Below are 72,089 nucleotides of genomic sequence, written 5' to 3'. Positions count from 1 at the left end.
CACTTTGCAAGAGGAACCAGCTGCCATCCTAACCCACTTAGGGAAAACCTGACTGATGTTATTTTTCCAGGAAAAAATCATCAGTTTTGCCTATCCATTCACTGCAACCTCCTCTCTACCTCGTCCCCAGACAGAGACAGAATATATCTCTGCAAGCATCCTGTGGGGTTGGCATCAGTGGGTATGGCGTGCTGCCCTCAATGGAATTCAAGAAATGGTTCCCCTATGCAGGAGTGGATTCTCCACAAATGCTTCCACCAAGTTCAATTCATGTTTCTCGGTGTGAGTCACCTGAGATAGGAGGCTACTGCCCAAACCACTCTTTCTTCACTGAAAGATGTCTACCCAGAGATCAACTCTAGGGGATCAGATCACCAGTGACTATGACTCTGGGATACTCCCTGAATCTGATTTATATACTACCAGCCCTATCCTCTTGTGAGCAGAGCAGGAGGAGAGTAAATTGCACAGAACCCTCTACCTCAGCTATGTCCCACCATAGCAAGCCAGAATACTTTAATTTCTATACACAGACATGCTCATGCACTCTCCCACATACACACTATGCACAGAAACTTACAGGCTCAGATACATAAATACAACCAGACACATACAAACATGGACACACACATACACAAATACCCAATCATAAAAACAAACACACATACCAGTGTTGTATATTTTCCCTAAAAGTTAAAAATAGTACATGCTTGTTACATATAAAATAACAAATGAAAATACACAATTTGAACATTTTGTTAAGTCAAAGACTATTATGTTACTTTGTTCACACCAACTACATTTTGTTTCCCTATTGTTTTGTACACTGGCCTCTTCAGTTTATAAGACAGGATAAGGAATTAGGGTGCAAGACACTGGTGAGGCAGCCATCTGTTAGACAGAGGAAGGCTATCTCATGTGTGGGAAAGCCCTCACTTGAGACACTGGACAAAGCAGCAGTGCCCATCAGCTTGCCCTGCAGAAGACCAGGAAGGAGGGGGCTGAGATCATGTCCTCACCTCACTGTGTTTGGCTTCCACAGTCTCTGTCACTCCAAGTCCCTGAAGTTGCACCATCACAGAGATCCAGGTAGAGATGGTTTGGGTCTACCAGAAATAACTACACAGCTCACAATGTGAATGGAAAAACCATAACTTTCCCATTTACCTCAAATGGGATATTAGAGAATTAACCCCCCCCACACACACACACAGAATTTGAATCCAGCCTGTGGAAAGGTGTAAAAAATTTGGATCATTATATGTTGAGTTAATATATGCAGGGACTCTTGTTTCTCTGGGCCTAGATGTGGGGGTCTGTGTCTCACAGGTGAACCTGACAGTCTGATGTGGAGAAAGTTCTGTGGAGAAAGTTCTTTCCTTCCCCTTTCATTCTAGCTGACTGGAAGAAGGCAGGTTCACACACTCTTCTGGCCTGGCTGCACAGACCAAAGCTGTGTTGTTTCTCAGGGACCCAGACCCATTCACTCCTAACTGAAATTTACATGTTCCGCTAATTGCCAGCCCCATAGGAAAGGCAAGCATGCAATTTCCTTTTGCTGTTATTTGAAAGCCCACAATTACAGCCTCTCCTCATGATGGGGAAGGAGGCCTTGGCAAGCTCCCTGCATGCGACACGGGTGCAATACTCTGCACTCCTAACAGTTTTCACTGGCTTTGGCTTTGTGATTTAATGAAAGACTAATAATCCCAGAAATTCAAATTTTAGCACACTTTAAAAACTGTTTTAAACAACCATGAGTACCAATAACCACCCATTCCACTTTGAAAATGTAGAATTCAACTAAATTAAATCCACAGACTTTTTCTTGGACTTATTTTAATTTGGCTTTCATCTTATATGTCTAAATTCTAAAAGAGTTCTATCTCTGGTTTCATTTAAACCAATAAAGAATTACTATATTAACAATTACCACCCACTTTATGGAGTACCTCAGACATCACATCCTTTATTCTCCTGAAGAGAAAGGTCCCCAGCTTAAGACACTCTTGGCAACCGTATCCTTAGGATATAATTGAGTGTAACAGAGGGTCTACTTTAAAAACATGAATTGAAATGAAGGCCACTACTACTCTTTGCCAATCATTAAAGGATTGACTTAGAAGATAATTCTTGTGATGAAATTTAAATAAGACTCAGAGGAATTCCAGGCTTCACTTTTGAGGTGGGCTCCAAAATTCTTCCTGCAGATGGCAAGAACTTCAATACCCCGAGCTAGTTAATATAAGCCTGAAATATCCAAGACAACAAACACAGACGTGTAAAGGAAATGGAACACTCAATTAAACAACTCCCACTTTGCCCCAAGAGAAAGGATCATTCCAGGAAAGGAGACAGTATGGTGGTAGATGGACCTGGAGCTGAGTGTGAACACTTCCTTCTTATTCAGAGCTGTCCACTGAGATCGATTCTGAAATTTAAATGCATGAAGGGCTACTAGGAACTCTGCTGTCCCTGGATCCATAGTACCTTCTGGCCTGAGTCAGGATGGCATCCTGAAGTGAATTGCCCCAGGCTAAGGGCTGAGGGACACCTGGGTGATTAAGTCATGGTACTTGGTTCTGGAAGAAATTACTGAATTACCAAGAGTGAAAGGCTCAAGCACAAGTGTATATGTGCAAACAGTGTTGCAGGCAAGGGTGATTTGCTCAGAAAGAGACACTTGGTAAATGCAAGGAGACGCTTTGTATGGGGTTCCTGAAGGTGAAAAGGTGGCATCGCTTCCTTAGGCAAACTTCCTCGCATTTGGATTAGTGACTTAAAATATTCATTTATATTTCAAGTCTCTTATTTTTCTCATTGCCCTGATAGTAGGTTACATTTCATCAAATTATAAGGATAGAAATTTTAGTCCATTCACTGAACACTTTAAGGAGAGAATAGCTCATACTTACAGAGAGGAGGGGGTGGCAGTGTTCTGACTGGACTGCCCCCACTTCTAAGTTTTCCTCATTTTTTCCCACCTGCCCATTGCTGTCCCACTAGCTCATATCTTAAATTGGCTTTCTCAGTGCTGCCACACAGTCATGTGTTCCCTGGGCTGGAAGGAAGATCTTTCCTGAGTCTCTTCCAACAGTCTGGGGAATGATTACAGATGGGGAACCAGGTCACCTGCAACATATTCCACTCAGTTACTGTACCACATTGGTGAGGTGTGATGAGGGCCTGAGACACACCAGTCCCTCCTTTTACTAAAGGGCAGGGGAAGAGAGGGTGACGGCTCCTACATGTAGAGAACTGGTTCTCTGAGAGTGACATGGGGTGTAGAGGAAGTCTCTCCTCTACTAGTGAGAAACAAATGCTGGGACTTTTTGTCTTTCCGCTATGACCCTACCCTCATCTGCTAGACACCATCGCCTAATGGTATCCATGGAGGAAGTGTTTGGTGAAAAATAGTGTAAAGAATCCAAACAGGGAAGGGAGAGGAAGTCAAGGCAGCCCTCTGGGGAACCATTGGTTGCTGTATTCTAAGCTGTCAATTCATGTCACAGGTTGAACTGCAAAGAGCATGGCATCTTATCAGGACTCAATGAAGATAGGGCCCTTCCTGGGGATGTTGGATTTTACTCCAGCCTTTGCTCTCCATTGTCTGATCTTCCCCAGGCATAGAGCAGAGGAACCTCTTTCTTGCTAGTTAGAGGGTTAGGGATATGGACACTTTGAAATGATATACATCATCTTTCTTGGCACAATGAGGGTCAGTTGGCTCCAGGATACAGGCTGACTTTCAGCAGTGGCTCTCCAAGTTCAGGTGAAGTCTAGCAGAATACATCATCATTTTGAGAATGTGTGGGAAGAATCTCTGCCCAGTGACTGAATCTGGTTATTGTCTGTGTTCCTCATTCATGTATCCAGAGTCAGTATTTAATTCTACAAATATGGAATTCTTAGGAGAGCAGGGGGTCTCAGAAACATATGAATCATATACTCTCCTGGCATCCAAACAGATCCCCCCACCATCCACACACATGCTTGGCATCAAAAAATTCCTAAGATACACTGCCTCTGAACAGGGCATTCCATACCAGTGTCTGGATAGTTCACTCTGCTGAATGAATACAACCACAGACTCAAGCAACTAATGTGCTAAGTGATAATATGTTTTTTTTTGATTTGGAGGAACAGTGTGCTGGAGGCTGGGGTGATGGTTCAATTGGTAGCCTGAAGTTAACATATAGATGACTGTATAGTGTCTTCTTAAGACACCCAGATGTGATGGTACTCTCTTATGGTCTCTTTCTTGGAAAGACAAAATCAGATAGTTACCTGGAGCTCAATGGCCAGCTAGTCCAACATAATTACTGAGCCCCAGATCCTAATGAAAGACAAATTACAATTAATACGTTGAACAGTGTGTAACATGAACTTTCTGGCCTGGCCAGTCCCGTTGCCTGTTCAGCCCCAAATGAACACATGGACACTATATTAGTTATAAAACTGTTGGACAGTGACTAGTGTTTCTTATTGGCTAGCTCTGTCTTAATTATTAACCCACTTTTATAAATCTAAGTATTTCCATGTGGTCTTATGGGGGGAATGCCAGACCTGCAATTCCTTTGCCTGCCTCATGATGACTGCTCAGCATCTCCACAGAGAAGAGAGGGGTTCCTGTTTGTCCCTGCTTATGTTCTGATTCTGCCCAGCTACATCACTTTCTGACCTCCCCTGGAGGTCTGTACAGACTAACTGTTAGCTAGTGGCAGTTTCTGCCCAGCTATGTCACTTCCTGGGATCACTCCTTTCTGCCTACACTTCCCAGAATCCTCCTTGTCTCCTAGTCCTCCCTGTCATCCTGCCTGGTTAATCAGTGGTTTATTCATCACCCAATAAGATGAACAAATACACAGAAGAACATTCCCTATCAATGGTGCCTGAGGAAAAAGGATGCCTAAGGTTATTCACTGGCTTCTACATGCATGCTCCCAAAATGCACCTACAAACATGTACAAACATATACCTATATTCACTACCCACATACAAAGAGTATATTCTTCTATGTCTAGGTATTATAAGGCCAACTGAAATGCCAGTCAAAACTTTTAGGAAACATCATCTAATTTTCCTCTAAGTGTGTTGTGATTGGGAAGGGGAAGGGATGCTCTGTTGGGAGCATGAGGTACAAGTTGCTGAGAGGGAGGGGAGGAGAGTGGGAAGAACTAAGAGCTAGCTGCGCATGGAATTTAGATAAAAAAAAAAAAACACATACACCTGGGTGAGAGAGTAGTCTAATTACAGGTCTGTCGCTATAATAAAATAACCTAGCAAAAAACAAGGACTTAGTTACAATTCCAGTTAATATTCCATCACCTGGGGGGAAGTCCCATTGGCAGAAGCTAGAAGCAACTGGTCACATGACACCCAAAGTATCGAGCAGAGAAACAAATGTGTACATGCTTCTTTGCTCATTTGCTCCTGCTAGGTTCTATTTATTTATTTTTATATGAGTCAAGATCCCCTCTCCAGGAAGTGGTGCCATTCTCAGTGGGCTGGATCTTCCTACATTGGTTAACTTAATTATGGCAATCCCCACAGATACACTCACAGGTCAACCTGAGGTAGACGATCCTTCAATGAGATGGCTTTCCCAGGTGATCCTAGGCAGCCATTGCAGTAGGGGAAGAAATACAGGGACCACAGAAAAGGCACCGCTCAACACCCACATCTCCTGGTGTACTAACTATTCAGGTGCAAGGTAGGGCCTTGCTTAAAAATTCCCTCAGCCATTCTGGGAGATGCTCCAGTATTAGAGCTGGTGACCAACCAACACCTAAGTGGAGTTCTCTCACAATGTGCACTAGTCTGTATTCTTTCCAGGGAATGATCCCATAGGCACTCAGAAGGCATGCTTCCACACTGTCTGCTTTCACTGTCTTATCAGGACAATACACAGTTCTCTTCCTAAAGGAAATGGAAGTTTCTCCTGGAGTCAAATATGGATCAGTGATCATTGTTGAGGAGCACAGACTCAGGTGGCCCCATATACCTTTCCCTATGTGTTAACAGAGTCGTGGACCAAAGTCGTGATCCAAGTCATATCCCATGTTCATGAGAACATCAGGTATGCAGGTCATACAAAACAAGAATGGGTGTCTATGCTAAAGGTCCAAGATGCTTTCTACTGGCATCTTTAGCTATTGGGTAAGAACACAGGCTCTCTTAAGTTAGTACATGCAAGAAAGTCTCATGCGAGAGACACAGGGATGTCAGAACAGATGCAGAGGTGAGCAGTACGTAGTAAACCAAGGGCATCAACATCAGCTTGCATGGGACAAACTGCTCTAGATCAGCCGCATTCAAACTCCCCACAGTCAGAACACAAATGCTATAAAAAGCCAGCCTGGGGGTGGCGGAATCATTTAGCACAAATTGTTTTTTTTATCATTATTTTTTCTTGGAAGTTAAGTTCATGGTGTTGACCTTGCCACCTCTACCACATCCTCTCCACTTGTGAGGACACTATTTTCACAGAGTGCCCCCTCCCCATTGAGCCCTTCTGTCCTAAAAATGTGGTTCACAAAGCCACACAGAAATCAGATAATAAAGAGTGGTACCACTACAGGACTACGAGAAGAGGTGTCCCATGAACACATGGTCATAGTGTGCCATTTCTTTAAAAAAAAAAAAAAAAAAAAGGCTCCACAGATGGGTTCACACTCATGAGAAGTTGAGAGGCTTGGTCTTAGTTCTGACCCTACGACCCTAAGCAGCATGAGTCCTGTTTCCCTTGCAGAGTGGAAGTCATAATGACAGGGTGTGGGCAGTTGGGAAAAGGGAAACCTGTAGGAGACTCATAGGAGATCCATTGCTGTTCAGAAGAACCAACACTGCTTGGGCCTTAATCGTACCCACCCTCTGTTTCTGAAATTATTCGTATCCATGGCAGGCATCTTTGCTTTAATCCATGTCCTTCTGAAATCCCTCTCCAAATATGAAGAGATGGTATTTCCTTGCCTCGCAGCCCTTGGCACCAGTGTGAAAGGGCTGGCTAGAGCATTTATTTACTCTGCAGCCTGAATTCCGGCTGTGGCGCTGGGCAGAGCTTGAACGCGGCTGCCTCCTACCCCGGAGCCGGTGCAGGTGGTGGCAGCTTGGTTATTCTGTTTACAAATCATTAATGAAGTGATTGTAGCTCTTTTCACTTGCTCACACTTTGGAACTGTGTGGAGTGATGCATTCTTAAACGAGGGACACAAGAGCAGAAAGAAGCCCACAACAGCCTTATTATGAGGGCCACACAAACTCGGCAACACCGAGGGTTTATATTAACCCAATCAATTAAGGAGGGGTGGAAAGGCCAGGCCCAGGGCACTGGGAAATCCTGGCAGCCAAAGTTGCTAGGGGTGCAGCGGTGCCCTCCCCCCAGAGTTCTCTATCCCCTAGTGGATCGTGCTTTCTTCCTGCAAGATAAAAGGCCTTTTCAAAGCAGACCTTCGCTGGGGGACACACAGTGGAAGTCACCACATTCTCTGAATGCAATAAATGTCTCTTTTAAATTCGGATGAGGCTGGTGTAAACTCCCTTTAGTGGGGCACTCTTAGGGTTCCGCAGGAAAGACGCATACATTAGACTACACTGTAACCTTTTGTGCTCAGCTCATCAGCCCTCTCCTAAGTCTCTGACGCAGGGGGCTCCTGCCCGGGAAACAAGTTGCACCCTCCACTGAAGCCACCTTTGTGTCGGGCCTCATTTGCATAAGCAGCATGCTGTCACTGGGAAGGCAGATGGCTCCAGGGCTCAATCCCAGCAGAGAGGAAAAGCAGACAGAGCAGGTCTATTACTGGGCCCTTTCCTTAAACACAAACATCTCTGGGGCTTCTCATTTCCCAACTACGCAGTGATGGGGTGCTGGCCAATGGCTTCGGGATGCTGTCCAACATTGTGGTTCTATGCAAGGGTACCCCAGCTCTCCTCACTTGCCACTTGCTCTGGTGGTGCTGAGTACGAAGCACCAACTGACAAACTACAGTCTGAAGTTACTTTTTGCTGCTGACTGTGGGCTTTTGTGTGCAAATATGGGAATGCTTTAAACACTGTAACGATAAAGCACGAGGGGGACCTTGGCGGGTTCCATTGCAGGCTAGGGTGACTGAGGCAGAGGGACAAACATGCCAGGCAGGCAGAGATGAAGTGAGATTTTTATTAGTCAGGGGAGGGAAGGGGGAAGGAAAGAGAAAAGACATGAAGACACACAGAGACAGAGAGAGGACATAAGGGAAGAGGAAGACAGGAAAAGTCCTGTCTGCCCCGGGAAAACAGTGGGAGCAAGAAGAGAGCTGGAAAACAGAGAGTACGTGGGCAGGGATCTTTATTTTAAAGGGGTCCTTTGCACCTGCTTGCAATCGACAGTAATCATGGAACCCTGGGCTGACCAGGATACTGCCTGAATGCATTCTGCCAGGTGACAGGGGAAGGCCAGCATAATGCCTAAATCCCTACGAACACCTTTTCACGGACTGAACAAAGGTCCAGGGGTGAATTTAGACTGTGGATAAGTGTTCAGGAGAGCCCCATGTCTTCTCATTTCAAGCCAGATTTCTTTTGCTGTTTCCTGTGCAGGTAAATCCTTCACTAAACTCAAGAAGGTCAGTCTGCAGGTTGTGACTTTGAGGGCTCTTGAGCATGGGGAGCAGGACAGTTGAGTTTCTGGAATAGTCACCTGACCCGCTATTTGGCTGACTGCTTTGCTGGCTGCTTGGATGTAGTGAGTATCCCAGTCATGTCCCTGACTGAAGCTGGAGAGAGTAAGTCACAAGACTCCAGGATGTGTTCAGGCAGAGTAGAGTGACAATGACAGTGTCTCTGTGGCTTCTGGGAACTTAAGTATTCAGGTAAATATCCTTCAGGATGATTATGGCCCTGAAGGGTTTCCCAAGAATTTTCTAGAGCAGTAAAGACATGCTGTCCCATGTCATGGAGCAAAGTTTCTTGGAGTTCCAGTTTATTGTGAGCTTTGGATAGGCATAAGTGATCATTTCAGAAAACACACCCACCAGTCACTTGTTTTCTCAGAGACCCCTGTCTCACAAATAAATAAATAAATATTAAGATTGTTATAAAAGGAGGAAGCAAGAGCCAGGCCACAGGTCTGTTATTTGTTTGTGAAAGAAACACAAGCAAACATGAAATATGGTATCTTTACAAATGTGTCTTAAGTCATTAGGAAAAGTATACCATGAAGCTAGAAGCCTGCTCCCTGTCAGTTCACATGGCTTGCTAGATACTCAGAAATTCCTTCTCCAGCTATGTCTGCTCCCTACTGTGCCCCCCTCAGTCTCTCTTCACCCCCCACTTCTCTCCCCTTTTCTCTCTGGCATCATGGTGTATGGTATTACTGGGACCCTCTGTTATCCCACACTTCCATTTAAAGAAATATTGACATGTAGCGTTATGGTACAGAGAGAATGACACTGTTTTAGAATGCATTTTAGGAGAAAGTCGAAAACCCTTGTAATATATCACTCAGATCAAGCACTTGACATAATTTAACAGCAAACACATTCTCCCAGCATGTAAGTTAATACCAGGGTGTAAGGTCATGTCTGTGTACGAACTGTAAAGCAAATCGTGGCCTGGAGCATGGTCCATATTGTTTCCTACTGTCAATCATCACAATTGATATCGATGACTGCAGTCCCGTCCATCAGTTACGAGCTCCATCCATCAAGGGGCCACTGTGGAGGTGGGGGGAGAGCTGGAGCACCCTGCCTCGGCTTCTGTTGGAATGAAGAAAAGCATTAGTGGCTACACTAAGTGTAGCAGTCATGACCATCTGTTTACACTCATCTAGGGTCAGATGGCAAAGTTCAGAGGCCTGGGTGAGTTAGTACAGTTTCCAAAGGTGTCATTAGTGAGATGACATAGGGAGTGGGGTCATCTGACATTGTGGGAAAGTTTAGATGAATTAAATAACTGATTAGAAAACATGCCTATAGCATAGATTTCTGTTACTCCATGTAGAGTAGGCTATGCTTTGGGGATTAAAATTAGGTAAGGTTACAATAGGAGGGTTTTGTTTGTTTGTTTTTGCCATTCTTCCTTCCTACACCAAATGATTTTGTTAGACCAGCTTGGTATAAACAGTTCTCTGAAGAGACAGAGGTTAACAATGAATTGACCTGGGAGACAGAGGCAAGTATTTACCTCCACCATTTCCTCCTCCTCCTCAACACAAAGCTGCATCAATCCAGAATGAAGGAAAACTAAGTCACCCAAATTATCAGAGACTGGCCTTGAGGTGGAAGTTTGGGTGAGTTTGAGGGGAGGACCATGATATCACTGAACAGCCCCATTTTGGTTCCTTAGGCATCTTCAAGTCAGTTGTGTGACTGTTGGAGCTGGTGAGCAAGTGGAAGATTGCCTAATCATGGATGCCCAGTTCTCTTTTCCTCAGATTCCACAGTGAGATCTCCTTCTCTAGAAGACATAGGCAAGTGGATTGAGATATCCGATAAGACATAGATACAGCACCAAATATCCAAACACAGCATACCTGTGAATTCTCTGTCACCCACAAAACCCCAGCCTGTAGGTCTACCTCCATCCAATGCCAAAATACTTCATTTCCCTCCTTTAAGTATGAATGGAAAAGCCATGTGAACAAATCAGAGATCAGACTAGCAGAAACTAGGGGAACATGATGCTCACCAAAACAGGGTAAACTGCCAGATGCCCATAACATGAGAGTCACATGCAATCAGATTTAGTACACAAGAAGCATGAAGAAGTCCTGGGAAATTATATGATTTGTAAATATATTTGGTTGCATATATTATGTGGAATATATTACGCATATATGTAGAGAAACTTAAAGGGAAAAACATAGAGTGGCTACACAGTGAAGAAATAGACTATAAGGGAAAGGGGTGAGAACATGAGGTAGGGGAAGCAGGACTCTGGAATATTACAATTGATGTAGCATCTGCTCAGTCACAATTCTGAGGTTTCATGTAAGCGTGTGAGGGGGTACATAATCAGATCTACAGGCACATGTGAAACGTGAGCCTCTTGTCTGTGTAGAATGCCCGATCTCTGGGAATGTATATGTGTATTAGTTACTAGCCCATGTAATTAATTCTATCAGGTGTATTAGTTACTTTTCTTATAGCTGTCAAATACAGCAGAGGAAGGAAGGGTCTGGTTTGTCTCATGGTTGGGGCACACTCCATATGAAGGTGATGTCTTGGTGGCAGAGATTGAGGAGGTTGAATCACATGGCATCCCCCATCAGAAAGCAGAGATATGGGTGGCTGTGTCCCCTCATTCCCCTTCTCCTTTTTATTCTGCCAGCACCTACATTTAGGGTGATGTTTTCCACTTCAATTAGCCTAATCTAGATCATCCATCAATGGCATAATCAAAGATTACTTTCACAGTGTTTCTAAATCTCATCAAGCTAACTGTCGGGCTGGACCATCACAGGAATAACCAAGAATGAGCTTGGGAAGTCAGGAATGAGACTGACCCTGGAAGCTTTCTCACCAGGGCTCTGTACCAGTGTCCCCAGTGATCATGTGATCAGGCCCTGGAGATAGAAACACAAGTCAAGCCTTTGTGCTTCTTCCACTGAAGCTTCAGGGAGCAACTGGTCTACCCAAACAGGGATGTGAGTGAGGAAGAGCAGAATGCCAGCATGGAAAGATAGAGCAGGCACAGGGGCTAAGCAGAAATGCCTCCAGTCCCAGACTAATGTGATGATCAGGCACAAGAGGTCGACAGTCTGGAAAGTTAGCCAACCGGGAGCAGGGAAACTGGAGTAGCAGGCAGTGGTCACAAAAGAAGATGACAGGGAAAATGAGACAGTTTTGCGTAAATCTTTCAAAAGTGGTACACAGAAAATGTATCACTTGGAAAGGAAACAACTGATAACTGACATAGCAGAAGATGTGAGAAAAGAACAACAAAATAAACTGTACCTTACCCTCCTTACAGGGGAAGGAAACACATGTGAAACAATGAATTTATCTTTAGCCAAAATCTGAAATACTGTTGGGAGCCAAATCTTAGGGCTTGGCATGAGATCCTAGGCCATGCTTGGCAGGCCACATAGTTAACCTTTACATAGCAGCTCCTTAGAACCTCGGCTCAAGAAAAGAAACAACTTGACCCAGTCCTCCACCCACAGGCTCAGTCACCTAGGCAACCCCTTCCTGAACCTCTTACTCATGAACTCTTTACCCTGCCAAACATCCTCTTTGTGGCTTCCTAATATCCTGCCTATACTAACACCATTCTGCTCCTCCCCATATCCTGCTCTGCTGACTATATAAGTTAGCCTTAGAAAAAAGTAAAGTTTGCCACTTGATCAGAATCCTGTCTTGTGGTCATTCTTTCTGCGTCTCTTGTCCCCATTCCCTATCCCTGACTCTCTTGCCCCAGGTTGACATCCTGCAGGTCAGGACAAAATGCGGTCTCAGTTTCCTGGGCAGTAGAAATTGGAAGGATTGTGGGATGAGGGATGGAAGGATTTGAAGGTAAGAGAAATATTGTAAGCTTCCCTACATGAGAACAGCAAAATCTGCCATAGGAAAGTTAGTCTTACGTATCTGTGCCATTAAATACAGGAGCTGTAGACCACAAAGCCCAAGAGTGACCATAGTAGTGTCTGTGTGAACAGGGTCTTTGCAGGGACAGAAAGATGATTACTGCAATGTATCTTTTGAACTGACTTAAAATCCACATGCACCTTTTATTTTAATGATAATTGAATTATAAAGAAAGGAAAACAAGATGCAATATCCAAGGAATTCTGAGTGATACGTGAGATCTCTGTCAGCCATGAGGGAGATGTCTAGACATAAGCAGTCTGGCTTCTGACACCAATGGCAAGGTCTCAGGTCCCCAGAAATTCTTGTGCTAATCACACACCTGAAAGACCTGTAGATTCACTGTGAATGCCTAGGTTTTGCTATTCTCAGGGTAAGGGGCTTAAGCAGGGAGAAGGTGCAGGTTCAAATTATCAAAAGGAGAGCCAGGCACAGTAGTACACTCCAGTACCCAGCAGTGGGGAGACCAAGATGATATGATCATTGAGTTCAAAGCCAGCCTGGCTTATATAGAGTACCAGGTCAGCCTGGGTGACAAAAGAAATGAAAAGGATAACCAGGTAATAAACCACATGAAAAATCCAGAAGTTGCCAGCAGTCAAGGCTTCCACCAATCAAGGATTTAGGCAGTAAATCTGGGCAACCTAGGCTTCCACCAATCAAGACCTCAGGTAGCAACTCTGGGCAACTTTCATTATTATTTCAGCCCTTGGAGTCTCGCCTTGCAGGGGAGCTCACATGGAAAGTTTCTCAGCTTATCCAAGACACCAGACAATGTGGACTTGCTTTATGGGCTCGTAGCACCTGTTGCTGATATTCATCCTTATTGTACCACACACGTTACTGCTGTGGACCAAGCCCCTCATCATCAGTCATGCCCACAGTCTTTTGGTTATGCTCAAGCACAACCTTAAACACCGGGCCTTTTAGAGAGTACTTTGCAGAATGTAAGGGAAGCGCCAGGCTTCTGTCTACTTCATGGTGTGTCTGGCATGGCCATAGACTGTGTGGAGTCCTCTCCATGAGGGTTTTATTCCTCTCTATCCCAGTTGAGGGAGACTATGATGGTAAAGGGTAGCATGAGTATTTGTGACAGATGTACTCCTGTGTTGGCTTGTTCTGGGCTTTGCAGTTACAGAATATTCATTTACACTGTGAAGATGTGTCTTTGCCAAGGCTCCTTCTGATTGGTTTAATAAAGAGCTGAATGGCCAATAGCTAGGCAGGAAGAGGAGAGGTAGGACTTCTGGGGAACCAAGAGGACTCGGAAGAGAAAGGTGGAGATGCCAAGAGACACAGAAATGAAACAGGAGGTACAAGGTGGAAGACAGGTAATGGCATGTGACAGAACATAAATTAATATAAATGGGTTAATTTGAATTATAGGGGCTAGGAACAACCCTAAGGTGTAGGCTAAGCTTTCGTAATTAATAAGAAGTCTCCATGTGAGCTGGCAAGTGGGGAAGGAAAAGACTTGTTATTTTGCTGATTACAAATCTCCAGATCAGGGCCGGGCGTTGGTGGTGCACACCTTTAATCCCAGCACTCAGGAGGCAGAGGCAGGCAGATCTCTGTGAATTTGAGGCCAGCCTGGTCTCCAGTGCGAGTGCCAGGATAGGCTCCAAAGCTACAAAGAGAGACCATGTCTCAAAAAACCAAAAAAAAAAACAAAAAACAAAAAAAAAACTCCAGATCAGAAAATACTTTTGCCCAATTGGAAAACCAGGAGAGCTGAAAGAACAAGTATGGCAGCAGTTTCTGTTTGTTGCAGCCACCTGTTCAGCATGTACCCCTAAAGGGTTGTAAGCAGGGTTTTACCCCCCCAGTGACAACCTTGCTTCAGCTGTAAGCCTGTGACATTCACAATTGACTTTGACTCTTTCCCATTCTATATACCACAGGCAGCAATGGAGAAGCAGAATCTAAGGTCTACAACCCACAAGTGACCTGGGGGCTGGGAAGTGTGTCCAGGCTGGGACTTATGAGAGGCAGGCAAATGAGAACTGATGCAGACAGAACTAAAGAAAACCAGAGAGCCAGGGTGTTTGGAGCCTTATGTAGCCATGTCTAGGCTGCAAGGCTCTCTTCTGACCTCCAAGATCACTGCAAGCATATATTGGTGCATATATACATGCAGACAAAAAAATCTTGTGCACATGAAATAAAATAATTGAAAAAGAATATTTTAAATTGAATTTGATGTAACAGAATTTTTTCTTGATTTTGTACATCACTGCTTTTATTATTTTCCATGGTAGGAAGATAATGTCTCTCTATCCTCTCTCTCTCTCTTTCTCTGTCTTTCTCTCTCTCTATCCTCTCTCTCTCTCCTCCCTCCCTCTCTCTCTCTCTCTCTCTCTTTCTCTCTCTCTCTCTCTCTGTATGTATGTATGTGGTGTAATGAAGCTAGTGTGTGTGTATGCTGGAACACGTGCCCATGCACACACTGAAGCCAGAGGAGGATCTGAGTGTTCAACTCTATCATTCTGACTTATCTCTTTGAGACCAGGTGTCCTATGGAACATGGAGCTACACTTGGAACCTCCCACCTCTGCTCTCCAGAGCACTGGAATACCAAGCAGAAAGACTGTTTGGCTCCTGACACTGATGCTGGAGCCCTACTTGTGTACTCCTGCTTCCACAGCTATCACTCTTACCCACTGAGCCATCTCTCTGTCCCCAAAGCAGATCTTCACTTGCAACTAAAAAACTAACAGTATCCAGCTACTTCCTTAGGGCACCTGGGGATGGAGGAGGGGGATGCTGGCTTAAAGAACAGACAAAAAAGTGTCCCTATCTCATATCAGAATTGCAACAGGGCACCTGAAATTTGGGGTCTATTTGCATCTTGAGAAAGCCACAGAGAACTCAACCTATCTGGGACTTTTCAAGAGAGCAGAGAATGTATAAGCATGCACTCCTGATGTGGTGTTTAAATCCCCACCTCTCTTACAGACCTAAGCCATTGCAATTTAGCAGTCTTCTCTATTTGAGCACAAAAGATGACTCAGCCTCATTCTGAAAAAAAAAAATATACCGAGTGCAGAACTGGTACCAGCCAGCCGGCTCTGCTGACTACAGATCTCTGATAACACAGAAGCAGGAGAGAAGCAAATGAGATGGGAAACAAAACAACAAACCAGAGAGTGATTTTGTAAGTGAACAGAAGGGATGGCCCACGGGAGAAGAGGAGGTGTTGCTCTTGCAGGGAACTGGGGTTTGGTTCCCAGCACCCACATGCAGAGAGGTACACAGTCATTGTCACTTCAGTTTCAGGAGATCAGAATTCCTTTTCTGATGTCTGTGGGAAGCATGCACATATGTGGTACACATTACACATGCCAAACAGTCACATATGAAATAAAATTAAAAAAATGAAAAATTCTTTCAAAAAGAATATTTTTAAAAAATTTGCAATAATTGGAAGTTTTCTTCACTTTATGTTTCTCTCTTTTTTTTTTAAATCATTGTTGGGGTAACATTAATACTGTTACATTTTCCTCTCTATTTGTTCACTTTAATTTTTCCTTTGATTGAACATAGACTTTTCTTCATATAATATGTTCTGATTATGTTTTTTCTCTCCCCCTAGTCATCCAATTTCCTCCCCACCTCTCCTCCAATCTGGATCCATGACTTTCTGTGTTCCATTAGAAAACATACTGCTGAGGGATAATAATAAAATAAGATAAATCCACAGTCTGCATCACATCAGAGGTTAGCTAGACAGCAAGGGACTAGGGGGTGGTGGATGGATCTCTCTAGGATGGGAAAACAGAATTGACAGTTATGGATGGATGAGGGTAGGGCTGGAATGAGAGAATATTGCTACTTATTAACAGTACTCCTCAACACATATGCTCAGTTTCAATATTTGCAAATATTAGATATTTATATTGCCAGTAAAAATAAAATATTTAATAATTGCATAGAGTCAAAACAATATTTGTGACTGGTTGAGGCAGCTGTGTGTTAACCTCAGGTTTCAGAGAGCCTTCTTTCTTCTGTGCACTGATGGGACCAGCTGCCCAACTGTGAGTGAGGGTTCTTATTCTTCTCTGTATTAAAATATCAAGTACTTAGAATATTAGATTTACAACATGACCATTGTTTGATTACTGGTAGAACACACTGGCCTTAATTTAATACTACGAGCTAGCATTTCCTTTCAAGGTTGTAAAGCTGAAAACTTGGTTAATTAAGTTTCATAAGCACTGGTGTTTTATGTATGTATTAAAACATGTGGGTCACAGCAACAATCAGTAAATGTTTCTTGGACTAAAGACTCAAATGAGGCATATTCAATAAAATAAGATGGCGATTACTCAAAGAGGAGGAATAATAATACTGTATGAGCATCGGTCCCAATCCCAATATAAGACTCAATGTTGTATTGTGCCTGGAACGAATAAGTTATTTTCTCCCAATTTAAGGGGAAAAGCAGAAACAGGGTAAAACTGGGCTCTGTCCTGTGCCAGTTAGATTTCCATTCTGAGTGTGTGTGTGTGTGTGTGTGTGTGTGTGTGTGTGTGTGTGTGTGTGTGTGTGTTTGTGTGTGACCAGATCCTGGATAGGTGCATTGCAGGGACTGTGTTCCTGTGGAGGCCACAGACCAACAATGTTCTTCAGCCACTCTGCACCTTCCTTTTTGAGACAGCCTCTCACTTGGCACTTGCTGATTGAGGTAGACTTCCCTGGACATCCTGCATCTGACTCCCCAGGTCTCAGATGAGAGGCATGTGGGTTCCAGAGTCACATCACAGGTTCTTATGCTCCACAGCACGCACCTTAGTAAGCTGTCTACATTTTAAGCGCATCCAAACAGCCACATACTACATGCTAGGGTGTGTGGGGGTGTGTGTGTGTGTACAAAATAGCTCTCTGTTGCTGAGGATGTTGAGGGCGTGTGCTTGTGTGTACATACAGGTGTGTGTGCACTCAAACCGAATACTTTGGCCCAGCCATGATGTATTTATTGGGCTGAGCTGAGCTGTCCCTGGCAGGGTGTGAGCTCTTTGCAGTACACCAAGGCATCTGGGTGGAATGTGCTGACCATCCATATGTATGGCTATGTGGAAATCTCATCTGTCATTAAAAGTTTTGTTCTGAGTGTTTCTCAACTAAGTAACCAATGCCTTTGACATGTTTAGAGGTTACTGTAACAAGAAACCGAAATGTGTCTACCTCAGTGCCATGCCATTCTCAAACTCCCCCAATATTTTTAATCTGTTTTGTTCCATGTGGAAACTGTAATTTCAGCACCCTGCTCTACCATCTACAGTTTAGTAATTACTTCGTGCATTAGGCCTGGAGACTCCTAAATTGAAAATAAGGTGCAATGCTTCAATATAATGGTCTCCTCCTGATGTGTTTGGCCTGGTGTAAAATTAAGAAACTCACATTTTCTCCCTTCCGTCCTCATTGCTCCAAACTCTATCAGTTGTTCACGAGCACCCTGTAACTATATTTCCCACAAAGATTACACAGATATTTCTGTCCAGCTACATGTCCTGCAGGGCTGTGCTGCGGTCTTCCGATCAGTAAAAATGTAATAACATTTTCACATAGTCAATATTTAATTCCGTAAATGCAACTGGTTGTTGTAATCTAGTTTATTAACCACACGGTGATTTATGGCAGAGGGCAGACGGTGGTGGGGGCAGAACAGTAGGAAAGTCCTCTGGTGACAATAAAACGGGTATAAATTTCATAGCTCTGCCTGAGAAATGTACTTATATCCTATATTAAGAATAGCTTTTTATAAATTTTAATGATCCGTGTTATTAATGGGGCTGCCATCATCACCGGCTGGGTGAGACTGCAGGTTTTGTGTTTTATTTTTTTCTTTAACTTTCCCATCAGCTGAAGTTCTTATGAAAACAAAGGAGGGGGAATGAGGCAGGGAAGGAGAGAGCGTGTGTGCTCTTATTAGCTATTTGCCAAAAAATATCCTGAATAGTTATAAGCCTGTCATTGTTTCTCTGTACTGGCAAGCACACAAACAGTAGTTTGCATAAAGTTTTATGAGCAAGGCAGAGGCTGGGCTAATTGGATAGAACACAGCCATGTCCTGCTGTGCTCACAAAGGCCAAGTCATCACGTGGGACTGAATCCAGGGCCACATCCCAGAGGAAAAGGATCTGTGTGGATATTGTCCTCCTTTCCAGTTCCTGATGCTCATGCAGGCACACGCATGATTTCTTTCTCTGGATGAGAGAACACACACACACACACACACACACACACACACACACACACACACACGTATGCACACATGAACACACACATGTATATACATATATGCACACACATGCACATACACACATGCATATACATGCATGCACAGACACATGCACACACCTGCATATATACACACATGGATACACACATGCCCACATGCCTATACAAACATGCACACATACAAACACACACATACACAATTGCATACACATAAATGCACACACACACATGTACACACACATGCACATACACATATGCAAGCACATGAACACACATACATGCACCCACACATGCTCATATATGCAGGTACACACAAACATGCACATACATACATGCACACACGCACACATGCGGACACACATACACAAATCATGCACCCGCATGCACACATGTCACTCATGCATGCACACACTGACACACACATGAATGCACACACACACATAAACACTCATTTACACATGCACACAAATATGCACATACACACATGCACACATGTGGACACACATACACACAAGCACCCACATGCACACACCTGGGAGGGCCTCAGTATACTACAGGAACATTCACAACCCAGAGAATCTTCTTTCCACACTTCACGTCAAGCCACATGAAGAACAGGTGAGCAAAGGGAGGTATAAACACAGAACTAGCCTGAATACCTGTGTTCTGAATACTTATCTTTCTGCACACAGGAAGTGTTCTTCAACTTTCATCAAAAAGCTCCTTTTCATAACAGATGAAGGCCATCACAGAAACCCACAACTCATCAAACTGTGGTGACAAGTGGTTGGTTGTGCACTGCCCAGCCACAGCTGACACATCTATAGCCTGACCTCTCCCCCTTAACATCAGGGAATAGCACAAAGCCAGAGAACATGGTTTCCTGCTACTAGACAGTGTACTCTAGACATGACAAGGAAGCTGCACCCATGAAGTTTCAATAACATGGGATGACTAAGAAAAACCTGCATAATGGCAACAGCAGTTGACATACCAATGTACACAGGGATATTCTACACGTGGGTGTAGAGTGATAGGCGATCAATGCTTCTGGGAGAGCAAGAATCAATCTTTTCCAGGGATCAGTCCCTGATAGGTCACCAAGGGGTGAGCTCTGAATCCATGTATACAGAAGCAACACTAAATGGGTTGAGCTGGTAGTGAGGATGTGTATATAACACAATAATAATTATGTACCCAATTGTTACATACACGTGTAATAATGGCTATACACACATATGTGTAACAACAATTGTGAAAGAAGAGAAGGGTCACACATTTGAGAGGAAGTGGAGAGGGCATTCGAGGAGCTGCCAGCGTATGAGGGAGCTGAGAGAAGAAAATGCTGCATGATGATTATGCATAAAATACTGTGGCCATAGGTGTGTGTGGCTCCATGGCCATGGGAACACATGACACTATAGACATAGGTGTTTGTGGCACCGTGGCCATGGGAGCACATGACACTGTGGACACAGGTGTGTGTGGCACTGTGGCCACAGATGCATGTGGTACTGTGGACATGGGAGCTCAGGGCACTTGGGACCATGGGAGCACATGCAAAGCCTAATCACTTCCTGGTCACCAGGAAGCAGATAGAGGAGGTTGATGGGGAAAGTCCTTCTGAATATGTTTCTCTTATTGGTTAATGACTAAAACACTGATTGGCTGATTGGCCAGGTAGGAAGTGACATAGCTTGGCAGAATCAGAATATAAGCAGGGACAAACAGGAAATCGCTCTGTTCTCCCTCTCCTCTATGGAGACGCTGAGCAGACTCGATGTAGACCCCAATGGAATAAGAGGAGGTAAGGCAGGCCTAGGGACAAAATACACCTTTCGATGATGCATTGAGTTATCTGCTGTCTCTAGTAAGTCCTCAAATCCCAAAGCTCACACAATCTGCCAAAGACACGCCATCATTTGTGAACTGAATGTCCAACAGGAGCCTGTGAAGGACATCTCTCTTCTAAGTTACCAAACCCTTAAGTGGCAGCTGACGATGCTTCCCTAGCACCCATACTTAGTGCCATGCTTTGCTTCACTAACCCAAAATCAGTTCTTACTCAAGGTAATTAGTTTCAGTTTCCAATCTAGTAGAATGTGGCCTTAGCCAGGTCAGTAGATGGTGGTTACTCAGCTTTCCTTTCCCTCAGCGCCAGCAGAAACCATCTCACATCCTCCAGGGACCCCTGGGAGCATGTTGCCCTGCCCCTATTAGTGGCTCCATAAATATTCCATGGTTTGATTTGATCTCCCGGTAAATATATATTCAAGACCAGAATAATTTATATGCACTAATGTGAACCCAGACTCTAGTTTGAAAAGCAAATGCGGGGAGAAGGAAAATAAACACGAAGCAGGCAGATTTTAAGCAGAGATTTCTAGGAGTGCGGTAAGTACTAATCTGTCGTCATCATCTTTGCTATGACATTTCTCTGGAGGTCAAGGGGAGCTCGCATAAACACATACTATCAGCCTCCCATCCAGTTCAAAGCTTTGGGCAAAACACTGAAGACCTGGAGTCTAGGCAGGGTGCCAAAGCTGCTGGGTAAGTTTCAATTTTCTTATAACAACCACAGACAGGGGGAGGCAGCAACCAGCCCAATGGCGCCCCTCACATTTGCATTCAGCGACTCAGTGCAGACTTTAATCTATGTTCCCCTCATACCCACATAAAGAAAGAAGCCACCTGCCATCTTTGCAATGGGGTTGCAGAGCTTGGTGATGAGAGTATGAACCACATGTATGCTGGTTTGCTTTATAGATGTGTGCTAGGAAAGGCTAGTTCATGAACCTTGGGCTTACAACCAACGAAAATGAACTAACATGGCCCCATGCCCACAGTGCCCATGCTCTGGAGGTGACCACTGCCTGGAAGATGCCATTGCCTTCATGAATCATCAACACACACTTGGATAATTTAACCACTAAATGTCAGAAATGTTCTCTGTGTATGATGTTAGGGTCCCATTAATTAACATAATTAATGCTGATAATTGGCTGTCCTTAGATTTTCTTTTACTTAAAGATCACCACTAACCATCAAGAGTAGTTTCAGTAAGAAATGTTTCCCAGAGGCTCACATATTTGCACATTTCTCTTGTTGGTGATACTGTTTGGAGGTTGTAGAGACTGTAAAACCTTGCTGGAGGAAGTATGCTACTGAGGGTGGGCTTTGAGAGTTTATAGCCTTGCCCCACATCCTGTTCACCATCTTTACTCCCTCATCATCAATCCTCAACCTTCCATGAGGCTAGTGCCCCTTCCTTTCCCCCACTCTCCAGGAAGGAAGTCAAATTGAGGCACAGAACTAGCAAATAAGGAACCCTGGTACTGACATCACACTGCCTCCTCCTGTTCCAGATAAGGTCAGAGCTGATTGCACTTGCCAGTTGAAGAGACATACCCTGAAGAAGGTGGTACAGCCTCCTGATATGGAAGCTATTGGATGTTAATTATGCCAAATATATTGAGCAGTGCCTTATATAGAATGTTTGGTTTGCTCCCCTTAAACTCAAATATTTAACCTGCCTAAATAACACTAAACCAGAGAGTGGCAAATTAATGCAAATGAATTCTAGAATCTGAGGGTATGGGAAAGCTCTAACTCAAGTCTTATTACTTATTTAGCTCTTAATAAAAAAGATGAAGAAAAAGAAAAATGGAAATATCTTTCCTATGATTCTAATTCTATTCATTGTTAGAGCATGTCACTGTGGCCTGAATTCAGCTCCCCTGCAGTAGTAACAAAATTTAGAGAAAAAACAGCTACTGCACACACCAGCATATCCAGGAAGACCTCTAAGTAATCATTGATGAATGCAGGCATAGATGGATGACTTCAGTGTGCTTTCCCAGGTAGCCCTCTTGCCCTGTTTCCTTTTCCATGCCTCTCCCTCCTAATCCTCACCAATTACTCACATACAGATCAAAATAACTCCAACTATTAAGTGGCCAGTCAATGTGCTGACATTTCAATCAGTGGGTTCTAGTGCCTCACCCCATCTGCTTCTGTGTTTTTAAGGTTATTTCTGTTTTGTTTTCTACACTTTTATAGGCATATCTTCATTGTAAAAAGTGATGGGATCCATGGTTGTATTGTGTGTTCCAATAGTGTGCACCCATTGCCCTCTCCGGACCCCTCTCTTTCCCACTGTCCCACTGTCTCCATCCTCATCCTAATAGGTCCTCATCTAGTTTCATAGAGCACATGCACACATACACACACATACTCACAATTCATACACACAATCACAATTCACACACATAATCACACAAACTCATACATATTCATACACTTAAATACCCACACACTCACTCACACATCCAGACATGCACAGGTATCCACACTCATTCACTTAACACATTCACATATTCATACATAGTTACTCATACACACACATACACACACACATATTCACACACTCACACATATTTACTCAGATACATGCACACACTCACATTCACACACATTCATTCACGCATACTGACATTCACAGACCCACACACATTTACTCACATACATAATATACTCTCACACTCACAATATAACCCACACCCACACACACTCTATTACATATAATCACATACTCATACACACACACACACACACACACACACACACTTGCTCTCACACTCACTATAGATTCAACCACAAGAGAAAACAAGACATTTGTTTTTCTCAATCATTTAAAACAGTGGTCTCCATCTATTTTCCTGAAAATACACAATTTTTTTCCTTCTTTTACAGATGAATAAAAACCACATAATACTATACAATCCGGATTTTTATTTGCCTTTTAATGGACATCATCTTGGCTCTTGTAATTCCGATTACACATTAGGATTCATTGGTGTTGCTTACAGAAATATGAGAAATGAATTACATGCAGGAGCACGGGCTCCTTAGCGGTGACTACAACATGGAAGACAATGCCTCTTCCTCCCCAGTGAGCAGTAAGTATCTGTATCACTCAGAGAGGATTATGGTCCAAGAGTCCCTCCCCACTGGCTACCATCATCTGCCTGTCCCTGAGGGCTGATGCTCAAGCCCTCTCCTACTCCCATGACAGGATATGGACCGGCTTAATCTTATACAGACCTTATGCTGATAACCTGAACTGCTGGAGAATCAAGGATTCCACGGCGATGTAATGCTCTGAAGACAGTGCTACCTTCACTCCAGTTTTCCCATGGCTCTAACATTCTTCTCAGCACATCTTCACTGATAGTCTCTGAGACTCAGAGAAAGTTATGCAGACTGGCTGGGAATTTAACAGTCCTTCAATGTCAATATTTTGATCAGTTACAAGTCTCGACATCTACTGCTACCCACTGAAAAATGGAGTTTCTCTAACCAAAGCCAAAGTTCACCCATCTACAGGCATATACTAAATAAGGGAACATTCTGTCCATTTAGTATAACAACATAAGTAGCTTCACTATGGCCCGTGACTTGCCCAGCTGTGGGCTTTTGGTCAGGTTTAAAGTACCAGATGGAGACTCTCCCCTGTGAAGCAGGCTTCAAATCCCATCAGAGTGGCTGGATAGCCCCATTACTGGCTTTCCATTATTGTATTTATTGCCCATCCAGTTGTTATCATAGTGATACCCATAGTTAAATCACACTTTTTGATGACTGTTCTCTCCCAGAAGCCAGTATTGCAATGTCTCCCCAGCACTAGATAGCAGGGTTTTTAATGTCTTATGACTAAAGCATGAATGTCTTCAGTATCATGTTTTTATCACCTAATTCTGGCGAGTACTCATGGCTGTGGAAGTTGCCTGTGTTGTTGATAGAGCTTCTTTGACCAAGTAGTCATGAGAGGGGGTAGCCTACCTTTGGTACTGACGTTTTCATTTAACAACCTGTGGATTTTGTGAAAAACCGTATCCATCAGTGTGCACTGTTTGGGGAAATCTATGGAAGTCCATGGATGAACAACTCAAGAAGAAGTAACCAATACTTGGAGAGTGGGAACAGTGAAGTCCAAGTTAAGTTCAGTTGGGTCATCTGGCTCTCCGTTGCTGTTAAAAACACCAAAGGGAGTTAACTTAGACAGGAAAAGGTTGATTTCAGTCCACGGCCCGTTGACTCCATCACTGTGGTATTGAGGTAATGCAGAAAATGGCAGAGACTACTTGATGGACAAAGCTGATCACACCATGGCCATTTGGAAGCAGAGAGAGCAAAGGTTTAGAGACAAGATATATTCTTCAAGATCACATCTCTAGTGACCTACTGCCTCCAAGAAAGTCCCACTTCCTCAAGTTTTACTTAATTCCTGGTAGCCCATTTGGGTTACACATCTATAACTAGATGAATTCACTGATTGGTCAGAGCCCTTGTGAACCACTGGCCTGATCACTGTGACTAGGGGTAACACACATGGACTTGTAGGGGAGTTCTAACATTTAACCACAGCACCATCTATTCCAGTTATCAGTTTTTAAAACCTTAATGGTTTGAGTATTAATTTGTTACCACAGTCAAGTTACCAGTAAAGTAAACCATTTCAGGTATAAATCACTGTCCCCTAATATAGCATCTGTGTTTTCATTAGGACTGAAGCAGTAGCAGGGCCTAGCCGAGACAAAAAGCTCTCCTAACACTGGTGTTCAATGCCTTGGGTGGCCAGGAGGTGCTGGCAGGTAGCTTCCTAGTGAATTCAACCCCGTTGAATCAGGAATCTAGGAAGTAAGATTGACATCTCAGGTTCTGATGAGCTTTCCTGGCTAATTCCTATCTATAACAGTGACTAATACTATTGACTTTTAGAGATTAAAAGTGTTCTAGAAGTCCATTGTGTGACAGAAGGACACACCTCCTTCCTCCCAGGAAGGACACTCATAAAGATTACGTTACTCTTGGAGTCCAAGGAAGTGCCCTAGTTTCTCCTGAGGCTTTTGTCACCTGAGCTTGGAAAGGAGGGAGCAAATATCGGTGTGAAAGCCACAGATATATGAACTATAGGTAAAAAAAGACATCACAATGATGGGGGAAGTGCTTCTGTATATGTGTTTGTCTTATTAGGTGATAAATAAAGTACTATTTGTCTAATGAGGCAGCAAGTTATGTGGGACTAGGAGTCAAGGAGGATTCTGGGAAATGTAGTAAAAGATCCAGGCAGGAAGTGACATTGCAGGCAGACTTAGAATATAAGCAAGGGCAATAAAGAAGTCGTTCTTCTCTGTCTTTCCCATGGTCTCTGCTCTAGACTCACCATGTGAGCCCGGGAAAACAGGACTCTTCTGCTGGCATCCAATGAGTCTTATAAAATATATAGATTTATGATAATGAAGACTGAGCTAGCAGATGAGAAGTCCTAGTCATTGGCCAAGCAGCATTTGTACCTAATAAAAGTCTCTGTGTGTTATTTGGGACCTTAACATGGTAGTGGGTGGAACTCAGGCAGCCTGGCAGAAAGTGCCCATGTGGCAGGAGGGCTCGGGTGGCTTGTTACATCACAAGGCCCTTTAGAGAGAACCAGGGTCTCCCAGATTGAGGCTGAGAGCAGCCAAAACCTAGGACCCCTTCTGCTCATGGTAACTGTGTTGTATTCATAGCTATTATGCCTTTGGAGAGGAAGTGCAGGAACTGGATGCTCTCCTGACCCAGGCTCCTGCTGTATGTGAGGTCTGAGCTCCAGACTTCCAGATTCAACATCCTCCTCTGAGCCTATGGATCTCCATTCACCCTATATCAGACACTGGTCTTGAAAAGCTATCACTGGACACTGTAGATCATAGCCATGGGCAGACCTTCTCCGAGCCAGTATGCCCACTATGTTTTTGTTATTACTACAATCTCTAGTGGGTAGTTTCTCTTCACTTTGTCATCTTACATGAAGAAGCCAACTAGTGGAGCGGGAAGAAACAGAGATGTCTGAAGGACCTTGCAGTTTCTGGAGCAGCTTTCTTCACAGATATGAGGAGCTCAGTTTTTCAGGGGTTTGTCTTAATCTTGTAACAGACATAACACATTCTGTGCTACAAACTTTCTCTTTCAGATCAATAAAAACCCACTTGAAAAGAGATCTCTCACTATCTTTGAAAGCTGTTACCACCTCGCACTGCCCCTGACTACAGTGGCAGGCCATCCCCAAGCAGTCTGGTGGTGAGCTGAAAGATGAAACCCATCAGTGGAACATTCATTCATTCTGAGCAGGTAATAGAGAGTAGTTTATCAGACAGCAGTGTAAGCCAGTGATTTCCATTCATAAACAATCAAGAACCTTAAACATTGAAGACCATGCTAACAAACGAAGGAAACCTGGGCAGTGAACTCTTCTTAGTAGTTTAGGTGACAATGACATGGGGCTGTAAACTTGGCTCCTACTGGCTGTGGAAACTGGTGGTCACTGGGCTCTGGGAGAAAGGACAGACTCCTGAGTGTCAGACAATTAGTTTTCAGGAGGCAGCACATCAGAGTTACCCTTTATTTGCCTGGGTTGTGCCCACATGTTGCCTGCATTGCTCAGCTGACCAGCTCTCTATACTGTGGGTGTAGTCATTCCCACTGAGAAAGTTGCTCCTGAGGAGGTGAGGCTTCCCTGGATTCTTGAGTAGAATACTCAGAAATCTTCCCAGAATGCATGTCTGTGTCTTCTCCCTCTGTTCTTTGGCTGGCATGATGAGAGATGTTTTCAGTCCCTTTGATGGACTGAAGTCCCCAAAACCATGAGCACAGATAAGTCCTTCATCCTTAAATTGTTTTCCTTGGGTTTCAGCCACAATTCTGGGAAGTCTCATAGCCCCATTATTAGACTCACTGGAAACTAAGGACTTTGCTGTCAAAACACCATCAGCATCTTCCATGAACCACTGAGTTTTGAGCTTCATAAATCTCCAGCCAGATGACTTTTGAGCACAAAGGAGGTTAAACAGCCTTTACTGTTGTATCAAGCTCCCTACCCAAGATCCTCATAGGACCACTGCTCTTTCCTTCAGAGAGAGGAAGGTGGCCCCTCAAATGGGGAGACAGGCTATCCAGCTCTGCAGACCTCTCCAGCCATGCCCACTTGCTATCGGTGTTGGTTCTGTCCTACCCTTCCCCCTCAGACTCCCTAAGAGTTGGTTACTCTGCCTTTCCTTCTATGGCAGCCTGTAATTCAGCACTGATCTCAGCCAGTGTTTGTTCTCTATTGCTTCATTGACTCTGAAAGCAAGTACACCTATGTCATCTATTTGTGGACCGCTGAGGATCCTGACTACAGGTATTGTGCCTCTGAGGACCCAGCTTAGTACAGAACTCAGGCCCCTCACACTGTCTCCCTTTACACCTTGTCTTCAACAGGGCATCCTCACACTTTCCCCGTGGCACAAATCTATTCTCCTTGACTTTATTTGAGTATTGGCCGAGCTCACCTTTTGGGGGGTGGATACCTAACATTAAGAAAATCAGGCTGCATGAAAAAGTAAAAGAGTAATGTAAAAATAAAGATTTGATCAACCACAACTGTGCTGGGCACAGACGACATAGTCCTATACATGTCTACAGAGGGCTAGGTTAAGAAGTATTGTGTTACATACTCTATTGTATTGAGAGAGTTGTAGATTCCTGTGAGATTGTAATAAACACCACAGAAGAACTGAGATCTCTTCAGCCAGCTCCCATTGGTAAAATTCTGCATGCCCATATCCCCAGAGTACAGTGCAGACAGGCACACTGATGTCCCCTTTCTTCATATGTATTTTCTTTTTTTTTTTTTCACATGTTCACTGTGGGCCTACATGGGCACTCAGTACCACAGAGCTTTGTCATACTTCTCATTCAGATTGTCAAAATGGGAGAAGAGTGTTGTTTTACTCATTACTTATCTGAACTCTTTCCAAAGTGTGCCTTGCCTGACACAATGGACTCCCTTAGCATTGATTCTGTTTTTTTTCTTTAAATTCTTTAATTACTACTCATATTTACATATCCATCCCCCCATTCCCTCAACCTCCTATCCTCCTATTTTCCCCACCAACCCCCCAAACCCATCCCCCAACTCCTCCCCAGGGATAGTAAGGCCCTCTACTAGGGACCTTCAAAGTCTGTCATATTGTTTGGGGGAGGGCTTAGGCCCTCCTTGCTGTATCTGGGCTGCAATAGTATCCCTCCATAGGGAATGGGATCCCAAAGTCCATTTGTGCTCTAGGGTTAAAGACTGGCTCCACTGATAAAGGTCCCATAGACTGCCCTGGCCTCCTAGCTGGCACCTACTTTCAGAGGGCTTGGTTCGGTCCAATGCTGTTTCAACAACTTTATTGACTAGGGTCTCCATGCTCTCACTTGGTCAAGTCCACTGTTTCTGCAGGTCTCTCCATCCCCATCTTGGCTCCTTTGCTCATCCCTCCTCCCTCTCCACAATTGTATTCCAGGGGTATGGTTCAGTGCTTAGCTGTAGGTGCCTGTTTCTGCTTCAAACAGTTACTAGATAAAGGCTCTAGGAATGGTAAACAAGGTAGACATCAATCTCATTATAGGGGAAGGGCATCAATGGCATTTTCTCCACCACTGCTTGGATTCTTAGTGGGGGTCATCCCTTTGGATCCCCTAACATTTCCCCTATGCCAGATCTCTCTCCATACCTCTATTATCTCCCACTATCAAGGCATGAAGAAGGGGATAGGGGAAGAGAACAAGAGGACTGAGACAGGGGAGGAATAGCATTGATTCTGTACAGCAGTTTTTTTTTTAATGATGTTGTTCTGATATTTCTAATACCGTGTTAATTTGAAACACATGCCAATCTTACAGACAAAGGAAGAATTAGGGGTTTCTGATTCACACCATGTCACAGGACACAGAAGCACGTATGTAACTGTTTCAAATCTTACACTGGAGTCAATGATCCAGTTACCATGGGGAAACTGATTTCCTTTCACTGGGCAAACCAAGCATCCCTTGCTTTGGTGCACAAACATGTACAATATGATACTTCTCGTCTGTGAACTAAGTTGTGCCCCCCAAATCCATATGTTGTACATTAACAGCCAATAGTACTTCACCTAGAAATGGAGACTGGAGGAGGTGATCCTGAATAATTAAGCCATCAGCATGGTGCCCTACTCACATAGATCTGTATTGAAGTGGGGAAATGCTAGCTAAGTTCTCTCCTATGTTGTATATAGTGGGATGCAGATCAAATCATTCTGGGACGAGTCTCTCATCAGAGTTGGACCACAATGACCTCCTAATCTTAGATGTCAGCCTATGGGAAAATAGGTTTGTTAGTTAAACTAGTAAAGTTTGGTGATGTTTTTGCTTGGGTCAGTTGAGCAAAATGAGACAGCCATCCTTTTTCTGAGCTCAGAGTTTGTGTACTAGATTTTTCTAGCATGGATATACTACCTAATTCCTGCCATGTTCTTCCATGTTCTCAACCCGAGGAATGAGATTTCTCAGGGTTCAAGGATCACATGGTTAGTAGACCTTGGTTGGGGATAGCATTTTAAATTTTGCCTTGGGAAAATACCACAGCAAAGCTTTTTGTTTCAAATTATTGTCCAATGCCTCTTGTTTATCAAACTCAAGCAGTAGCTATGCTTCTGAAGAATATGAAAACTTGGTTTTGTTTTTAATTAGGGCCGGCATGGAGGTTGCCACAAACAGTTAATCTCACAGCATTCTCTGGTGCCTGGAGAATTACTGCCTATGTAAATTGCCTCTCTGCTGGGGTTCTTTTTTCTGTGAGCCACTCAGTGATTGCCAAATGTGTTGAGTATAGTAATGAGAAATGAATTTTCCTTTATCTTCATGGAAAATCATATTAGGTGTAATTGGATAAAACCAAGAATAAACAATCAATCATTGCTCATTTGGGCTCCAGTTTGCATCCAGGTCATTAGATGCTGAAGTTGACACTGTTCTGAGCCTCTGTTTTGCACACTTTTGTGAATTCTGCCGTAGAAACTCATGCATCCTTTAACTGCTTAATCTGGGAAGATATTCTTTGACAGCATTGCAAGCGAGATGGTCAAATATAAAATAACTTCTGGGGGCCACATTAGGGCAAAATATATTCCAATTTTGTCTCCCTAAAACAAAGGTGTTACCCCAACCCATCTTTTTTCACCTGTGCTGAAGAGACAAGAGCAGAACTTGGTATTTGTAATAAATGTGCTGCTGGTGCAAACGTGTGCATCCAATGTGAGACCACCAAGACCTGGTAGACTTATTGTTGTGATTTAAGAGAAGCAGCATAAGAGAGAAAAAACACCATGTGACAGGGTTCAATCAGAGGGTTTTTTAATTAGGGAAAAGGATCATAAAATGGGGAAAGGGGAGTGGGGAGAGCAGTCTCCAGAGACAGAAGCAGTGGAAGAGAGGAAAGAGAGGCAGGAGAGAAGAGGGGGGAGAGAGAGAGGATGGGAGGTTGGCAGGGCCCTTTTAAAAGGGAAGGAAAGTAGTGAATGTGCACAGGTGGTGCTCTTAGTGGCTGCAGCTGAGGGTGTATCCTGTCAGAACCCCAAGAACAGGCCAGTATAGACGCCTCAATACTAATAGCTATGTTTTCAACCCCTCCCTCTCTTGTGACCCTGTAGACCTGGGAAATTAGCCCCACTAACCAACCACACACACACACACACACATGACCTGGATGCAGTACATATGAGCGCAAGTACACCAGGGATCCCACAGAAGTGGTGTACACTCTAGCAGACTCTGGATGCCTGACACCCCTAGATCCCAAGTTCTGCAACCAGGAGCCATTATCTGATAAGGAACACTTGCATGTGTTGGCTTTCTCCTGGCTCAGACTGACGGCTAAGCAATCCAGAGAGAGCAAGTAGGAGGGAATGGGGAGATGATTCCCACCCTCAGCTATGCTGCTTTTACCAGTCAGAGGCTTCATGCAAGCTGTCAAGTGCTCTACCTGGGAGCTACAATCTCAGCCTAACCCCAAGGCCCCTTGAAGGGCCTCAAGCTGCTACAGGAGAGACTGCATCTGGTTTTCTTTTCTTTTCAGAAAGAAAACTGGATGCCTTTAGTTTTCTTGACAACCTACCCAAAGGCTGAGGTATGTGAGCAGAAATAGCAAAACTCCAGGAATTTAAAATTTATCAGTAAATTTAAAAGCACTGCTCTTTGATGAAGCCAGTCACTTGAGAGGCCAGTTTGCGCCTCTGTCACCTGTTTCCTATACAGCATCAGAGGCAAGTTCATGGGATACCACTGAAATATGATTGCTGGTTTCTGAAATACATTAGTGTTGGTTAACATGTGTATCTGTGCATGTGTGGGCACACAAGCAGGTGCGTGTTCGTATGGGTGTGCACCCATCGATATAGAAGACAGGGGGCAGTCATGAGCTCCCTTCCTCAGGAATGACTCTCCCTGAATGCTGATATGATGTCTCTCCTGACCTGGATCTCACCAATCCCAGGCTTTCCAAAGAGCCTAGGATTGTCCAGTTTCTGGGTCGCCAGTGTTGCCCTTGCAGGAGAACACTGCCATGTTGGGTTTATTATGTGGGTTCTGGAGATGAGACTCAGGTTCTCATGCTCACCTAGCAAGCACTTTACCTACTAACTGAGCCATTTCCTCAGCCCCAAGACTGGTTACTCTTGATGAAACAATCATGTAAATCACATTATGCATAAAAAGGTGAAAATAATAAAATTCTCCAGCTTATAACCAGTTACTATTTTAATGGCAATTCTCTTTTACTAAGATGTGTGCTAAATTATGCTACAATTTATTTGGCACTTTTTAAACTTGTCGATAGAGTGATTATTCTACATGTCTTACCTTTATTTCAAGGGTTTTTATTTCATTGTTTTAAAAATATTTTAGAGTTAGTACATTATAAAAAAAGGGGGGGAAGGTGTACCTAAAACCTTTACAGAACTTTGTTATTATATTAACCTTTTTAAGTTGTGTGGTGGGGCTTGTCCCATCCATCACTGTCGAACTTTGGAGATGCAATCACAATCCCAGAGTTTATTTTAATTAAAAATGGTGATCGTGGAGGCTACATTAGTGCTGGCATTTGTTCTTGTTTTAATATTCCCCAAAATGATAAAGTTCTCAAGACATTTCTTAAGGGTGCAGCTACCAAATGACTCTAATGGATATTATATAACAGAGGAATGGCAAGCCAGAAGCTAAACCCATGAGATACTTTGAGAACTATTTTACACAAATATTTGTGAAACGTGTGTGACATATAATCCTATCTCTTGGATCTAACACTCTTGACCTTGATTCATTCCTCTCTAATCACTGCCAAAGTGCTCCAAGCGTGAGTCAGGCGGCACCTTAGATGTCACAGTCTCAAAGGAGGTGAGTTAGTTTCCTTCCCTCTTTGCCCTTAACCAATCAGGTGGCTTGGAGAGTCTGGAAACTTTTTAATCACCAGTGTCTTCAGGAAGGAGCATTAAGTAAATCATGTTATTCTCTTTCTCTGAGATGATAGAGAACTAGGCAGGCCATACAGACAGTGGGATAACATGAGCATGGTGTCAGTGAGCATGCCAGGCTCTATCAGCTCCACATGGTTTGATTCTCATCAACAATCCCCACACAGAGCACTGTAATCATGCTACTCACACACTAGTGCATACAAGAAAACCTACACCTTTCCTTCAACACGAGCACATGTGTGCATGGTCAGCCATGAATCTTGCAAAGCAAACTGGAAGAGAAGTCTCCTGTAGGTAAGGGGCTCCTAGAACCAGACCAGTCTATCAGAAACACCTGATTCTGAGGTTCACCCGACTGTCTCGCTGGATAAACGTCAATCATGCTGAACTTGACCTTCATAGGACAATGATGACTTTTGGTATTTCTGTGAGAAACAGGTATGTGAAAGCATACACTGTAGGAGACGTAGGCTGCACCCCTGTATCACAAAACCCAACTCAATGAGTTATTTATCTGTGTAAATGTTTCTTTATGATTTTTGCACAAAATTAAAAAAATATCATTATCAGAAAGATCACAGGTGACTCCAAGACACATAGAGGTAGAACACATGCAGAAAGTTTTCACATCTCACATCTTGAAGTGGGAAAGGAGTAGTCAACTCCAATCCTAGGGGCTTTCTTTTCCACCTCAGGATTTCTCTGAGTCCAGGAGTGAATTCTTAGCAGCAGGCACCATAGATCACCATGGCCCAACAAACCACAAAATCTGTTCCAGTGCGTGGTGGCAATCTCTGCTGATAAACTGTGAATGCAAAGAAGCAGAAAATGAGCTTTGCACCTGCACTTCATCAGCCAAAGTCAGGACCACTGGCTAAGTCCATAAGCCATGACTTAGGCACAGCAGCACATGAAGTCCACAGTTCACATTTGAAAATGAGATCATGCTTGGACTTTACCTTCATAGATTGCCTGGCTTCATCCTTAGAAATATGGCAGTTGTCCATCCATCTTCATAGTCTTTATATGTGTGTGAGCTCTCAACACACACACACATACACACACACACACACACACACACACACACAGAGAGAGAGAGAGAGAGAGAGAGAGAGAGAGAGAGAGGACAACACAGTACAGGCATTTTCTATCATGAATGTAAAGCTCTTCAATGGAGTCTAGAGCTTTTCAACACCCCACTTTTCAAACACCAAGAGATTCAATATTTCCTTGTTGAACCCATGCCTTGCCAATCCCAGTATCCTGATCCCCAGAAGCATTAATTTCTTCTGGCAGGGAAGGAAAGGGGCCAGGCAGCTTCTAGCAGAGTCCTTTCTGCATCTCTTACCTGCAAATTGCCCAGTAAATCTTGGCTTCACTACTTTCCATAATGCAGAAAGACCTCTTAGCTACAAGGGTAGACTACTTATATGGCCCATCTTCCCCAGAGAGAACTCACAAAGTAAAACCAGAGGACATTCTAGTCTTAGCTACATTGCAGGAGTTACAACAACCTCTTGGGTACTGGGACAAGGCACTGTATTTGGGTGGCACAGTAGAGTCCTCGTTTCATGGCAAGTCCAGCAACTGCAGGACCTCATGTTCAGCATAGTGACACAGTCAAACATGACCTCTAGTGCAATGATTCTACTTACCTGCTTCTGGACATTGCATCTCTATAAGCAAGAGGTATGAGAGAGTAGACAAAGTCATCTCTATTGGAAATTGGCTAGTTATGACAGTCAGAAACAGCCACCCAACAAACATGGAGTACATGGCTCCTTGCACTGTATTTTTACACTACTTTTGAGATAGCTGAGAGAGATTTTTCTCTTGGGTACCTTTGCATAGTTAGTGTTTTCTTTCATCACTATCCAGGTTACTAGACCACTCAGAGCATCTGTACCTAAAAGTTATGCTGTGTGGCAGTTGTGGAAATGAATAGATCATGTAAATGTTGAAGTGCAAAGTGACTGCCATTCTCCCAGGGGGAAAGTTGGGTCCACATTGCTGCTCAGTTCTTATTCCCTGTCGATATTATTTTCAATAATAATATTTCATGTTTATGTGTTTATTTTATTTGCAGACTTTTGTATGCATCATTGGATTGGTAATTCCCATCACTCTGTGTGTATTTTTTTAATGCAAAATCCAAGAGTCTTTTTTATTTAAATTAGAAACAATCTTATTTTTTCTCTTTTTTTCACCATTTTTATTTAAATTAGAAGCAAGATTGTTTAACGTGTCAAACTCAGTTCCCTCTCCCTCCTTTTATCCCCTGCCCCCTACTACACACTACTTATCCCATATCATTTCTGCTCCCCGGGGAGAGTGAGGTCTTCCATGGGGGGGTCTTCAGAGTCTGTCATATCGTTTGTGATTGGGCCTAGACCTTCCCCCATGTGACTAGGCTGAGGGGTATCCTTCTATGTGAACTGGGCTCCAGGAGTCCATTCCTATGCTAGGAATAAGTACTGATCTACTACAAGAGGCCCCATCAATTTCCGAGGCCTCCTCATTGACACCCACATTCATGAGATCTGGATCAGTTCCATGCTGGTTTCCCAGCTATCAGTCTGGGGGCCAAGAGCTCCACCTTGTTTAGGTCAGCTGTTTCTGTGGGTTTCACCAGCCTGGTCTTGACTCCTTTGCTCATCACTCCTCCTCCTCTGCAACTGGATTACAGTTCAGTTCAGTGTTTAGCTGTGGGTATCTGCTTCTACTTCCATCAGATGCTCGATGAAGGCTGTTCTTTTTTATTTCTCCTACATCTGGAAATACCTTCCTCTGCTTCCACTGAATGCCAGACATACTCTTAGCTATGAATTCCCTGGGAACCATCCCTATAACAGGTTCCTTAATGTTTGTTATTATGGATGTGTTGAGTCTGAACAGTCATCAGAACTGCTCTCCTAAGACCTAAACTGGTTTTTTTCTCGATTATTTAGTCCTTGAATGTCAGAAAAGGATGTAATCCATGCTATCAGGTTCAACAAAATTGGTACTTGGTTAATTTCTGATGGGATTTTAATTTATAAATTTCAGGGAAACCACATAATAAAATTCAAAATACTGGAGTATTTATTACATCAGAAATTATTTTTCTATGATTTTTTCTCAAGGAAATAGTGATATACAAAATGTATAAGAATAATATAGTATTAATTAAATATGGTGTATAGAAGCTGTTTAAAGTCCAGTAATAGAATCATCAATGAATTAGAGTCAGAAGATGCTAAACAATAATTAGAACTATAATATCTGAAAACTACTCAATACAATGAAAATCATTCATTATCAAACACTGAGAAGAATATGCACAATTATGCCCTGACCCTGTTTTGTGACATGCACACATAGAGAAATAACTGGAAGGAAGTTACCAAGCTCCAAGTAGTGCTCATCGCCAGGCCATGGGGTTTTGAATCATTTTCTTTTTCATGGACTGTGCTGTGCAGCACTGCTCACAGTCTTGGGAGTTCTACAGGGTGAGAAGTATTGATGCGATACTGCCCCACATCTCATAGCTTTCTCAGCCATGGGAGACTCTGCTCACTGAGGATTCTAGCAACAATGGAACATGTCTAATATCTGGTGTCCTACTGGCCATGTGATGTGTGGAAGAGCCCCACACAAGGAGGGGTTGTGACAGAGGATTGGGACTGGCAGTCCCTGACATAGGGAGGGTGCCAGTTGTGGAGGCAGAGTAGCAGGCTTGCTTCTGTGCAAACTGGTGCATCACATAGCTGCAGCATGACTGAGTTTCCACTGCAGCATTAATCTCACAGCAGAGTCACAGGGAGGATGGAGGATGTGTGCAGGGTTCATCTTGGGGCAGGGCTGGAGTCAGATAACCACACATGTGAATAACTGTCATGCTACACACACACACACACACACACACACACACACACTAAATCAACCACACACACACACACAACACACACACACATACATACATACCACACACATAAACACACTCACCATATATGCATGCATACCACACATACACACACAACACACAAACACACACACACCACATACATGCATACCATAAACATACCACACATACATATACTACACATACACACAAAACACACAACACATACATATAGCACCCACATACACATAACACAGAGAAACCACACACACATATAGATGACACACACCATACACATATATACCACACACAAATATATGCTACACACATAACACAGAGACACCACACACACACATATAGATGACACACACCAAACACATATATACTATAAACACAAACACACATACTACACACCACATACTACACCCCCCCAACACACACACACACACACACACACACACACACACACACACACACAGCATCACAAAGCCATGAGGAAATACAACATTCACTATTGAGGCAAGCGTGAAGTAAGCGAGAGATGGTCCATGATCTTATCTTCTTCAGTCTATTCTTGCTAGTTAAGTAGTGTGAATGATGAGTGTAACAGCACTGATTAGCTGATCCCCTGCCTTCCCGTGCAGCCCCATATCCCTCTCACCTCCCTCCTTTTAACGAGGTAGCCTAGTTGTGAGAATTTTATGTATATTCCTAGTTTATTAGCTTAGTTGCATCAAAAACGCGGATCCATTGGCCAACTGTCAAGCGCTCTGTCCTTCTACCATCCTCATATCATTATCATGTGTAGCCTTAAACATTCACGAAATATCTGTTACTTCCTTAAGCTGGCCATTACTTCTGCCCTCCTTCAGAACAGACAAGGGCTCCCATGATCAAACTTCTTTCCCAAGCCTTGCCTAATATATGCTGCTACTGCTGGTTTCTTCACTTTAAGCAGACATACCAATAGTTTTTCCAGTAGTTAATTATGCTCTAAATATGAGTTTTCCAATTTTTTCTGGGTACTTTCATCCAAATTCTTCATTTTGAAATATGCCCTTAATAAATGAAATCTCTGACAACATTGTTTTGTTGTCATCGTTTAGGGCATAGTCAAGGAGTAGTAAGCTCTTGTCTTTGCATAACTGAAAAGAATCTGAATTTACCCGCACAGTTTAATAACAGATCACTGTGGAAATGGGTCTTCTACTGGTTCCTCCCCAGTACCTTTTCTAGCTTTTCTTGCTTTTGTTGAGCTCTTCCAAAATATTTTGATGATTCATATTAACAGTTATGAGTTTGTTCTTCTAAAGTTTTCAGTTTTTTTAAAGATTTTCCCATTTATAATATAGTTTATGTAATTTTGTTAATCTAAGAAAGATTTTTTTAAAAAATTCTTCTCATTGCTAGCTGTGTGCCAATTGTCTAAAAAATAATCTGAAAAAATGCATGCCCATCAACATTTTTAGTATGATATGTGTTGCTCATGCCTTACTTAACTCTTTTGGTCTCTTTTCCCTCTGTGACATGTTCTTGCCCATGTCTTCACATTTACTAGTACTCTCCTTAGCTCTGTCTAGCTAATCTCCTTCATTTCAGATTTCTTTTTTCCTCTTTTATTTGAAGGATATATTTTAGTATATTAATGGGTTCTATTTCACACTAAATGGATTTTATAATCCTGTAGTACTTACCCCTTCATTTTACATATTTTGAATAATTAATAATATTGATTTAGAATTAATTCATTCCGGATTATTCTGCCCTTTTCCTGTCAATTTTCTGGTGTTCATTTTCTCCCATTAAAAACACTTTGCTTGTTTTGACAAAATTAGCAATACCTGAGTTCTCTAGCATACACTGAAATGGGCTTTGTAAGCTAATGAGAGTGAAGTGTTACTCTCTATGCCCAGCAGAACTAGAATTCCAGATTGTAAGGCATCAATCATGATTCTCCAAGTTCCTAAGAATTCAGCTTGGGCCAGTCCTGACCTGAGCTCCATCCTGGATTCTGGGGCTGTTACTTTGCCCCTTCTTTTGCAGACAAAGCCTCATCTAACCATAGCTCAATCCTGTACAATTTTAAAGTCTTTAAAATGACAATCATTTGTTTATTCTTTATTTGCTTATGGTGGTTGGGGCATGTCACAGCACAGTACACTGCACACCTGTGGCAGTAAGAGGACAACTTGCAGGAGTCAGTCCTCTCCTCTACCATGTGAGTTCCAGGCAACATAGTCTGGTTGCCAAACTTGGTGCAGGCACTTTACACATTGAGCCATCTCGTCAGCGCCAAAGAATTATGGGACCTCCTTTCCTACAAATCATTGCTTCCTACTTTCCCAGTCACAGTTTGGGGCACCCCAAAACACTTTTATGGTTGTACATTCATTTGCCCTTCGTTTCCTGTTTCTTCCTTTCCCTTTCTTCACTCATGGTTCCTTCTTTAAAGAAAAGTCAGCGTTAGATATTCAGATGGACACTTGAGTTGTGCTGGTGGATATCTTGCATTATACACATTGTGTGTGTCGGTTAATATACCATGCTGACACTTCCCTTTATGAGATACAATTGACAGACACTCAATGTGGCTTTCCACTACATTGTACTGTCCTTTGGTTTTGCATTCCTGGAGGAGATCCCAGTGTTGTTCTGTTTGGTTTTATATGATAGATCATCAGTTCCTTCCTTAGATGGATGGATTTCCTCTAAATTCTATCTCGTCCCCTTCTTTCTGTTTTATGTCAAAAATACACTCCTGTGTCCAGTTAGAAGGGTAGAGAATGCACATGAATCATTTGAGACAGACGTTCATGCCAACACATTCATATAAGCATAGACTGTAACTTTGTGGACAAGTCTGTGTTTCTGCACATCTCCCAGCCATACTCCTTCAAATATTGGCCTTAACTTACAGTTTCTCTCTCAGCCAGCCATGCTTATACCCATGGAAGCTGCACACCATACTTGTTTTTAAAATATGTCTCCTCATCTTTCATAACAACTCTGCTTGCTCAGACAAAAATCTCTGGCCCTTCAAGGTTATCTAGAATCCTCTTACATCTCTTCCTGCTCTCTCTCACTGTTTCTAGTGAGCAGCACAGGTCCGCACATACATTTCTTACTCATTTCTGTGTCCTGTTTGGACTTCCCTTCCCTTTCACACATCCTATCTAATGAAGACCAGAAGGAAGGACACCAGAGGGCTCCTTGTTGAACATGTGTAGTTGAGGGATCCCATGGACTAATTTATACTGGGTTGACGTATTTCACCATTTATGGCAGGAGTTGGTAGAAGGCTGAATGTCCTTTGTGCCCTCAGCCATTCCCAATCTTACACTTACACCAAGACTGACCAGAATTCATCTTCTGGACAGGATACCCATTGACTTACATACCTCCTTAATTACATACAGTCTGCCCGTTCCATCTCACTTTTAGCATCCCAATCAATGTATTCATGGTCATGGTAAGATTTTCACCCGTGTTTGTTTGTAGCTAACTGTACTGAACAGTGCATCTGCTAAACATCTTAATGAGGTTGATTTATCTCTTCCTGTGTACCATCCTTAATAGACATTTTAACTAGGATATAAAGTTGATCAACTGCACGGTTTTTGTTCTGTTTGACTTCTGTCTAAGGTGCAGCTTTTTAAAAGTCCTGACCTGGAATAGTGGCCATATTTTTAACTTATCTTGATTATAAGGGCCCAGTGCAATTTCCATCATATCCCTAGCTTCCTCCATGGTTTTGGAGCCTCCACTTATGCTTAAATATACTCAAATTATATATATATATATATATATATATATATTCACTTTTAAACTCCTTTTGGATAGTGGCAGATGTGTTTTGCAAGCATATCTGGACTTCTACAAAGACATGGCTAATTTGTCTGAGTATTTTTAGATGTTCACAGTAGAAAGGGTTCTTTATCGACATGTGAATATTGTTGGACCCAGGAACCCCCCAACTCACTGTTATAAAAACAGACTAGGGATAGTTCAAATCCAGAAGCTATTCCTAGCCAAGAAGGCCTTGTTTTCAGGCCCAGTGGAGAAGGACTGTGGTTCTCCCAGAGTCCTCACACCATTCCAATGGCAAGGCAAGTGGAACAAAGTGAAGGAGAATCATTTATACATCTGGTATGAAGGTGCATGTCTCTGATCCCAGCACTTGACAGGCAGAGACAGGTGAGTTCCAGGACAGCCAGATAGTGAGACTATCTCTCAATAAACACAATAAAACAAAGATTCTGCTGTAATCCAGTGCAGGTCTACAGAGGCTTCTGAACAACAGCATAGCTTTGGGATCCACATACCAAAAGATGTATGTGATGAGTCTAAAGCTGAAATGTTTGTGATTTGGAGAGTTGGGCTCTGCAGATGGATTAGAAAGGATATTGGATTTGAATCCATGAGAATTCTTACGATGTCCTGGACATATTCTAAGCATGAAGTGATAACTACTCTAGGAATAAACACCAGGAAATGTATTCATATTGTTGAATAATTCAGATTATTTTTAAAAGCTGAAGACATGCTGTTCTCAGGTGGACTAGTAAAATGGTTCAGTTGAAAATTGAGGGGGCAATCGGGTTGGGGGCATTGCTCTCCTGATGCTGGTTATTTGATGAGTCTTCCCAGTGGGTGCTCACAAACCATTTTGGTTCTATCTATTGGCTGTCAGTCACTCAGATAGCTTTGCTTATGATGCCAACCCAAACAGCTATTGCCTCAGACTGCAAACTTCACCTGAGGCCACACAGAACTGTGAATGGGCTTTGTGGAGGAAGATACAACATGGCTATGACCTGCCCATTTTCTCTGCCCAATTGTTTCTCTACCCTCCCTCATCACCTGTGTCTTTGTTACCTGTCCCAACACCAAGGATAAAGCCCTATTCCTCTTCATCTTCCTATTCCACTGCATGGTTGCCGTGAAAACAAATGACTACTGGTAACAATAACAACACAAAGTGTGTGTTTAATTAAAGTGTTGGCTAGTTTCATGTCAGTTTGACAAAATCCAGAGTCATTTTGGAAGAGAGAATCTCAATTGAGGAAATACCCCCACTAGAATGGGCTGCGGGCAAGCCCGTGGGATGTTTTCTTGATGAATGATTGATGTGGGAGGGCACAGCTTTGCTGTGTGTGGTGCCACCCCTGGGCTGGTGGTCCTAGGTGCTAAAATGAAAGCAGGCTAAGCAGGCTAGTTGGCAGCACTCCTCAATGGCCCCTGCTCCAGCTCCTACTTCCAGGGTGCCATACTTGAGTTCCTGCCCTGATTTTTTTCTCAGCAAAGGGTTATGATATGGAACAAAAAAAGTGAAATAACCCTCTTTTCCTCCCCAAGTTCCTTTTGGCCATGACGTTTTATTACAGCACTAAAAAAACCTAAGTGAAACCATTAGTAATTCGAATTTCCTTTGCTGACCTGACCTAATCAGGTCAAGATGAATCCCTGGCACTTAAGGCAAGGTGGGCTCAGTGGAAAGGGTGACGAAGTCTTGGGGTGTTTGCTTTCTCAACCTCATACAGTGACTGTCAATCTAAGGGTGAAGCCCTAGACACACCCCACTGTCAAGATCGTCACCCTCCACAGGTACACTGGGTGTCACTTCTACCCTGACACCAGCAAGAGGGCAGTCTGTTTCTGTTCAAGTCTCATTCAAATGTTCCTTGGACTCAGATCATTTCAGCATGAAACCCCAAAGGAAAAAAGCCGCAAGGCAGTTTCCATTCAGTGTGCTGCTTGATAGCGTGGAAGCAGATGGGAAGAAACACCCTCATCGCTTCCTTATGGAGCTCTGGAAACGAAACGTGAAGACATCGCCCTTTAGATGAGTTCTGTAATTGCAGACAGTTTGGATGGCTCTAACAGTTGGGCAAACAGTTCTTGCATCTCCTTCTTGCAATGGGGCTCCCTTGCTGGTTGTTAATCACTGTTCTTCACTGTAGGCATGGCGCGCACACACGCAGGGTTTTCTCTGTGCTCTGGTCTTCTCTGTAATTCAGTGCTGCAATTGAAACATTCATTTCTGCCTCACCAAAAGTTCGTTTTGAATCTTCCAGTGGGAAAATCACCCTTACTTCTCACTGAAAGTCTAGCACGGGCATCCAACGTCTGGATTTTGTGATTTGACATTGGGGTCTACAAATGTGTGTTGGAGCTATCCTGGTGTGCATGTGACCTTTGGGCTACAAGTTGGATGTGCTTGCAAAGTCCAGCCAGGAAATCTCTGATGGACACTTCTGTCCTTGAAATGGCATTACTACCTGCTCTTTGCCAAGGCTACCTCATGACATTCTTGCATCCCTTACCATATACACAGCGGCATCTCATCACTAGGCAAGCCATTGTGGCTGTATTTCTTTTCCACACAATGTGTTTGTTTTTGTTTTCTTTCATTATAGAATATTCAGAGAATTCAAAAACTGTGCAGAAAAAATCAAAATTAACAACAGTTCATTATGGCAGCATCTCTGGGGTTACAAGTTTCAGTGTGAACTGCCATACATAAGCTCTCGTATTTGAGCACTTGGTCTCCAGAAAGAAGTTCTACTTTGGGAGGCTATAGGCTCTAGCTATGGCTGGTGGGAGTGAATCACTTGGAGTGTGCATTGATGGTTGCGCTTATCTCTGGCTCTGGTTTGCATTCTGATCAACATGATATGAGAAGAAGCCTCACAATCCTGTCTGTCAGTGATGCCAGATAACTCTAACCACTGCACTTCCCCAATGAACTTTCTGAAACCATAAAGCAAAACATATTTTTCAATTAAAACATAATTACATTTCCCTATCCTTTCACTGGCACTTCCATCCCCTTCTCAAATTCATGGCCTCTTTCTCTTTAGCTGTTGTGACATATGAACGAGTAAATATATTAAGTACAACTTTTCGAATCCATTTACTGTTGCTTGTATGTATGTGTATGATTTCAAGACTGGCCACTTGGTACTAGGTAACCAATCAGAAGGCTCATCCTTGGGGATGGTTAATCCCCCCATAGCATTCTTTATTTTCTTGTAGCTCTTTGTCTAAGTATGGGGCCCCATGAGATTCCCCCCCTTCTATGTTAGCATGTCTATTAGGGTGACCTTTTTCAGGTGATTGATTACCTTGTCAGTTATCATGTGTGGAGCCTCCCAGTAATATCTAGAGGACACATTGTGCATCAAACTTCCTGTTCCTCTGGTTCTTGCAGTCTTTCTGTCCCCTATTCCTCAATGTTCCCTAAGCCTTGGGTGCAGGGGTTGTGTTGTAGATGAGATGTTTCAATTGGGAATGGCAGACCACAGTCTGTTATTCTCCATGTTTTTTACCAGTTGTGGTTTCCTGTAATAATCTCCACCACTGCAAAGAGAAGCTTGATTAAGGGGGTGAAAGATGAACTTATCTGTGGGTATAAGTATTAGGAGTGAGCTAGGGACTATATTGCCTTAGTAAAGTGGAAAGTCAAAGGCTCTCCTCTAATGGATAGTGGTTTTTGAACATGGTTCCTCACCTTTGATTCTGAGTCTTATGGCTCCCCTGTAAAGCCAAACCAGGAAACAAAATGTCCTGTAAGGATGTGTAGGGATGATGCTTTCCTTCATCTATACTGGGTACAGATGATGATGAACATGCCCTAAATATTGGGTATAGATGGTGATTAACATATTATATCTCAACTATCCATGTTTGATTTATTTTCAAATCCACATGTTTGTCTTGGTTTCTGGTTATTTTACTTGTATCTGGTCATTCAGCACGCATCTGTAAGCACACATCTTTGAAGACCAGCCCTCCACACCAGAATGTCCCTTCCTTTAATAGCAACCACTGTCTTTCTCCTATCAAGGTGACATAGTACTGGATCATGAATGAAGAAATTAACTGAATATCGTAAGCTAAAGATATCTTAGGGTTTAGTTTTTATTCTTTGAACTATAAGTTACCAGAAAGTTGTGAAATTCAAATTTTGAGTTTCTATGTCCAGAAACATAGCTTCCTGCCCCTCCTCTTAGAACACCATCTCACTTGGGGACCCTTTGGTGCAGGCCCAGTGCAGCTGTAATATGTGCAGGCCTTGAAGGATGGACACTGAGCTAGAGAAACTTTAGCCCCTGAACGAGGTCAGCAGAACCTGGTGTAGACAGCGTGGGTCAATCTCTGTTTCCCATATGTGTGTATTTACTTGGAAAGGAGATCGTCTCAGAAGAAACCAATATGTGATGAGGACATTGTAGTTCACGACACAAGGTTCAAGCAGAGGGTTTTTTCTTTAATTAGGGAAAGGGATCATAACAAAAGGAGAAATGAGAAGGAGGAGACTGTTCTCCAGGGATGGGAGCAGCAGGAGGGAGGAAAGGGAGGGGAGAGAAAAGAGAGGGAGGAGGACAGACGGAGGCAAAGAAAGAAAGAGAAGAATGGGAGGTGGGTGGGGCCTTTTTAAAGAGGAAGACAGTAAATAGGCACGGGTGGTGCTCTTAGTGACTACAGCTGAGGGTGTATCCTGTCAGAATGCCAAGGACAGGCCAGTACAGTAGAGATGCCTGATTACTAACATTTCTCCTTTTTTATTTATTATAAAAAGGTGAGGAGTTAGAAAGGGGTAATGGGTAAGGCAGAGATGAGGATGCTGTGTTCTCAAGACTACTTCCTGCTTTGGGGGACCTGGGAAAGCTGGGGTGCTAGCCATGTCCTGGAGTAGCTAGCTGTTTCACTTCACTGTCCAGGCTCTTCTGAACTTTCAGGTGCTTCCTGGACCTGGAAAAATGCTGTTCTTGGTGGAGCCAAGTTGACTCCCTAGGGCTTAAAGCACCTGATCCTTTCCCATCACCACAGCATCACCTGGACATGTTTGATAGTCTTGTGCCTCCAACTCTGTGGCCAACAGCTGGTAGTCCTGCAACAATAGCTGATTAGGAATGGTCAGTGAGTCTCCAAAAAACATCCCAATGGGAGCAAGGAGGTGTAGATGGCACAGCTCCCATGAGTGAGTTAAAGAAGTAAGACCTAAGGGTCTGCAATTCCTAGGGTCCCATGAATTCAGAGAGCATCAATTTTGATACAGGCACAGGCCACCCAGTGCGTCATCACTCAAAGTGTGGGGGCCAAGAGCTCTGAGCCCAAGACAGACACAGTTGCCTGGTACCAGGACTTTGAGAAAAGTCAGAAGGCAAAGAAAGAACTATGTTTGAGAAAAAAGGCTCATATCCAAGGGAATGGTCAGAAGTGGATAATCCCACCAGAGACCCAGCTGTTGGTACTGAATGGAAGGCAAAGCCATCTGAAAAAGCAGATTTGTTGCAGGGGGAAGAGAGCCGATCTATTGAAGGTGAAGCAGGTGGGAAGGCTACCAGCATGAAGTGATTACAAAGTACTGGGAAGCTGACTTTTGTTAGGCTTATTCCCCCTGAGTGAGGCACAAGATCCAATGGCTTTTATCAAGCAAGAATCCAGTGAGAAAGTCACAAGCCACCTTGGTGATTTGTCAATCAAGGGGCAGGGGCTGAAGGACCAGAGGGCACAGGCCACCCAGTGGGTCATTAGGAAAAGGGGGGCAAGGGCTCAGAGCCAAAGAGAGCCCTGGTTGCCTGATACCAGGACTTAACAAGGCCAAAAGACAAGAAACCGTGCTCAAGAGATAAATCCTCACTCATGGGAATATCCAGAGGTGGGGAAGGTGGAGTGGCTCACCAATCACGGCAATTTTGTATGGAAGGACCTAGTGATCCTGAGAAGTGAGGCTGTCGTATGTGAACCAGGTTCCAGGGTCCTGGTATTCCTCAAACTGCCTGAGGGCAGGAGGAGATGCCAGGAGAGCCTTCCCAGTCAGGGAACCAATGTTGTAATTTAAGAAAAGCAGATTGAGAGAGAAAGATGCCATGAGACAGGGTTTAAGCAGAGGGTTTTGTATTAGTGAAGGGGAATTATAAAAAGGAGAAAGGGGAGGGGAGAGACTAGCCTCCAGGGATGGGATCAGCAAGACAAAGGAAAGGAGGGGAGAGAAAAGAAAGAGGGGTAACATACAGACAAAGAGAGGGAGAGAAAGAGAAGGATGGGATGTGAGCAGGGCCCTTTAAAAAGGGAACATAGTGAATATGCACAAGGGGTGTTCTTAGTGGCAACAGCTGAGGGCATGTCCTGTCAGAATCCCAAGGACAGGCCAGTACAGCTGCCTGAATACTAACAGACATCAGGATGGACAGGGCATCCATGAGGTGATGGGACAAGCCAAGGAGCAGATTCTCCCTAGGGATTCAGAGGGTCACAGTCTGATAATGACCTGGCTCCTTTCAGTGTGAAATGCATGACCTGAAGACCTATGAGAACACAAGTGTCTACTGCTGGAAGGGCCCAGCTTGTGGGAGTTCACTAAGCAATCACAGATGTTAATATAGAACCCAAGAAAGCAGTTCAAGGAAGGCAGTGTAGTCAGTCTTCCAGCTGCTGGAAGAAAAAGAATCCTGCAACATCTGGGGGTGTAACTTCGTGGGAGAGCCTGTTTGAGGCCCTGTGATCAGTCTCTCACTCTGCAAAGCAAACAAACTGATCTTGAGACTGAAAACCCTCACCCTTCCCTTGGTGTATATACAGCGAGGAGGCTGTAGGTCTTTGTAACCAGTGGATGGGACCACACCACGTGCAAGTGTGATTCTGCACCTATAGGCTCACAGTGTTCCTGCCTAGATGACCCTCCCATTCTTCAAATACACACAGCTAGGGCAACCTTTCACATCCTTTGCTGAGTTCTGGCATCCACTGGGGGCAAACTGCCATATCTGTTCACTTCCAACAAACCCAAACACACACTTAGTCACAGATTATTCAAGGATTTCCATGTGTTTCTGTGATAAACTAGCAACATGCTTACATCTTTCCTCATTGGGGCAAAACAAAAACAAAAACAAAAACAGCACACAGAAAGGATGTATCTACTCAGTGGGGACATTGGACCTAACAGCAGTCACAGGGGGATGGTAGCAATGTTAGCCCACTTTGATTGGGTTGTTCTTCCCACTGTGTTTCTGAAGCAGTGTAATTCCCATCATCTCTTTTCTTCCTTCCCTATCTTTTACTTTCTATTTTTAATTTATTTAATGATTTTATACAAAAGTGATGGTTTGAATAAGAAACAGCTCTGGTAGTCCTGGGCACTGGAGTGCTTGGTCTCCAATTGGGAACAATGTTTGGGGAGGCTTAGGAGGTATGCATTGCTGGAAGACGTAAATCTGTCATTGGGGGAGGGCTTTGAGGTTTCAAAAACTCATGCTATTCCTGCTCACTCTCTCTGCTTCCTGATTGCAATTTAAGACGAGCCCTCAGCTTTCTTCTGCCACAGTGCCTTCACTCTGCCATAGTAACCACTCATCCTAAAAAACCATGGCTCAAATAAAATCCTTTCTTCTTTAAATTGCCTTGGCCATGGCATTTAATCACAACAACAACAACAACAAAAAAACCAACTAAGTCAATTCATTCTTCCTTGTATTCAGCCCATCAATGTCCACCACCTCCTCCTATTCCTGATGAATCCATTCTTCCAAAACAATTCCTTCCTATTTCAGTGTCCTTCGCAATGACTTCCAGAGTTTACTGAGAATTTCCTATACCAGCATGATTGGTGTGTGTGTGTGTGTGTGTGTGTGTGTGTGTGTGTGTGTGTGTGTATATGTGTGGTGTAATTTACTTGCGCTTGACAACTTGACAGTGACTACACCACTGAAGAAATGTGAATCACCCTCCCCCAGAAGCCATTCCTTTCTGGAAGCTGGTGAGGGAGAAGAGCTGGGCCTCATGATCCTGCCCCACCCCCATCTATGATGGGTTGTTGACAGGTCCAGTTCTGTGAGGATCTTGCTGAAAGAGTTAGAAACATGGAGGAAGTGAGGTGAAATGCCGTCTTCTCTCAATGTGCCTGTCTGGTTTCTCTACCTCCTTGTTCTGTGCCTTGTGCTCCACAGCAATTGCAAAACCATTTCTGCAAACTCTCTGTGAATACTTGTAGCACATAGGGAAATATTTGCAAACCTTTATGAACAAGTCCTTTAGGAACTTAAAAATGCCAGACATTGAGGGGTACATCTGGAGCATCAAGTTCCCAGATTATTTGTAGTGAGTTACGGTGACTGATGGTGGTGCACTTCATCTCACCCGTGCCAGGGTGCCTAGCCTGTGGGCTCTACGAAAGGGGAAAACCAATAGAGCTAGGGGTAGAAATTATGTTTCTCTGATTGTTTTACCCAAATTCCCTCCTTTGTTGCTTTAATTAGCATTTTTCTTATGAGTCTAGTTAAAATATTGACCACAATGATTCATGCTTGAAAGCAAATTAAAAAAAAAAAATTCAATCATGCCTCCTCAGAGATTGACAGGCTTCATCCAGAGATGGTAAAGGAACATCTGAACCCTCAGGTTTCCTGAAGAGAATCAATCAATCAGTCAATACGTAAATAAAATAAAAACCACAACTATGAGAACAACAAGCTAACAACAAAAACAACAAAACCCACAAATGAGTGAAAACAAATCAAAAGACCTACCAATGTTTAGTTCGTCTTGATACCCAAGAGAATCCATTCTAGATCTAATTGGAGGGTTCAAAAAGGGACAGAAATGCATTTAAACACAGGATTGAAAAGGGGTTGAATTGGGAAAGACTGGCAGGAAGATGCATAAAGTACTTCTCATTCTCAGGGGTGAGTGTGCTTCCACTGTCCAACCTGAACCAATGATCACCGGGGTTTTGCTTCTGCTGGCTTCTTAGGCGAGCAGAGGCAAGCCCAACCTTGATGGATGAGAGAGACACTTGAGTGGCCGGAATGCAGCTCCATGGTCACAGTGGGGTTAAAATAACAGTTCAACAGAGACACTTCTCAGATAATAAAACAAACCATTAGGTTGAGAAAAGAATGTCAGTATGATGTACAGAGTCCCCAGAGGATCGATGCTCCATAGATTATGGGAAATATAAAGAAAGTTCCCAGGTGGGGCATGGGCTCTCAGTGTCAATCTGTGGGCTGGACATTGGGGTCACTTATTTGTATGAAGGTGGGCAAGCGGGCAAAGAGCCCTGCCTATGTCTATTAGCTCAGAAGCCCCTGTGTGAACATGAGGAGCCTGGAGGCCATGCTTTCCTTCCGTAGTGTGAGAACCAATTGACAAGATTACAGTAAGTAGAAGAGGAAAAAGGGGGGGGGGGACAAATGATCTAAAAATAACATTTCCCAATCTCCCTTGCTTTACACACACACACACACACAAACACACACACACTATATATATATAGTGTGTGTGTATATATATATATATATATATATATATATATATATATATATATCCAGTGCTCTTACACACTTATAAAGCAACTGCATTTACAGTGGGCTGTTCTGGTCTTACTGTCAGCATGGCCTGGAAAAAATTATGAGAATAAAAGTTCCAGGTCTTTACATGATCGCCATGAAAATCCCCCAGCCCCAAGACGGCTTTACAACACACCACAAGTCTCTAGTGCTAGACCCCTCAGCCTCAAGTATCAGCCTCAATGACTTGCACACATTCTCCAGGGCTGGATCTCCCTCCCTCATGCCATCTGTGTGGAAAGGGCATTTTTAAATGGTAGTTTCTTTCTTTCTTACTTACTTTCTTTTTTCCTAACAATACAGTTAATTTGAGGATCTGATAGAAGCATACGTTTAAGGGTCTTTGCTTAATTTCCCATTTCTGTCACCACAAATGATTTCCCTTCTTTTTGTCCCCTCCTCTCTAACCATAATCCTCTCTGCCTGGTTATTTGAGACAAGAGTAGATAAAGCCTTCCTTCATTTTCTTAAGTGCTCTTATCCAAGCACCGGCTCTTCAAATGTGCTGAGTAACTGCCTCTGAAGGGAGGTTCCCCAAGGAGCAGAGGTGTCCCACAGGCCAGCAGCCTCTTATGCGGGTATCAGCCATGCATCACTGACCACTTGCAGTAGGTGGACCCAACTGAACTCTGATCCTGCAGACTCCCAGGCTCCCCAGAGTCCACTGTGGAGACCAGAGAGTGGCCCCCATGAAAAACAGGGCAGCCCTGTGTTCCCGAGCCTTGAAGCAGCTCTTCCACAGAGGCAGCCTCTTGCTGTTTCCTCCACTTGCACAAAGCAGCTGGCTAGTGTATGCGTGCTGGGGAAGCCACTGCTCTTGGAATCTGCTGGGAGGATCCTGCCCATTCGGCAGGCGCTGGGGGATTCGGGCAATATTTCACAGTTGAGGAAGGCTCCCTCCGTCTCCTCTGAGCTCTCGCTCAAGGGCTTTGAATTGAAGACTGCAGCTTACACTGTCAAAACGCATGCTGATTTGATCCCTTTTCTTAAAGGCCGGATCCTTAGAAAGCCGGCTCTGTTCGGTGATAAAGGACTGTTCAGCGTGGGGTCTGACCCTGCAAGCTGCTGTCCGTGGGGCCGTAGTGGAGCGCTTGCACCCCCTACAGGCCGACCCACGAAAGTGCGGCGCTGACGCGGGCGAGCCCCCTCCTGCCTTGTACAGTGAGTTTATTATTTGAGAGGGTTTGTACAAGCCTGGCAGTCGCTGAGACAAGGCAGGGAGGCACTGGTTACCACTTTTCCTAAGGAACCAAGATCCCAGCATCTCCTACCCCAAAGCCGAGCTTTGCCCAGCAGCTAGCTAGCTCCCAGCCGGAAAATAGGTTCTCACAGGCAGGAAGGAAAAGTAAACAGGAGACATGTGTGGCCTGTGTGGTAACTTGTACCAGAACCTCGCCAGCCTCTGACCCCAATGAGCAGAGCTGATGCTGCCACCCCAATTTGCCAGTTTTGAACAAGGGAGGTCAATGCAGTAGTGTGTGTGTGTGTGTGTGTGTGTGTGTGTGTGTGTGTGTGTGTGTGTGTAACACAGCCAAATCCAATCCTGTCTCCAGGAGCCAAGAGTGAAGAACTAACTACCCTCTCAGGCCAGGCTCAAACAAGGAGATACACGAAGGTATTGAAAAGTAGGAACTACTGACTTCCCATGTTCAGCTGGACGTTGAAGGGTGTCATTGTGAGTGAGTACCCGGTCCACCTTTCCACCTAAGCAGGACCTGAACTCCCATTCAAGCAATGTAGTAGGGAGAGAGTGGTGTGGTCCCAGGGCAAAGCAAGCCTTCCTGTGAACATTCAGGATAGCAGTGGGTGTCTGCTTTCCCTGCCCTCCATGCCGTCGGTGCAAATAGGCCTTTTCCCACCTCCCTACAGGGTAGCATTGGCCGAAAGAGCTTGAACTTGGCTTCTAACTGGAGGCACCTACATTTGTACTGTAGCCAGGGCAGGGCCACTTCCTCATAGCCTCCTGTGTGGAGAAGGAAGTACTTAGCAAAGACCACAGTGTGTGTCTGCTGAAACTTGCAGTTGACACAGGGAATCTGACCCTAGGCAGTATGAAGAGCCTTGTGGGCCATGGCCCCACTAGGGAAAGCTTATCTTGTGGAATGATATGCAAACATGTTTTATTTTTCTATTGTCAAAAGTTAAAATTGATATTTAAATATCTGAGGAACTGTAAGAAGCAAACTATGAGCATTTCATTACACTGTGCCTCAGCCATTGTGTTTATCAAAAAAAGAATGGTAATATCTGCATATTTTATGCATGTGATTTTTGGTGAAGCTTCCAGAAGCCTCATTGGCACTCAAATTAGCACATGTCAACAGTGGAAAGCTGATTCTTTCCCCAACCTCTAGGAGTCTCAAGAAAGAGCAAGGATTACTCAGAGAGCAAGGCATCTCCAGTACCTTTGACATAGTGTCATCATCACATATATGTACTGCTGTTTCAGATGCATGTTATTTTTCTTTATGTGTAAGTCTATGTGTCCCTGTGTGTATGGGGATTTGAGTGCAGTGACCTCAGAGGCCAGAAGAGGGAGCTAGATTCCCTGGATCTATAGTGAAAGCTGTTATGAGCTGTCCATCAGGGATTCTTGGAACCAAAGAACTTGAATAAACAGGAGTGGTAGACACTCTTAACTACTGAGCCATCTCTCTGGCCCTATCTATACAGATTCATAGATGGGCGATTTAAAAAGAAATATGTGTATTCTAAGTTTTGCTTATAATCAAAATTTGATTTTTATTCACTAATTATGGACAACAACAACAACAAAAAAATGGAAAATACCTACATGCAGAAGCCCTGGCCAATTTGTACAAGAATTCGTGCAATTAAAGGTCTATAAAAACAATATATAAAACACAATATAAAGCAAAAATATATTTTCCACAAACAAATTATGCCACTAAAGAATGACGGTATTCAAAATGCAAAGAACAGCTAAATAGAGTGTTTTATGGAAGCTGCAGGGGATTTTAATCGTGTTTCGTAGTAGTCAGGAAACCCTATTTTTCATGGCTGTAAAAGTGGCTTTCTATTTTAACCTCAGAGAAGTTCTAAAAAAGAAAAAAAAAATCCCTCCAGATTCTTGGACCTGCTGAGAGTCTGCAAAAACCCAAACAAACATTAAATTTCCCTCACCGTACACTCATTTTTAAGAGTTTTATGATAAAACTTTCTCAAGAGACAAATAATGCCTTTGCTATGATTTATGTAGGTAAATATCTATCTGAGATGCAAAGCAGAAGAGGGGATGCAGGGAAACAGAGAGCATCTGACTCTGGTAGTTCTTGCAGGAATAGCATTGCTGCCCCTAATATACTGAGACTAATGTAGATCATGTTAAGAAAGAGAAGAAGCCCATCTCTGAGTGTATCAATAGGACATGGCCTCAGAGGGAGGTAGTAAGGGTTTCCAAGGACAAGAACTAGACTCAGAACCAGAGACCATGAACACTTGAGTCTGTGGAAGGCAGCGCAAAGACAGGCTTTGGTTAAAAAGACTCTATTTTCAATTTCAAGATTTTTCTTAGATGTATCTCAACATACTTTACACATTTCATATGAGTAATTGCTACTCTATTTGGAGAGAATAAAATATATTGATCCCTTCATTTGTTTTTCTTCTTTTGCTAGAAGAGGCAAGCCGAAGCACACACTTCTTTTCATTGGGTGCCATGATTGAGACACAGAGCCAAAGGGAGAGGACCCACGTGGTTTGACAAAGGCTTCACATAGTTCTTTGTCCTCAGCAGAAAAGCAAAGAGTGCCTAGTTCAAAACAAGTCAGGGACTTAGTTGATCATAAGTTAATTGAAGCATCAGAACAGTACAGCCACCAACATATGAAGACAGGTCTCAGAAAAATGCATGCCAAAATATTGTGCCATTACACAAATAAGCAGTGCTGTGTCACATGGCCTGGCTGGAAATCTGCCTACAGACTGCCATGGCTACCCCAAAATGCTGTAATCATTTTGGAAATTATCGATGGTGAATAGAAGCATTTATGAGCCAGCTGTCCCCCTCAAGGGCTCCCAGTTCATGCATCTGCCTTGTCTAAAGCCTATGTTCAGAACAGTCACAGATATGCAGCGTTCGTGAAACAAGCAGCACTCAACTCAGAAATCATAGGATAAATACAAATACTATGTGGTGTTTTCATCACACCTTGGAGTAGTATGCAGCACTGTATACAAATTACATCTGCTGTGCAAAACAATGTGTAACGAATTGCAGAGATGATTCATAAATGAAAGTCCTGGATTCTGACAAAGACCCTTGTGAGAGCCTATGAGATCAAAAGTCAGGAAAACATTGACTGGTAAGTGAAGTCACAGAGTCCTGATGGGCAAAGGAAGCTGGCAGACTTCAGGTTCCCAGGGTAATTATGGAAGCCTTACCCTGAGCAGTGACGATAAGCACCCTGAGCATTGGTGTGTCATTCAGAGTTGCAGCATATGTTCTGTCTGTAAGGGTTTCCATGGGCCCATCCAGCCCACTGGGGGTTCTCGGTAGCTTCCCAGTGTTTTTACCCACAGGAGCCAGAGAGCAGGACTCTCTTCATTAGAAAATACATTGGGAGAATCCTACCCAACTCTTCCTATTGGATAGCATGATCAATCTTCCAAAGTGCAATCGGACACAAGGCAAAGAAAAATGTCCTTTAATAGTGAGTCCCATGTCCATGGAAAGCTTACACTCATCCAGTCAGATTCCAGGGAAGATCAGCACTCTGAGTACAGAGAGGCCATTCTGTTACAGAGTGCTGGGAAGGCAGTCACCGATGTGCATGGAGAGCCTGCATCGCTGGCATTTTAGCCTGTGGCCACTGCCTCCCATTTCAGCATTGTGGATGTAAAGGAGAAGGATTGAAGGGCAGGACAGGCCCTGCCTACAAGACACTGGGCTGAGTATAGTTCCTTTCACATTATCCCTGGAAAGAAAAAACAAAGTGAGCCTAATGGCCCATGAGTGAGAAGGCCATTCGGCGTTTGACAACACTCCTGGTTTGTTGAGGGCGTCTTTGTCTTCTCTTTCTTGCACAAGTGTGAGCTCCAGTAGAAGAGAGGTTGAATTGTTCAGTGTGTTCCTGATGACACCACTCTCTTGTTGCAGCTATGGTAATCATTACAGGAGGGGCTTGGACTTCACCAAGGACAGGGATTCCTTGGAAGAGTTCATCACACAGACTGTTTCATTTTCTGTGTTTTTCTATGAGATTCTAACCTCCCTTTGCCCAGAGCTAGCATTTTTCAGAACTCAGTAAGTGAACACTAATAGACACTTATTATTTAAATTGTGTGTAACAGGCCTGCTCAGACTGATCACCTCCTGAGTCAGTCAAGTAATGATTTTGATTCTTTTTATTGAATTGACATGTTTTTGGCAGGATCCAATAAGCTCCTTAACTGACATGTCAGGATCTCCTGGTCCATGCCAGGCAATTTGCTATGGATTTCATCTCTCTCTCCTTTTTTTTTTCTCATTAAGTTTTAATGAATGGGTTGAGGGGAAGGAGGTGATAGTTTTACTCACTGGCCACTTTACAGGTTAGGATTATGATAGATGAATATAATAGGGAAAAACTAAATTAGGAATATAACAGGGGATTTTCCTTCTTCCAATCTGAGAAGTCTGGAGACTGCTAGCCCAAGACTGCCCTGGTAGATTCCGCAGTTTGTGACCAGATCTCCATCAAAAGGAGCCTTCATCATGCAAGATGGCTGCTGAATTCTGTCACTGTTCTTATAACCCATGGGTTAGAATTCAACCATACTTTCCCATTGGTTTGTGAGGGATTGTGGGAAATGTCTTTGTTATGGGAACTCTGGTCATGACCTGAAGGAAGATGAAAATGAATGGGGAAAATGGGGAAGTGAGTCCTTTGTAACAAGTCTGTCTCGTGTGCACAGTCGTCTCCCAAAACAACATGAACACAGATGTCAGGGGATTAGGGGCTGGATGCCAGTGAGTTCTGATGCCTGCAGCTGTCAGGGAGGAGAACACAGGCCCCCAAGTGCTACCTTTTGATGTCCACTGATGGTAAATCCCTCCTCAGAAACTGTTTCTGTCCTAACAATTTCCCTATGCTCCAAAAACAGACAGGGAGAGTGAGGGTGTTCTATTACACATCTAATTAGTGAGTTCTGAGTGAGTGGTAGAAGTAAACTCAGACATAAAATATCTTTGGAAAAGCGAAGGTAAGAGAATTGGAGCATTCAGGAAAGAAAAGAGAAAGGGGCTGACAAGTACCTGAAGGCCTCCACCGTTTCAGCTGGAGGACTGAAGGGCCTCAGTTGCCTTCTGAGCATGCCTACAATTGAGTCGGGTACTTTCTCTCCTCTGGATTTACCTTTACTTAATCTTATTCATTTGTCCTAACTCTCCCAGGAGCAAGGCAGAGAATCTATCAGGTCAAAGATAATTAGTTTTGTTTCCATCATCATGTCTGTGGAAGTAGCCCTTTGTGGACCTATCAGCAGAGTCCTGGCCAAGACAGCTCCAAGGGAGAACGGCTGATGACAGCAGGTCCTTTCGAAGAGCACAATATGAGGCCTGGAGCTGGCCAACTGTCTGAGTCTGAAATTTAGACTGATCTGAAATCTGTCAAAAACGAGCTCTAATTCTTCCTGTTTAGCCTTCACTTGCAAGTTAGTTCTTCCATTTATTTTAAATCTTTGCCTTTTGAATTTATGCTTTCTTAGCAAAAGAAAATTGGAAAACAGACACAGAATTGGAAAGGCTGATAGGAATGCTGGCAGCTCACAGAATCTGTGGGAACCTCACTTGCAAGGGAAAGACAATAACTTTCAACACACCTGAGCATCAGAAACCAATCCAAGGCACTCAAAGAGCAAAATAGAACATTTGAAAAAAGAAACATGTAAAGTTGGGGTTTCTGGAACTTTAATAGCTTTCCACTTAAATTTTTGGCTATCAGGCACTTTAACTAAGAGAAAAAAATAATGAGTTTTACAACCTTCAGCCTGCTTTATAACATATTACATAATGTGTGAGCTCCATAAAGCAGGTTGTGTGCTGTGCCATAAAACTTATTAGGTCACCAATATTTCTGGATTCATATTAAGAAATTAGAAATAATGGTTCAGATTAGAGTTACCAGAGTTATTAAAAAAACCCTTTGAATTGAATCAGTCATTCCCAGGGATATACTAATGAATTTGTAGCTTTAAAAAAAGAAAAAAAGTTTCATTTATGAATTCACCTGAGGTGAAAGAAGTCATGTTAACATTGTAAGTTTTATGTGGACTTTCCATGGGCCAGCATGCCCTCTCCGGTCTGCCTCCACTTGGTACAGCTTGCCTTAATTTACATTTTGTGAGCCCCAGAGTGAGAATAATTTTTAAAAATCAGACTTCTAGTCTGAATTGAGGAATGACGAACTATCCTCTCTCGAATGTTATTTTAGGTTTAAAATATTTAAGCCACAGAAAGTAGATTGGGGTCCCACATGCTCCCCCAGTTTTTCCATCACCTTTCCCTTAGCCTTGCTCTCCTCAGCCTTCCTGGTCCTATACCAGCCTGGTTTCCTTAATGGTTTCCAGTTCATACTGGAGATGAACTCACAGCCCTTTGTGCACAGTGCCAGCTGAAATGCCCACATGTTTGCACCTGAGAGCTCCAACTGGACAGAGTGTTCTCAAGCTGGGAGTAACAGAACTAGAGAGAGAGCTCATGTAACAGAAAGTAGAGATGATTCTATTCCAAGTATAAGAAAAATCATTCAAAATGATGCGACAATGCCATGGTTTATGTCCAGAGAAACCCCAAAGAGTGGTCAATGCCTCTGGTACATTCTGGGTCACCCATAGCACATGCTGAATCCTGACCCAGAAGGGAATCTCTTTCTTCTGTTTTAAAAGGAGAGGCTGCAAGAAGTAAGCTTTGCTGTTCTAACTTTACAGCTTGTACTTAATAGGAAATGACATCTACCATTCTCCTTCGCACCATACATTGACACCATGATGAGTGTGTGGAAATGCCTTTGTCCTACAGCCCAAAGATAAAGCTAGAGTTGTGTCTTACAGTTGGCAAGACTCCTTTATGTTGTACTTGCAAAAATGAGAACCTTGATGAACAATAAGATTGGGACAGAGTTGCTGTTCCTATCTGTGAGTGTGCATCAGTGAGATATTCATTGAATTTCATAGTGAAGGTTAGGTTTTCATCATGGATTTACTGTGGTGCCTTGCCACAAGCCCCTGCAGGAGTGAAGACTAAATGACTCCAAGAATTATTTTCAGGGTTAAAATGAATAGAAGATGCTGGACTAAGTGAGTCTCCAAGCTGATTACATCATTCATCACCACTACAGACTCCTACAGTCCAATGGGACCAAACGTCTCTGCAGGAGTTCAAGCCGCTTACATAAGCAGAGTCGGGAGTGATCCCATCACAGCTCCAGGGCACATGTCTTCTCTGAACCTCAACTCTATCTGTTCTCTGGTGTTTGTGGTGCTTGACTCTGCATCAGATTTTTTCTAAAGTCTGGGGAGCACTGGCAGGTAAGCTGTCTCTAACTGAGGCAGGATTCTGGAGACTGGAGTCATAGACTTGACTCACACAGGGATTTTATGCCTCTGTGGCATCAGGGTCAGTCATGAAGCTCTTGAATAATCTGCATCCTACATCCTAAGTAATGAGTGATTATTGATGCCTCACAGTAGTGATGGATCTCGCATCCTGAGTACTGAGTGATCACTGCTCCCTCATGGTAGTGATGGAACTCACACCCTGAGTACTAAGTGATCACTGATCTCTTATGAAAGTGAACAGATCCCAGATCCTGAAAACTGTATACTGGGTATCACAGATCCCTTATGGTAGCAAACAGATCTGAGATTCTAAGTACTGAGTGATCACTGACTCCCTTCCCATTATTGTAAGTGAAGAGTTCCATAGGACTCATGAATACTGAGTGAGAATCTGAGATTTCTAAAAGTGGAATTTGTCTAAGAGTCAAGAATAAAGCAATCAGTAGGGAACATCTTCTGTATGAAATGATGAAATCCCCCTTGTACTCCTGTTAGGGCAGGGTGGAAGGCTGTAGGTGATGAAAGCCCTGTTTATACAGGAGAACTGAAAGCCTCAAGGTACTCATGTCACACCTTCAAGACTGCAGAGGTACTCATGCCTACTCCTACCAAAGCCCCCAGCATGATCGGTAGACTTTATCAGAAAGGCCTTGTGCTTATTTACTAAGTTCTTTGATAAATACCTCCTCTCTGGTAGGAAACCTCAGAACCAACCGCGTGTCTTACTCAGGAACCCATTTTCCAGAAAGCTTTAGTCTAACAAGGTGGACAACTGAGGACACACTCAAGATTCCTCTAAATGTTCTGTGATTTAATTTGACAAAAGTTGTGGGGAATAGTGGCCATGGGAGGATACTACCACTTGGAATGTGGAAGAGGCAAGGGACAGAGACATTGAGGAGCTGTGAAGGGGTTATGACCATGAGGGGCATATCACCACTTGGCATGTGGGAGAGGTGATGGATAAAGAAGTTGAGTAGCTAGCTACAGAGGGAAAGGTTTCAACCTTTGTGAGTGTCAACTTGAAAACAAAAGGTCATCCTGTTTTCAAGCCAGTGACTGTTTGCATTTAATGTTTATAGAAAGGCTTTCATGGCCTGATCTCTAGATGTGTAAGTAGCCATAGAAAAGCAAGAAATCTGCTCTTGAGTTCCCATGATTACTTTCTCATTTCCAAGAGTTTCAAACGATTGCTTCTTTTTGCTCACATAGTATCAGAGATGTGTGTTGCATGACTATGTTTACACAGATCACTGGAGCCAAGGAGCCACAGGTCTAGGAGGTCTAGGTACCACTTAGTTATGGTAGAGATATTTCATAGAGTATATAGTGACCATCACCATAATAGGGCAAAGATTATGTTGGTGACCTACATAGTACTTGGATCCCACAATCATGGTAGCAAAGGGTCAATTATGCTAACAAAATAAAAGATACATTACAGGTCTACAATGATAGAGCCTTTAGCAGGCTCTCATAGAAGGAGAGAGACGGTCCTCAGATTCTGGTTGTCTGTCTCTCTTGTCTCTGATGAATGTGGTCTAGGGTGGTGCTTGAAATCATGAGATGGAAGGTTGCCTTGGTATGTGACTCAGCTATGCAGACTTGGGGTGGGGTTTTTTTGAGTGATGTAACTGCTGCTGTTACCCATGCTCCTGTAAGTAACCCCCAGTAAACTCTTTGGTTTGACCAGAGGGACTTTGTGGAATCCTTCCTTTTGCCTGTCATTTGTGCCCTATCTTTAGTGGATAGACATTTATCTGCAACTCAGGATAATCCACACAACACCTAGTTGCTAGCTTAACACATCCTTATGCCTACTGCCTGCTACAGAATACAGTAGTTCCTGGTTCTATTTCACTATAAGAGCCATCCTAGCTATGAAGGGGTAGCCACACCAACACAAGGAAAATAGAGGAGTCTATGTAAATTGTCTCGTGGGTGGACCCATCACCCTTTGGAGTTTTGAGGGGACTGAGGAGTAATAGGTTTGAATTTTCGTTTTGTTTTGGTTTTGCCTTTAAGGATTTTCCCTGGATCTTAAAAATCCCATAGTGCTTGCCTTGTGTTTATTTTTATGGACTTACTTAAGTTGCATTCTTGAAGACCCAAATTGAGTTTTTTTTTTTTTCAAATAAAACAAATTGAAGTTAAAACTAACCACATGTCTCGGTTAAGCTAGGCAGCTTGAAGATTTCTGAAAAATAAAAATAAGTGAGTAAGTGCTTTTCAAAGTGATATTTTAACCTCCTGCCAACACTGTAGCAGTAAAATATTATTTTTTTATTATCATTCAAATGTGAGTTTGGGGACATGATTGAGGTTTTCCTATAATCAGTAAAAGTGAGGAAACAACTTAAAAATGTTTGGGCAACCTCCAAATAGAGGGGGGAAAAACCTCTTTTAAAGGTGAGTGAGTTAATGTAGCACATGTTATAATAACAATCCAACAAAACTCAGCTCTTATAGCCCAGGATTCTGGCACACAATCTTGGCCATTCTTCAGGGTAACTTTACTGCCTCATTCCTAATAGAGAGCCCCAATTATAAGGCAAACAGGAGAGAGTGCTGAGGGGGCCTGAATAATTATCTAGTGCCTCAGTCACAAGTGGGTGTAACCAAGCCTCTACCCCATCACGGGCTTTTTTCCACCCGTTAAAAATTCCTTCAGTTTATAATGTGAGACATAAAAAAAAGTCACTAAGTGTAAAAAGAGAGGTAGCAAAGATCAACAATTCCAGCTAATTGAGAAAGGTCTTTGACTCAGAGGTGACAGTGTCTTTGGTGCTGTATATGGCAGCATTTATTTAAACAATTTTTTTTTGTAAAGCTGAATTCTCATTATCAAAGCAAGCAGGCAAAACATAAGAAATGTTTAAATGTATCATTTGGAGCCCTTTGCTCTTTTAACTGAATCTGAAATTTGAGTTATTTTCATCAAAAGTGATTAAATCACCATCACTATAAACTAATATTTTCTAGATTTCCTTCTGAGCCATAGGCCCAAAGTTCGTGCACAAAAATAGATTTTGCCACCCATGAATGAAACATTATCAAGAAGAGAATGTGGTTTGGAAATATATTCCCAGCAAGTTGCAAAAGCTGGTTATCCCAGCTGCCATTGACCAGGATTACATGACTGTGATATCAGGACAGCAGGAACATGTCTCTGACTGAAACCCAGGGGGTTCATTCAGTCCCCAAGAGGTAGTAAGACCTACTCTGCATACCAACAAGCTTCAATTGTCACCAGGAAAGGGATTTGGTCAAATTAGCAATAGGCAACATTATCACCCATCCATGAAGAGGCTTAATGATCACATTTTAAAAAATCAGCATTTTCAAATTCTCAAATAACGTGGAAAGCTTCTCAAGGGATAGCACTTGCAGTGTCTGTAAAATCATTAGTCATCGCTGGCAGTAGGGAAAAATGAGTAGCCAGAAGGAGAATAAAGTAGACAATCTGGGAGTACCCTGGGAACATCAGCGGTCATCTGTGTCACCACCCAGGAGCCTCAGGGTATCATCCTTTCGTAGAACCACACCAACCACATCTTTGTGAGATAGTAAGCCACACATGGTTTCCATGGTAGTGCAGTCAATGGTGGGACAGTAGCCAGAGGCCGTTGGATGGCTGAGTCAACACTGGGTAGAGAGAGTACAGCCATCTCTGACTCACCATGGACTTAGAGCTGTTCAACTTCATGAAGGCACCAAAATGACTCAGTGCACAAACCACTTATTAGATTCTATGTTTTCAAATGTCTCAGAGTGAGCAATATACCTGACATTCTCTGAGAATCTAGGCAGCAGTAGGGACTGTGACCCCTCTGCCCTGTGACCAGAATGGGGAACCTCCACAGATGGTTGTGTGTGCTGCTAAGCTGTGAGGTCCACAGAGTTTAATGTTACATATATTTTTATTTAAGTTATTTCCCAGCTAGCCTAGGTGTAATGGTCAGTATTGGTCTATGAACGTTGGCATCTGGACTCTGTATTTGGTTACCCAAGAGTCCTGGGGAAATGATCTGAAAGCCAAATATACAAATCAAGGTTAAGATTTAGCAAGGACTGAACCAACAATCAGGAAGCTTACATGGTACTGACCTATGCTCTCTGCATATATGTTACAATTGTTTAGCTTGGTCCTCTTGTGGGACCCTTAACAGTTGGAGCAGGGGCTGTCTCTGACTCTTTTGTTGGCTTTTGGGACCCTACTCCTCATACTGGGTCACCTTGCCCAGCCTTAATACATGCAGAGGTGCTTAGTCTTCCTGAAGCTTGATATGCCATGTTTTGTTGATATCCATGGGAGACCTGTCCTTTCCTGAAGAAAAACAGGAGTGGTTTGGGGTGTGGGAACAGAGGCAGGTGGAATCAGGGACTCAGAAGAAAGGAGGGCAGAGAAACTGTGGCCTGGGTGTACAATAAATTGGTTAATTAAAAAATATCTAGCAAGGAAGGTCTTTTTTTTTTTTCTTTCTTCCAAAAGCAGAAAAGATCTGGTGATTTTGTCAGCAAATGGTCAACAGCTGACAGACAGGTCCATGGCCAGTGGCAGTGTGCACATTATAGAAATGAGGGAATAGTCAAATTTCCAACTAATTTTCAACCCTTGTGTAAAGGAATCCTTCGCCTTCATTTTTTACGCTTTCTCATGGATGCGTGGGTAGATTTAACTTTATGAGATCCTAATGCATTTCCCACAAGTGACATTTTTCTGCCTTGAGAACCTGATCCAGGTGGAATGCAGTCATCCCATAAAAGAGGTACAGATATCTTGAGAGGGAGCAGATTGCTCAGACAAAGTATCCTTGCAAATGTCTCCCGCTGCAGAAAATATCAGCATTGTCCTTCACACACCCATTGATCGGAAAATCTACCTCTTTTAAGCCTTGTAATATTATTATAAAAGTAAAGCAGAATTTCTCATTGCCAATAAATGACAGGATGCTTTTGGAAGAGGGTGAAGTTGGGGACTGGGGAGGCAGTTCAATAGATAAAGGGCCTGCCACCTAAGTGTGAGGAATTTCCACGTGGGAGAGTCAGACAAGGTGATGCATCCCTGTAATTACAGGGTTGAGACATCAGAGGCCAGATGACCCTTGGGGCTTGACGGGTAACTAGTACAGCTAAAATGATGAGCACCATGTTCATTGAGAGACCTTGTCTCAAAAATTAATGTGGCCAGTGATGGAGAAAGATATTAAATGTTTACTTCTGGCCTCTAAATGAACAACAACATGTACACTTGAACACACACACACACACACACACACACACACAAACAAACACCTGCACGCGCACACCATAAGGCTAGGTTATGAAGAGTGGGGAGACTCAGTGTTAACCGTGGTCTTAAACGTGTGCTAATGTGGCTTCTATATCAGTGCTGCCTTCAATCTGAACAAGAGAAAGGGAAGGAAAATATCCATTCTAGAGAGAAGTTTTGATGGTGAAATTCTAATGTTAACAAAGAGAAATTCAGGAATGTAACTGATGTCTCAATTCCAGTACAGGTGTGTCTTCCTGGCTACACCAACCTTCAGGATGGTTTCCAATGAGCCTACTGGGAAAGACAGAGGTGCCCCCTCAGAGCAGAACAGGTTTTTAAAGGGAATCAAGAAATGCATGAAACCCAATAGAGAATCTACTCTGGAAGTTGGCTACCATACTCCAGTTTTATATTTCTTTGGAGGGCATTTTCCTTTCCTTTCTCTTAATTCAAAGCTTAAAGGGGTTTCTATAAAAAAAATGGGCTGGAGGAAAACACTGTCTGTCTAACTCTGATGCTGAACTTCTAAGTAATGCTAAATTTCAGGCCTAAAGGTTTAATTTCCATGCTTTCTGGGTGTAAGCCAGGCGCTCCTGAATATTTACTTAATGTATTTTCCTACGGTTAATGTGTAGTAATTTTTAGCATTCTAGAAATTTATTCTCCCCCAAAAGATGTGTTTCTCTGCCATTTCTGGGGGGCAAAAGTAGGTTTAAGAGAAAACTTACCGATCAGAATGATGGAGCTTATTACTGTAAAAATGAAGGAGAAAAATCAAAACTCATTTTTGTCCATTTTACCTCTGCTCCCATTACAAATACTGAGCAAAGGAATAAAAAATATGTGAATGTAAACTTGTGGTTAAAAATAAGAAATTATACTGTAGTCATCCTGTGCTCATGGAGTATCAGCTCCGGGATCCCATGTGGATTTTGAAGTTTGAGCGTGCCCAAGACCTGATGTCAAATACCTTTGTGGTTGTTTAGAGCCGGTGTTCTGCCTATTAGATAGCTAAAACCTACTCTGGGTCACTTAAAATTCCTGATGCCACTTTGTGTTGTGTTGCTCAGGAGGTAATGGTGAGAGAGAAGGAAAACTGACATGTCTAGACCACGTGCAATTCCCCCCAGATACTTCCTATGTGTGATTGCTCGATCAAGGATATGACACCTGAGGATATGAAGGGCTAGATGGCAGGCAGACCATGATGCTTCTGTGGTTATATTTCAGAGATTCTCAAAGGAAGTTCTTAGACAGATGAGCTCTGTATCTGAGCTGCCCAGGTAAGTGTGTTTCACTAGAAGAAGCTTAGTGTTGGGGTATGTTTCCAGCTATGATGCTAGAAATTGTTGGAGTGACCCTGAGCCAGTGTTATTTCCACACTTAACTCATCTATCCAGCCAAAGTGCTCATCTTTAGGAAACTGGCTTGATGCATCACTACATATACACAATCAGGTACTCACTACATGTATGGAACCAAGTACTCATTATTTATACACTACCCTGCAGTCATCACATATACACAGACAGGTGATCACGACGTCTGTGAAACCAGACTTCCCTAACACATAGTAGGCTGGGTGCACCACTACATAAGAAGAACCAGGCATCCCTAACAGATGGGAAGCACTTGTAGAATGATTCTGTCTCTTTTAGAAGTACATCTGGAGTAAGGAGCTGGAGACCAATGGCAAACTATGCTGCAAAAGGAAGAAAGGGTGAACAAGAACAGACAGGCAACTCGAATGAATGTTGTAGAATTATGGTACTGGTGCCACCCACCTACATACACGTCATCATGTGTAGAAAACCCTTTCAGCACCCTCCAAATTGTTATATTTTAAGAGGACAACAGGAAAATATACATTTACAATAAAAGTCCTTGAAAGTTTAGAAAGCTATGTAGACATTAAATAATAGGGAAATAGCCTGACTTCAGGGGTTGAACCTACAGATGTTGTGTGTGTGTATGAGTGTTATGTATCCTTCGGGGAGATGTGAGGAAACCCCCTTGGTCCAAATCCAAAGCCAGTTCATCCTCAGCTAGGAGCTTTATAGATAGGAACATGGCCTTTGGTGACCCTCATAAAAAGCCAGTGTCCAAGGGAACAGTGTGGACTAGAGAGCAGTGTGGAGTTTTTCACTCATCATCTCTCATGTTTCCATTTCTGGGGTGCCCATCCTCCCCTGCATGTGTTCTTGCCCACCTCTCATGTGGACTGAGTTTGCACCTGTGAGGAGAGGGGAGAACCTGGGTAGCACCCAAGAGCTGTAGCAAATTCCAACACTGTCTGGATGCCTTTCTCTGGGATGAGTGTTTCTTGTCATTTATTTTTTTTCTCTCTGTCAGAATTTACTGAAAAACTTTGTGCTGGATTCTAAAATCGATGAGGTTACCATGGGAAAAGAAAGTAATTACACGTAGTTAGTGAGCGTTTTGCATATCGCCATGTTTTCAAGTGATTTGTCCACTTGCGTGTGCACAAACACATATCTATGTGTATGCGTATGAATATAAAACAATCATTATCATGGAATTCTTTAAGTCATACTAATTGAATTTTTTTCCTGTTTCCTGGTCTTAAGACTAAAGAACAAAAATGGGCTGTTTGGGTGAAAGAATCCCAAGCTTCAATAATTCACTTAATTTGTGTACAGCAAGAAAGCTACAGATGAAGAAACAGATTCTAGAGAGCATGAAACCCCCCCCCCCAGCACCCACACCAGAGAGATGAGATTTGGTCTTCTGGACTAGTCTGTACTTTAGTGAGGTGGGACAGGGCATGGGTGCATTCTCCAAAATGCTAGGCTATGGAGAGCAAGTGTCCATGGAGACATTCACCAATATCTGTCAATCCAAATGATATTTTCAATGATAGTTTTATTTCCAAAAGGCATAAGGAATGATTAAAAAACGATTCTCATGTGGCTAATCCCATTAGCTGAGAGTCCAGCACAAATATACCAATGTAATGTAGCTCTCTGTAGTGGACACACAGGGAAGCTTCCTGGGACAAGTGAATGGCTGTGTACTGCTTCTGCTTGAGAGACAGTGAGTTGAACCAGAAAGCACAGTGAGGGCTGAGACTATTGCTACTAGTGGGCTCTGCTATGGGACATTCTGTCTGCTTCTAGACATACCTAAAAAAGGGGTTTGGTACTGGGCATTGATCTAAGGGACTGATGTCCTCGACCACTGGGCATATCTCTATCACTCTCCATTTTCCATTCTGAGAGGAGATCCATACTGGTTTTGAATTTGTCACTTTCCTGCCTCAGCCTTCCGAGTAGCTGTAATTACAAGTATTCCCCTTCTATGAATGGAGACTTTTGAACTTGCATGGGTTGCTGGACAATGACATGTTTCTGTCAGCCCATTGGCTCCTGATATTAATTCCAAGAGATACCACTGCTAACTGGACTAAACATGCGGATAAAATTTGACACATCTATTTCTTTTGATATTCAATAAGAAAAGCATTAGTCACAGAAGTCACATGGCATAACTATTTGATACATGAGACTGTTGATTTTACTGTTTCATAAATATTTTAAACTTTAGGAAAACAAGACCATATTTACCCATTCCCAACTTTTAAATTATTTTAATTGCTATTACAAGTAGGCGGTTGATTCAAAGAAAACACTGGAATTCCAGCACCCAGTGTCCCATGTGTAGTCTTAGGCAAACCCATGCTATCCTGGGCATGTCTGTGCCTGTGCATGGCAACAAAGAGACAGAGCTTTGTAAAGTTTCTGCAGAGTCAGGTTCAAGACAGACAGGTCTGTGGTATGTCTGCCCCAGCTAAGTTGCCTTAGAGTACATAAGATACCCCTCCTCTGTCCATCACAGAGCTCAGCAATGCTTTACTTTAGGTCCATATATATATATATATATATATATATATATATTATATATATATCACATCATTTCATTTTAAGCAAAAAGAAAACATCCCACAAGGTTCAAAATTATTATGAGTTTGGGTAAATTTGTGGCTTGTCTGTATAGTAAAATATCTTTTCTCTCTATTATTAACTACATCACACACTCAATCATTCCATGCTAATTATGTTTTTTTTTTATCAAAATGGAACAGGTTGATAAATAGTGTAATTCTTACTTTGTCAAGTCTGTTTTCATAGGTGTATGTGCCAGTGGAGAATGTGCTCATGAGTGGCAGTGTTACAGAAACTATAGCTTCATTTTCTAATTTTTGCCCACGTGTATTTTCAATGTGTATCAAAAATGGGCTAACTGAATTATATGAAAAATGCCAACAGAGAATATTAAAAACAAAGCAGAAATTATAATAAGATCCATACATTTGGCAGGATTTTAGTGGGTGGGTATGTTCAGTCTTATCATAAAAGGGCCCTTTGTAGGCTAAACTATGTCAGTCCTAACGTACATATATTGAAAGCCTGCTACCCAGAACCTCAGAATATGTCCTTATCTTGGATAAAGAACATTTAGAGAGGAAATAAAGTTAAAATTAGGTCACTTATAAGAGACTATGTTACTGTCAGAGACAGACAGGTATAGCGGTGTGAACTTGTGAGGTCATTGGGAGAGTCTCAAGAGAAGCCACTTCCTGGAATCTTGGTCTCAGACTTCAAGCCTCCAAAACCATGAGAAAATTGTTGCTGCTGCTTGAGGGACCCAGTTCATGGTCCTGGGCTACACAAATCTCAGCAAACTAGTACAGAGATGTGCAGACCACAGGTGAAAGATTGCACTGGGCTCAGACCTTCCATCGCGTGAACATGACCATGTTCATTGTCATGTTTTCAATCTAAGCTCACTATTGATTCCTTTTGTAGACAAGGACACAAGAGAACACTGAGGTAAACTTGCCAGGTCACCTCCTGTGCTAATAGGACCAGAGCCTGGAGCCTCATGAGAGCATCCTCCTTCTCCATATCAGCAGCACTGTGAATGTTCCCAGCCTCTATCAAAGCTAATTTCTCATATCTGATCCTCACTAACAGTGTCATCTGTGCCGCTACACCATTCCCTTGTGTGTGTGTAGGTGTCATCTCTTCATCTTTCTGCTGAAGACATTTGTGCCTCCTGGGAACAGCCAGGAGAAATGCTGGTGTTAAGTCTTTGGTCACCATGACTGTGGATTCAAACATCCTGAAAGCCACACTGATATTGATTTGATATACCCTGCATGGCTCTTTATGCTCTTTGGGGGATTTATTGTGTGGAGTCAGAAGCCTGGCAGTCTGGGAGACCCTGCTGTATAAATTGAAGAGACAAATCAAAGGTGCCTTGAGGAGGCACAATGACAGGACCTTAAAAAACACATGCAGATGACACTCACAAGGGGTCTGATCTCAGGGCTCCCTTAACTTCACTGATATCCTGTTAATAAGTCACTGGTTTGGTCAACTGGACACAAACTGCATCACCAGGGAATAGGGACCTCAATAGAAAAGAATGTTTCCATCAGATTGTAAGTAGGCAAGTCTGTGGGGGTGTTTTCTTGATTGATGTTTGATATGGGAGGGCCTAGCCCACAGTGAGTGATGCCACATCGGGGTAGGAGGTCTTGGGAAGTAGATGAAAGCAGGTTGAGCAAGCCAAGAGGAACAAACTTGTGAAGAAGTGTCACTCACTGGCCCTGCCTCAGTGCCTGTCTTCAGATTCCTGCATTGCTTGAGTTTCTGCCTTGGCTTCCCACAGTGAAGAGACCACTATGTGGTAGTGTAAAGCAAATGAATCCCTTCCTCCCGAAGTTATTCTTGGTCATGGTATTTGTCACAGCAACAGAGATCAAACTAGGACACCACATTGAATGTCTTTTACCTATGTTTATTATTTCAGTAAGATATATAGTTACTGGTAAGATATAGTTAGTTTCTATTATTGGGGGATTCCACACATCTAAAAATCTAACATCGTTTTTTCCCTAGCAGGAGGACATTCCCGCCTACTGTCCAGGTTGCTTTTGTCAAGCTCTTCTCTGGCAAGTAGTTTACAAGTAGATGTCAATAGACCCCCCTCCAAAGCCAAGTCTCTCAACAGCCCAGAAGTCAGACTCAGTCACAATGAACCAATTGAAAGAGATCAACTTGTCTGTTACCAATGTCACTGCAGACCACATTAGAATGATTTCTTTCTGTCAAAATTAGAAATTACAATCATTATAGCCTCCCCAAAGACGGGAGATGATTGAAAATTGTTCTAACGAAACAATTTCTTTTCTATTTCAGGAGTAAGATGTTCAGAAGAGTGATGTTTCTCTCCGTGTCCATCTTCCATCCAGTACAAGCTAAGCTTCCCCCAAGACAAATCGTGAAAATGATCAAGGTCAGAATTGCTTTCTAACCTTTATTGTGCCAGTTGCCAAAGGCCTCTGGGGTTTCCATGGTGCAGAAACAAGATGGCAACAATGTGCTTGCAATTGTGACAAGCCCACTAATTTATAGGTGGGGAGGACCACACAGTCGAAGCCCTTCTCTGGTAATAGCAGCGCTGAAGGTACACCTTGGAGGCAGGTTGCTCCCATTGTGCACCAGTCGGATGCTAAGTGTCGGGAGCAAAGGTGCTATGCTCAGCCATAATTTAAAGGACTATGACATGAAGAAAGTGCTATGATGTTTAACTTATAGGGCATCCAAATGTCATAGACCCCGCAAGTTCCTATTAGCAATAACTCAGCTCCTCTGAAGGGATTTGACATTCAGAACTGATGAACCCTGATCCCCAGGGCCTGCTCCGACCTAGCCGCACCCAGGCCACTCAGTAACCTGAGTGGCCCAGGGGTCAAACTGTGATAGCCCTCTTCAATTTAAACAGCAGCTTCTCCCTGGCTGCTGGGCGTCTGACTCCACACAATAAATTTCCCAAAGAGCATAAAGAGCCATCTAGTGTATATCAAATCAATATCAGTGTGGCTCACAGCGATATCTGAGGCTACAGTTCACAAAATAAACTAGGCCAGGGGCTGGATTTCTGCCCTTGGCAATCAATCAGGCTCTGGGGTCATGGATTTTAGTGTAAATTAACACACAAGAAACCACAGGCTCCCCAGACGGTGCTAAGATGCAGGGCTTGCTTTTTTTGTTTTTAAGCCCGGTCTCATTGCTTATATCAAGATATGATGTTTTGCTAAACAGAAACAATAAAACCAACTGATTAGAAGGAAGGTGGCAGATATAAAATAAGACATTAATATTCTCCTGACAAATGTACATTAAAGCATGTTAAATTAGGCAGTGTTACAGAGGCTGAGGAGAACTGAGGCACACTGAGGCTGGTCAAAATTGTTTCCTAAACTGATGTCCTGGAGTACATAATCTTTATTTTTAATTTAAATTAGTAACAAGCTTGCTTCATATGTCAATCTCAGCTCCTTCTCCCTCCCCTCCTTCCCCACGCCCCACAACCCTCTCAAACCCCCACCCCATTCCCCTTCTGCTTCCCAGGAATGTTAAGGCCCTCCATGGGGGATCTCCAAAGTCTGTCATATCATCCCAGGCAGGGCCTAGGCCCTGCCCCATGTGTCCAGGCTGAGAGAGCATCCCTCCATGTGAAATGGGCTCCCAAAGTCCATTTGTGGGCCAGGGATAAATACTGAGGTCCCTTAGATTGCTGAGGCCTCCTCACTGACACTCATGTTCAGGGGATTGGGCTCAATCCCATGCTGGTCGAGTACATGATCTTAATGCTAGATTAGCATATGTTTGTAATGGAAGAGGGTCATTCCATGATGAAGCCGATATCCTGGGGTTCAGGGCTACTCTGTGCTTGTGACAGCTCTAGAGGAGGTTTCTGGGCACACCTATACAGAGACCCAACAATGATGGGGGATGTTCTTCTATATATATGTTCCTCTTATTGTTTAACAAATAA

Source organism: Cricetulus griseus, chromosome 2 (assembly GCF_003668045.3).
Source record: "Cricetulus griseus strain 17A/GY chromosome 2, alternate assembly CriGri-PICRH-1.0, whole genome shotgun sequence".
Taxonomy (NCBI): Eukaryota; Metazoa; Chordata; class Mammalia; order Rodentia; family Cricetidae; genus Cricetulus; species Cricetulus griseus.
This window is presented reverse-complemented; position numbering follows the sequence as displayed.